Here is a 60,948-nt window from a genome sequence, read left to right on the forward strand (position 1 = left end):
GACCTATGATACAGTAGGAGATCACCCTGGTTTATAGACCTATGATACAGTAGGAGATCACTCTGGTCTATAGACCTATGATACAGTAGATGATCACACTTGTCTATTGACCTATGACACAGTAGGAGATCACCCTGGTCTATCGACCTATGATACAGTAGGAGATCACCCTGGTCTTTAGGCCTATGATACAGTAGGAGATCACCCTGGTCTATAGATCTATGATACAGTAGGAGATCACCCTGGTCTATAGACCTATGATACAGTAGGAGATCACCCTGGTCTATAGACCTATGATACAGTAGGAGATCACCCTGGTCTATAGACCTATGATACAGTAGGAGATCACCCTGATCTATAGACCTATGATACAGTAGAGATCACCCTGGTCTATAGACCTATGATACAGTAGGAGATCACCCTGGTCTATAGACCTATGATACAGTAGGAGATCACCCTGGTCTATAGACCTATGATACAGTAGGAGATCACCTGGTCTATAGACCTATGATACAGTAGGAGATCACACCTGGTCTATAGACCTATGATACAGTAGGAGATCACCCTGGTCTATAGACCTATGATACAGTAGGAGATCACCTGGTCTATAGACCTATGATACAGTAGGAGACCACCCTGTTCTATAGACCTATGATACAGTAGGAGATCACCCTGGTCTATAGACCTATGATACAGTAGGAGATCACCCTGGTCTATAGACCTATGATACAGTAGGAGATCACACTGGTCTATAGACCTATGATACAGTAGGAGATCACTCTGGTCTATAGACCTATGATACAGTAGGAGATCACCCTGGTCTATAGACCTATGATACAGTAGGAGATCACCCTGGTCTATAGACCTATGATACAGTAGAGATCACCCTGGTCTATTGACCTATGATACAGTAGGAGATCACCCTGGTCTATAGACCTATGACACAGTAGGAGATCACCCTGGTCTATAGACCTATGATACAGTAGGAGATCACCCTGGTCTATAGACCTATGATACAGTAGGAGATCACCCTGGTCTATAGACCTATGATACAGTAGGAGATCACCCTGGTCTATAGACCTATGATACAGTAGGAGATCACCCTGGTCTATAGACCTATGATACAGTAGGAGATCACCCTGGTCTATAGACCTATGATACAGTAGGAGATCACCCTGGTCTATAGACCTATGATACAGTAGGAGATCACCCTGGTCTATAGACCTATGATACAGTAGGAGATCACCCTGGTCTATAGACCTATGATACAGTAGGAGATCACCCTGGTCTATAGACCTATGATACAGTAGGAGATCACCCTGGTCTATAGACCTATGATACAGTAGGAGATCACCCTGGTCTATAGACCTATGATACAGTAGGAGATCACCCTGGTCTATAGACCTATGATACAGTAGGAGATCACCCTGGTCTATAGACCTATGATACAGTAGGAGATCACCCTGGTCTATAGACCTATGATACAGTAGAAGATCACACTTGTCTATTGACCTATGATACAGTAGGAGATCACCCTGGTCTATAGACCTATGATACAGTAGGAGATCACCCTGGTCTATAGACCTATGATACAGTAGGAGATCACCCTGGTCTATAGACCTATGATACAGTAGGAGATCACCCTGGTCTATAGACCTATGATACAGTAGGAGATCACCCTGGTCTATAGACCTATGATACAGTAGGAGATCACCCTGGTCTATAGACCTATGATACAGTAGGAGATCACCCTGGTCTATAGACCTATGATACAGTAGGAGATCACCCTGGTCTATAGACCTATGATACAGTAGAAGATCACACTTGTCTATTGACCTATGATACAGTAGGAGATCACCCTGGTCTATAGACCTATGATACAGTAGGAGATCACCCTGGTCTATAGACCTATGATGCAGTAGGAGATCACCTGGTCTATAGACCTATGATACTGAGATCACCCTGGTCTATAGACCTATGATACAGTAGGAGATCACCCTGGTCTATAGACCTATGATACAGTAGGAGATCACCCTGGTCTATAGACCTATGATACAGTAGGAGATCACCCTGGTCTATAGACCTATGATACAGTAGGAGATCACCCTGGTCTATAGACCTATTATGCAGGAAGAGATCACTCTGGTCTATAGACCTATGAAACAGTAGAAGATCACACTGGTCTATTGACCTATGATACAGTAGGAGATCACCCTGGTCTATAGACCTATGATACAGTAGGAGATCACCCTGGTCTATAGACCTATGATACAGTAGGAGATCACCCTGGTCTATAGACCTATGATACAGTAGGAGATCACCCTGGTCTATAGACCTATGATACAGTAGGAGATCACCCTGGTCTATAGACCTATGATACAGTAGGAGATCACCCTGGTCTATAGACCTATGATACAGTAGGAGATCACCCTGGTCTATAGACCTATGATACAGTAGGAGATCACCCTGGTTTATAGACCTATGATGCAGTAAGAGATCACTCTGGTCTATAGACCTATGATACAGTAGAAGATCACACTTGTCTATTGACCTATGATACAGTAGGAGATCACCCTGGTCTATAGACCTATGATACAGTAGGAGATCACCCTGGTCTATAGACCTATGATACAGTAGGAGATCACCCTGGTCTATAGACCTATGATACAGTAGGAGATCACCCTGGTCTATAGACCTATGATACAGTAGGAGATCACCCTGGTCTATAGACCTATGATACAGTAGGAGATCACCCTGGTCTATAGACCTATGATACAGTAGGAGATCACCCTGGTCTATAGACCTATGATACAGTAGGAGATCACCCTGGTCTATAGACCTATGATACAGTAGGAGATCACCCTGGTCTATAGACCTATGATACAGTAGGAGATCACCCTGGTCTATAGACCTATGATACAGTAGGAGATCACCCTGGTCTATAGACCTATGATACAGTAGGAGATCACCCTGGTCTATAGACCTATGATACAGTAGGAGATCACCCTGGTCTATAGACCTATGATACAGTAGGAGATCACCCTGGTCTATAGACCTATGATACAGTAGGAGATCACCCTGGTCTATAGACCTATGATACAGTAGGAGATCACCCTGGTCTATAGACCTATGATACAGTAGGAGATCACCCTGGTCTATAGACCTATGATGCAGTAGGAGATCACTCTGGTCTATAGACCTATGATACAGACTGAGATCACCCTGGTCTATAGACCTATGATACAGTAGGAGATCACCCTGGTCTATAGACCTATGATACAGTAGGAGATCACCCTGGTCTATAGACCTATGATACAGTAGGAGATCACCCTGGTCTATAGACCTATGATGAGATCACCCCTATGATACAGTAGGAGATCACCCTGGTCTATAGACCTATGATGATACAGTAGGAGATCACCCTGGTCTATAGACCTATGATACAGTAGGAGATCACCCTGGTCTATAGACCTATGATACAGTAGGAGATCACCCTGGTCTATAGACCTATGATACAGGAAGAGATCACCTGGTCTATAGACCTATGATACAGTAGGAGATCACCCTGGTCTATAGACCTATGATACAGTAGGAGATCACCCTGGTCTATAGACCTATGATACAGTAGGAGATCACCCTGGTCTATAGACCTATGATACAGTAGGAGATCACCCTGGTCTATAGACCTATGATACAGTAGGAGATCACCCTGGTCTATAGACCTATGATACAGTAGGAGATCACCCTGGTCTATAGACCTATGATACAGTAGGAGATCACACTGGTCTATAGACCTATGATACAGTAGGAGATCACCCTGGTCTATAGACCTATGATACTAGAGATCACCCTGGTCTATAGACCTATGATACAGTAGGAGATCACCCTGGTCTATAGACCTATGATACAGTAGGAGATCACCCTGGTCTATAGACCTATGATACAGTAGGAGATCACCCTGGTCTATAGACCTATGATACAGTAGAGATCACCCTGGTCTATAGACCTATGATACAGTAGGAGATCACCCTGGTCTATAGACCTATGATACAGTAGGAGATCACCCTGGTCTATAGACCTATGATACAGTAGGAGATCACCCTGGTCTATCACCCTTAGACCTATGATACAGTAAGAGATCACCCTGGTCTATAGACCTATGATACAGTAGGAGATCACCCTGGTCTATAGACCTATGATACAGTAGGAGATCACCCTGGTCTATAGACCTATGATACATACAGATCACCCTGGTCTATAGACCTATGATCAGATCCCTGGTCTATAGACCTATGATACAGTAGGAGATCACACTGGTCTATAGACCTATGATACAGTAGGAGATCACCCTGGTCTATAGACCTATGATACAGTAGGAGATCACCCTGGTCTATAGACCTATGATACAGTAGGAGATCACCCGGGTCTATAGACCTATGATACAGTAGGAGATCACCCTGGTATATAGACCTATGATACAGTAGGAGATCACCCTGGTCTATGGACCTATGATACAGTAGGAGATCACCCTGGTCTATAGACCTATGATACAGTAGGAGATCACCTGGTCTATAGACCTATGATACAGTAGGAGATCACCTGGTCTATAGACCTATGATACAGTAGGAGATCACCCTGGTCTATAGACCTATGATACAGTAGGAGATCACCCTGGTCTATAGACCTATGATACAGTAGGAGATCACCCTGGTCTATAGACCTATGATACAGTAGGAGATCACACTGGTCTATAGACCTATGATACAGTAGGAGATCACCCTGGTCTATAGACCTATGATACAGTAGGAGATCACCTGGTCTATAGACCTATGATACAGTAGGAGATCACCCTGGTCTATAGACCTATGATACAGTAGGAGATCACCCTGGTCTATAGACCTATGATACAGTAGGAGATCACCCTGGTCTATAGACCTATGATAGGAGATCACCCTGGTCTATAGACCTATGATACAGTAGGAGATCACCCTGGTCTATAGACCTATGATACAGTAGGAGATCACCCTGGTCTATAGACCTATGATACAGTAGGAGATCACCCTGGTCTATAGACCTATGATACAGTAGGAGATCACCTGGTCTATAGACCTATGATACAGTAGGAGATCACCCTGGTCTATAGACCTATGCTACATAGAAGATCACCCTGGTCTATAGACCTATGATACAGTAGGAGATCACCCTGGTCTATAGACCTATGATACAGTAGGAGATCACCCTGGTCTATAGACCTATGATACAGTAGGAGATCACCCTGGTCTATAGACCTATGATACAGTAGGAGATCACCCTGGTCTATAGACCTATGATACAGTAGGAGATCACCCTGGTCTATAGACCTATGATACAGTAGGAGATCACCTGGTCTGGTCTATAGACCTATGATACAGTAGGAGATCACCCTGGTCTATAGACCTATGATACAGTAGGAGATCACCCTGGTCTATAGACCTATGATACAGTAGGAGATCACCCTGGTCTATAGACCTATGATACAGTAGGAGATCACCCTGGTCTATAGACCTATGATACAGTAGGAGATCACCCTGGTCTATAGACCTATGATACAGTAGGAGATCACCCTGGTCTATAGACATATGATACAGTAGGAGATCACCCTGGTCTATAGACCTATTATACAGTAGGAGATCACCCTGGTCTATAGACCTATGATACAGTAGGAGATCACCTGGTCTATAGACCTATGATACAGTAGGAGATCACCCTGATCTATAGACCTATGATACAGTAGGAGATCACCCTGATCTATAGACCTATGATACAGTAGGAGATCACCCTGGTCTATAGACCTATGATACAGTCGGAGATCACCCTGATCTATAGACCTATGATACAGTAGGAGATCACCCTGGTCTATAGACCTATGATACAGACTGAGATCACCCTGGTCTATAGACCTATGATACAGTAGGAGATCACCCTGGTCTATAGACCTATGATACAGTCGGAGATCACCCTGGTCTATAGACCTATGATACAGTCGGAGATCACCCTGATCTATAGACCTATGATACAGTAGGAGATCACCCTGGTCTATAGAACTATGATACAGTAGGAGATCACCCTGGTTTATAGACCTATGATACAGTAGGAGATCACCCTGGTCTATAGACCTATGATACAGTAGGAGATCATAGACCTATGATACAGTAGGAGATCACCCTGGTCTATAGACCTATGATACAGTAGGAGATCACCCTGGTCTATAGACCTATGATACAGTAGGAGATCACCCTGGTCTATAGACCTATGATACAGTAGGAGATCACCCTGGTCTATAGACCGATGATGCAGTAGGAGATCACACTGGTCTATAGACCTATGATACAGACTGAGATCACCCTGGTCTATAGACCTATGATACAGTAGGAGATCACCCTGGTCTATAGACCTATGATACAGTAGGAGATCACCCTGGTCTATAGACCTATGATACAGTAGGAGATCACCCTGGTCTATAGACCTATGATACAGTAGGAGATCACCCTGGTCTATAGACCTATTATGCAGGAAGAGATCACTCTGGTCTATAGACCTATGAAACAGTAGAAGATCACACTGGTCTATTGACCTATGATACAGTAGGAGATCACCCTGTCTATAGACCTATGATACAGTAGGAGATCACCCTGGTCTATAGACCTATGATACAGTAGGAGATCACCCTGGTCTATAGACCTATGATACAGTAGGAGATCACCCTGGTCTATAGACCTATGATACAGTAGGAGATCACCCTGGTCTATAGACCTATGATACAGTAGGAGATCACCCTGGTCTATAGACCTATGATACAGTAGGAGATCACCCTGGTCTATAGACCTATGATACAGTAGGAGATCACCCTGGTCTATAGACCTATGATGCAGTAAGAGATCACTCTGGTCTATAGACCTATGATACAGTAGAAGATCACACTTGTCTATTGACCTATGATACAGTAGGAGATCACCCTGGTCTATAGACCTATGATACAGTAGGAGATCACCCTGGTCTATAGACCTATGATACAGTAGGAGATCACCCTGGTCTATAGACCTATGATACAGTAGGAGATCACCCTGGTCTATAGACCTATGATACAGTAGGAGATCACCCTGGTCTATAGACCTATGATACAGTAGGAGATCATCCTGGTCTATAGACCTATGATACAGTAGGAGATCACCCTGGTCTATAGACCTATGATACAGTAGGAGATCACCCTGGTCTATAGACCTATGATACAGTAGGAGATCACCCTGGTCTATAGACCTATGATACAGTAGGAGATCACCCTGGTCTATAGACCTATGATACAGTAGGAGATCACCCTGGTCTATAGACCTATGATACAGTAGGAGATCACCCTGGTCTATAGACCTATGATACAGTAGGAGATCACCCTGGTCTATAGACCTATGATACAGTAGGAGATCACCCTGGTCTATAGACCTATGATACAGTAGGAGATCACCCTGGTCTATAGACCTATGATACAGTAGGAGATCACCCTGGTCTATAGACCTATGATACAGTAGGAGATCACCCTGGTCTATAGACCTATGATACAGTAGGAGATCACCCTGGTCTATAGACCTATGATACAGTAGAAGATCACACTTGTCTATTGACCTATGATACAGTAGGAGATCACCCTGGTCTATAGACCTATGATACAGTAGGAGATCACCCTGGTCTATAGACCTATGATACAGTAGGAGATCACCCTGGTCTATAGACCTATGATACAGTAGGAGATCACCCTGGTCTATAGACCTATGATACAGTAGGAGATCACCCTGGTCTATAGACCTATGATACAGTAGGAGATCACCCTGGTCTATAGACCTATGATACAGTAGGAGATCACCCTGGTCTATAGACCTATGATACAGTAGGAGATCACCCTGGTCTATAGACCTATGATACAGTAAGAGATCACCTGGTCTATAGACCTATGATACAGTAGAGATCACCCTGGTCTATAGACCTATGATACAGTAGGAGATCACCCTGGTCTATAGACCTATGATACAGTAGGAGATCACCCTGGTCTATAGACCTATGATACAGTAGGAGATCACCCTGGTCTATAGACCTATGATACAGTAGGAGATCACCCTGGTCTATAGACCTATGATACAGTAGGAGATCACCTGGTCTATAGACCTATGATACAGTAGAAGATCACACTGGTCTATTGACCTATGATACAGTAGGAGATCACCCTGGTCTATAGACCTATGATACAGTAGAGATCACCCTGGTCTATAGACCTATGATACAGTAGGAGATCACCCTGGTCTATAGACCTATGATACAGTAGGAGATCACCCTGGTCTATAGACCTATGATACAGTAGGAGATCACCCTGGTCTATAGACCTATGATACAGGAGAAGATCACCTGGTCTATAGGAGATGACCCTGGTCTATAGACCTATGATACAGTTGAGATCACCCTGGTCTATAGACCTATGATACAGTAGGAGATCACCCTGGTCTATAGACCTATGATACAGTAGGAGATCACCCTGGTCTATAGACCTATGATACAGTAGGAGATCACCTGGTCTATAGACCTATGATACAGTAGAAGATCACACTGGTCTATTGACCTATGATACAGTAGGAGATCACCCTGGTCTATAGACCTATGATACAGTAGGAGATCACCCTGGTCTATAGACCTATGATACAGTAGAAGATCACACTGGTCTATTGACCTATGATACAGTTGAGATCACCCTGGTCTATAGACCTGATACTACACTAGCAGTAGGAGATCACCCTGGTCTATAGACCTATGATACAGTAGGAGATCACCCTGGTCTATAGACCTATGATACAGTAGGAGATCACCCTGGTCTATAGACCTATGATGCAGTAGAGATCACCCTGGTCTATAGACCTATGATACAGAAGGAGATCACCCTGGTCTATAGACCTATGATACAGTAGGAGATCACCCTGGTCTATAGACCTATGATACAGTAGGAGATCACCCTGGTCTATAGACCTATGATACAGTAGGAGATCACCCTGGTCTATAGACCTATGATACAGTAGGAGATCACCCTGGTCTATAGACCTATGATACACCTATGCAGATCACCCTGGTCTATAGACCTATGATGCAGTAAGAGATCACTCTGGTCTATAGACCTATGATACAGTAGAAGATCACACTTGGTCTATTGACCTATGATACAGTAGGAGATCACCCTGGTCTATAGACCTATGATACAGTAGGAGATCACGGCGTTGATTCATGCAAAATGTATTTCAAATGCCATATGGCAATTGGCAGTTGTAACACTTCAAAAATCCAACAGGTGGCATGTGCGTTCCACCTTGGTTTTTCATATTGGAAATGGACCCCAAGTCAACATCCAAAAGCCAAATTTTGAAAAAATGAATTTTTGTCAAAACTTATCACCCTTTAAAAAAGTGCTTTCTGGACCGTTTTCGAAATTCTTTCGCTTTTTTGTCAATTACACATGTGTAAGAACTGTATGAATATACTTTTGTCCAATTTTATGATCATTTTTTTTTTTATTACATGCGCTTAAGGCATATGTTTTGTCCATTTGCAATATGATTTCATAGGAAGTCAAAGTCAAAAGTCAAAAATAGCTAAATTTTATAAAAACTTCACACACCCCTAAAAAAGTGCTTTCTGGACCGTTTTTCGAAATTCTTTCGAATTTTATGTCAATTACACACATATAAGAACTGTATCAACATACTTTAGTCATATTTTATTATCATTTTATTTTTTATTTTTTTACTTGTGCATAAGGCATATGTTTTGTGGGGGCCAAATGTCATAAGAAATTTGACATGCTCAAAAATCCTGCAGAAATGCAAAATTGACTGGCCTGATGAACTCGGGATGGCCGGGAAGTGATTGTTGTTCCTTTCCATTACTCGTGGTGTTGATTTCATCATGTCCATTTGGTGATGTTTTTTTTCACTATTGAATCATATTGCAAATGCACGTGCATTTGCAATATGTTTCAATGGGAATTTACCATCACGAATTTGTCATGTTCAAAAATCATGCAGAAATGCAAAATTGACTGGCCTGATGAACACAGGATGGCCTGGCAGTGATAGTTGTGTTGATTTCATTATGTCCATTTGTTTATGTTTTCTCACTTTTGCAAAGTCACTGTGCATTTGCAATATGGTTCAATGGGCATTCACCATCACGAATTTGTCATGCTATAAAAATCGTGCAGGAATGCGAAATTGACTGGCCCGATGAACTCGGGATGGCTGGGCAGTGATTCTGGTACCTCTCCATAGCTCGTTAGGGTTGATTTCAGAATGTCACTTTTGGTGATGGTACCTCACTGTTTAAACATATTGCAAATGGACAAGAGTCACCAGCAAGTCACCGTCCATCAGTCAATTAGATATCATTCTGACACCAAACTGATACAAACTGACACCAAACCCACTTTTCCCAACTCATTTAGTAGCCAACTCTCTCATACTTCAGAGCTGGCCCAAAATTCACAACGCCTTCGGTTCAAACCATAAAAAACATAAAACACGTAGTTACGTTCTAGCTGCGGGTCCATTTCTTATGTTATGTGTAGGCCTAGCTGAGGTGACCACGAATCCCAAGTTTCGGCTCGATAGGTCATTTGGTGTCCGAGCAAAACCCTAACTGGTGCTGAAAATCCACTTTTTTCCATGACTTGCTACGGGGTCCTTGAATGAGCTATCGGACAGAAACGTTGGGTTCTGTCTCTATAGGCCGAGATGGTCACAATGCACCTAGTCTTGTGACTCTGGGACATTTCCAAATGTCAAAATTTTCCTGATGCAAAAATGAATTGAAGTCATTGCAAATGTACGAGGCTGTTTCTCGGTCCGAGAACCTTCTAGAGCCACGTAACTCACCACGCACTATCGACCTGAGGTTTAGAACAGGATTCTAAAGTTTCGGAACTCTAGGTCTGACGGTTCTTTAAAAGTTCCAATAAGGTTAACTAATGTAGGGATTGTATGTCTCTACGCACCCCAATGGTGTCCCTCCTTCCAAGCTGTGTGTGTGTGTGATTTAGTTTTCCTTTGAAATCTTATGGGAAAATGACTGATTTACAGTTCATGGGGGTAGCCTAATCACATATATGAAGTTTTGGAAAGATCTGATTTTTTTAACCCCTCGAAACAGCCCATGAGACACCAATTATGGCACTTCCGGTTGGCACAGGAAGCTATAACTCAACACACATCCTCATTGGGGTATTCTATTACAGAATCAAGAGTTTTAAGTCTTTCCCATAAAAACTGACTGATTCACACATGGTTGAATGCACTATGTCTATCAAACTGCAGGCAGGGTATGGGTATACACTTTTAGGGCGATTTTAACCACTTCCGGTTGGTCCAGGAAGCTTAGAATCGACACAGGTAGACCTCATACTGGCCTGATGGACTGTTACCGAAGACAGGTTCATACGGCATTCATAACCCATATAGGCTTCAGGTTAAATTTAAGGGTGCAGGCAATGTATTCCTATGGGGAGAGAAGTCAATGCAAACTGTTTGAAGTAAACACCTTCTTTTAACTGTTAAGGGTTAATGCCACACAGTCAAGGTTAGGCTTGCACGGATCGGGGGGAACTTAGGAACGTACCTGAGGTCGAATTGTGTTTCTCACCCTAACGGTTCTCTCACTGTCACCCAAAAGCAAATGACATTGTGGTGCAGGCTTCATTTTGGGCCTACTTTTCTAATGGTCGCTGCGCTCAGACCGAGCGAGATACGGTCAAGCGGGAAATCTCGTTGAACTCGGCACGGCCTTGGGATTATGGTAATGCCATTGCCTGCTCTCTGTGTCTTTAAGCACCGCACTTTGTCACTCCATCCTTGCTGGGTGTGTGTGTGAGAGCTTTTCTTTGACATCTGTTGGGAGAAATGACTGATTTTACAGTTCAGGAGGGTTGCCTAATCACACATATGAAGTTTCGAAAAGATCTGACCTTTTTAACCCTTGGAAACAGCCACTATGACACCATTTAAGGCACTTCCTGTTGGCGCAGGAAGCTATAAATAAACTCATATCCTCATTGGGGTATGCCTTTACAGAATCCTGAGTTTTAAGTCTTTACGTTAAGAACGGAGTTATTTACGGAGGTTTTAGTGAGTGTGTGTTTTTTCAGAAAATCATAGAAAATCACAGAAATCTCGCAGAGCTCCGCAGCACACTTTAAAAAGATTCGTATGAACCCCCTGCAACTGGATCTGTAACTGTTGGAAAAAAACACCTATATTTGAACATCACCAATCTGTCATTGTACGATTTCTCTTAAATGACGATAGATATATGGCTGATTTTTTTTTTATTGACACCGGAGGCTCCTTGACTTTGACGTGAAGTGGAAAAATAATTTCTCTATTTTCATTTTGGACCTTTAATCCCAGAAAAATGGCCATAACTCAAAAACCGTTGAGGCCTAGATGCCATCTTGTTCGGGGCCAACTGCCCATTATGCCAAACCTACGCTCACCAAGTTTCTGCTTCGAAATATTTTCAGTTTTCGAGACCAGTCATGATTCGTGATGTTTTGTCAAATTGCAATATGATTGCTTAAGCCCTCTTGTGGGATTTTCCGGGATAGCGGAAAAATTACCAAAATTTGATTATTCTATAAAACGAAACCGAATGTCCGACAAAGTTCATTTGATGACTTCCCGGTAGGTCTGGTCCTGCCGCTCGGCCCGACGCCGTCCCCGAATTTTACAAATGTTTTCGGACGTCTAGTAAGGGACCGTACATTTGCAATATGGACTTTCTCACTAACCATACAGCAAATGCCGAAATGTTCCCTTAAGGTATGTAATCACTGTCATATCGCTTGGTACATATGTCATTACAAAGTGCTTGTGGTGTACTATTCAATGTCCACATCCATATGTGAATAAATACAATATTGTTCAGAGAGGAATAACCAGTCACATTTATTGAAATAGTACATTACAAAACATTACACTCAATACATCCATTTGCACAGCAGGACATCGTGACGGCATACATTTTCAAAGAACACAACCTCTATTGCGCACAGAAAATAATAAAAGGGGTTGGTATAGTTAGGCCTCCATAGATTACCACCTTGTCGTCTTTCTCCTCGTCATCGGCCATATACTTGAGAGAAAGAGAAATAACCATATTACCAACAGGAAATAGACACAAGCAAAGTGTAATCACAGTATACACTACAATATCAGTATACACTACCATATCACACTACCATATCAGTATACACTACCATATCAGTACACACTACCATATCAGTACACACTACCATATCAGTATACCAGTATACACTACCATATCAGTATACCAGTACACACTACCATATCAGTACACACTACCATATCAGTATACCAGTATACACTACCATATCAGTACACACTACCATATCAGTACACACTACCATATCAGTATACCAGTATACACTACCATATCAGTATACCAGTATACACTACCATATCAGTATACCAGTATACACTACCATATCAGTACACACTACCATATCAGTACACACTACCATATCAGTACACACTACCATATCAGTACACACTACCATATCAGTATACACACTACCATATCAGTACACACTACAATATCAGTACACACTACCATATCAGTATACCAGTATACACTACCATATCAGTACACACTACCATATCAGTACACACTACAATATCAGTACACACTACAATATCAGTATACACACTACCATATCAGTATACACTACCATATCAGTATACACTACCATATCAGTATACACACTACCATATCACACTACCATATCAGTACACACTACAATATCAGTATACACACTACCATATCAGTATACACTACCATATCAGTACACACTACCATATCAGTATACCAGTATACACTACCATATCAGTACACACTACCATATCAGTATACACACTACCATATCAGTACACACTACCATATCAGTATACACTACCATATCAGTACACACTACCATATCAGTATACACTACCATATCAGTACACACTACCATATCAGTATACACTACCATATCAGTACACACTACCATATCAGTATACCAGTATACACTACCATATCAGTACACACTACCATATCAGTATACACACTACCATATCAGTATACACTACCATATCAGTACACACTACCATATCAGTATACACTACCATATCAGTACACACTACCATATCACACTACCATATCACACTACCATATCAGTATACACTACCATATCAGTACACACTACCATATCACACTACCATATCAGTACACACTACCATATCAGTACACACTACCATATCAGTACACACTACCATATCAGTATACACTACCATATCAGTACACACTACCATATCAGTACACACTACCATATCACACTACCATATCAGTATACACTACCATATCAGTATACACTACCATATCACACTACCATATCACACTACCATATCAGTATACACTACCATATCAGTATACACACTACCATATCAGTATACCAGTATACACTACCATATCAGTATACACACTACCATATCAGTATACACACTACCATATCAGTATACACACTACCATATCAGTATACACACTACCATATCAGTATACACTACCATATCAGTATACACTACCATATCAGTATACACTACCATATCAGTATACACACTACCATATCAGTATACACTACCATATCAGTATACACACTACCATATCAGTATACACTACCATATCAGTATACACACTACCATATCAGTACACACTACCATATCAGTATACACTACCATATCAGTATACACTACCATATCAGTACACACTACCATATCAGTACACACTACAATATCAGTACACACTACAATATCAGTATACACTACCATATCAGTATACACTACCATATCAGTATACACACTACCATATCAGTATACCAGTATACACTACCATATCAGTACACACTACCATATCAGTATACACACTACCATATCAGTATACACACTACCATATCAGTATACCAGTATACACTACCATATCAGTATACACTACCATATCAGTATACACTACCATATCAGTACACACTACCATATCAGTATACACTACCATGTCACACTACCATATCAGTACACACTACCATATCAGTACACACTACCATATCAGTACACACTACCATATCAGTATACACTACCATATCAGTATACACTACCATATCAGTACACACTACCATATCAGTACACACTACCATATCAGTATACACTACCATGTCACACTATCATATCAGTATACACTACCATATCAGTATACACTACCATATCAGTATACACTACCATATCAGTATACACTACCATATCAGTACACACTACCATATCACACTACCATATCAGTATACACTACCATATCAGTACACACTACCATATCAGTACACACTACCATATCAGTACACACTACCATATCAGTATACCAGTATACACTACCATATCAGTATACACACTACCATATCAGTATACACACTACCATATCAGTATACACACTACCATATCAGTATACACACTACCATATCAGTATACACACTACCATATCAGTATACACTACCATATCAGTACACACTACCATATCAGTATACACTACCATATCAGTATACACACTACCATATCAGTATACACTACCATATCAGTACACACTACCATATCAGTACACACTACCATATCAGTATACACACTACCATATCACACTACCATATCAGTATACACTACCATATCAGTACACACTACCATATCAGTATACACACTACCATATCAGTATACACTACCATATCAGTACACACTACCATATCACACTACCATATCACACTACCATATCAGTATACACTACCATATCAGTATACACACTACCATATCACACTACCATATCAGTATACACTACCATATCAGTATACACTACCATATCACACTACCATATCACACTACCATATCAGTATACACTACCATATCACACTACCATATCAGTATACACTACCATATCACACTACCATATCAGTATACACTACCATATCAGTACACACTACCATATCAGTACACACTACCATATCAGTATACACTACCATATCAGTATACACTACCATATCAGTATACACTACCATATCAGTATACACACTACCATATCAGTATACACTACCATATCAGTACACACTACCATATCAGTACACACTACCATATCACACTACCATATCACACTACCATATCAGTACACACTACCATATCACACTACCATATCAGTATACACTACCATATCAGTATACACTACCATATCAGTATACACTACCATATCAGTACACACTACCATATCAGTATACACTACCATATCACACTACCATATCAGTATACACTACCATATCAGTATACACTACCATATCAGTATACACACTACCATATCACACTACCATATCAGTATACACTACCATATCAGTACACACTACCATATCAGTACACACTACCATATCACACTACCATATCAGTACACACTACCATATCACACTACCATATCAGTACACACTACCATATCAGTATACACTACCATATCAGTACACACTACCATATCAGTATACACTACCATATCAGTATACACTACCATATCAGTATACACTACCATATCAGTACACACTACCATATCAGTATACACTACCATATCAGTACACACTACCATATCAGTATACACTACCATATCAGTACACACTACCATATCACACTACCATATCAGTATACACTACCATATCAGTACACACTACCATATCAGTACACACTACCATATCAGTACACACTACCATATCAGTATACACTACCATATCAGTATACACACTACCATATCAGTACACACTACCATATCACACTACCATATCAGTACACACTACCATATCAGTATACACACTACCATATCAGTACACACTACCATATCACACTACCATATCAGTACACACTACCATATCAGTACACACTACCATATCAGTACACACTACCATATCAGTATACACTACCATATCAGTATACCAGTATACACTACCATATCAGTATACACACTACCATATCAGTATACACACTACCATATCAGTATACACACTACCATATCAGTACACACTACCATATCACACTACCATATCAGTACACACACTACCATATCAGTATAGACACTACCATATCAGTATACACTACCATATCAGTACACACTACCATATCACACTACCATATCAGTACACACTACCATATCAGTACACACTACCATATCAGTACACACTACCATATCAGTACACACTACCATATCAGTATACACTACCATATCAGTACACACTACCATATCAGTACACACTACCATATCAGTATACACTACCATATCAGTACACACTACCATATCAGTATACACTACCATATCAGTACACACTACCATATCAGTACACACTACCATATCAGTACACACTACCATATCAGTACACACTACCATATCAGTATACACTACCATATCAGTACACACTACCATATCAGTATACACTACCATATCAGTACACACTACCATATCACACTACCATATCAGTACACACTACCATATCAGTACACACTACCATATCAGTACACACTACCATATCAGTATACACTGCCATGGCATCGTCTGCATTGTTCAGAGGTAATGCTGGGTGAGGTTGAGGTTGAGGCTGCTCAGGCTGTGCACGGTTGAGGACCTCTGGGTGCACCTGCAGATGCTCTTGTTCCAAGACAGGGTTCCTAGGTCCCTCGTCGTCAGAAGATAGTATGTAGTCGCTCTCCTGAACGTTTATTATTAATGGGATATATATCACATACACATGGTATACTGGTATACTTTACAACAGTGAATGAAAGGACATGAAACATAGTCAGTCTCAATCAAGTCGAGTACCTACAGAACGGTTCAGGTTGACTGTGGAGGGGAGATGAGGGTCAAAATCAGTACAAGTTAAATGACTATGGTTCGCATGGTCTATGAACACGTTGTGTATAGCGTATGATATAATCATGTGTGTATCTTACCGGGCTCAGCTCCCTGTTGTCAGTTTCTACACCACTGTCCTCTGACATCATTACAATTCTGAAATGCACAACGGCTTGAGTTAAGGACATAGAGGTCTATAATTGGCTGGTAAACGTGAATTAAGGACATAGAGGTCTGTAATTGGCTGGTAAACGTGAGTTAAGGACATAGAGGTCTATAATTGGCTGGTAAACGTGAGTTAAGGACATAGAGATCTATAATTGGCTGGTAAACGTGACAGTTGCAGTAGGTGTCACAGACAAACGACATTCCATGGTGGGTTACGGTTAGGCACAGGGGGTGCGACTGTGAAAGGTGTTCAGAGAGCTACATCTCGGCATCATCCTGAGGAGCTACTAGCAACAACAGTTAGAAACATGAGGCACTTTCCCTGTGGTTATTGACCGTGTGCTGTTTGGGGTTTGCTTCCAATTCCCTAGCACTTACAATCGCTGTATCAAAAGAACTATGTTACTAATTACACACATATATTGAAATAGCTACGGGGTTACGATGGCCTATGTAAACAGAAGACAATTCGATTCACTCCGTGTCTCTTACTGAAATGAACATGGCAACTGGCCCCTATTGGACAGATCGTGGCTTCCACTGTTAGAATGGCTGGGTGAGAAGTGGTGGGGTTCTGTCTCCGAAGAGCAGCTAATATCATCCCTAAATAGACCTGAAGTTACTGTAGGAGCTATTGCCATCGCGGCCTACTTTGGTGACATGCCCGGAGGTGTGTGTTCAGGTGTGGTGAAGAGCCCTGACAATAGCCTCATCCCATTTGCTACATACAGTATGTCACTCGAGGCTATTACAAATGCACGGACTTCGTAGACTGGGACAGAGGTGAACCTGTTGCGATGATAGAGGATGTGATTTAAGCAGTCCCAGAAGGTTACTTGATGGCTAGACTGAGAGAAATACCCGATGGGCCGAACAATTCGGTTGGCACTCTTACATTTACATTTACATTTAAGTCATTTAGCAGACGCTCTTGAGGTGGAAGGGATGCGTGACATGAAACAGCTAGTAAAGCTGGTGGGGACTTCTAACGGGCAGTTCATACAAGCACATTGAAGTGATACAGGACCTACAAAAGACGGAAGAGGAATCCGGGTGCAGCAATCTGTCACATGGACGACAACGACATTGGATATATATCTTCGAACTTGTAACCGCTAAAGGCAACACATACAAGGTAACTTTGATAAATACGGGTTTGTGCCTGTAAAAGATGTAGTCAACAATGTGATTGACACAGCTATACACTTCAACACCATGGCACGTTTGCTGGACTATATGAGGTTGAAAAGGTGACCTTTGTACCAAGACCCCTTCCTACGCTGCAAGAGCTCTGCAGGAGCAGGATGGTGAAAGATGTAGCAGGACCAATCAGGAGACAATGGGAGATGGAAACTCCACCCCATCTCAACCACTTCATACAGGCCGGTCCATATGCAAAGAGACAGAGGACATGAACATTGAACTCCTGCACATCTAAATGAATATATCAGGCAGTATAAGTCTCATTATACCATTATGTATCCTTGGTTTGACATGACAGCAATGAAGTGAATCACCAGTCATTTCAGAGCCTTGTTCTTTTCTATTCACATAGATTACAAACAGCAGTAACATTGCCACCACACATGTTCCACCCAGAGATTATGGCTGGGCTTTCCACCCAGTACTGCTTCATCCAGGTGAGTCTGGGTTATCCAACAAGAGTCCATTCAGTGGTTTCTATCCTTTACAGTTGCATCCAAGCGTGTCTCGATATCCAGCCATTAACAATACATCCCACACAAGCTGTTTAGCAATCAATTTACCACTAATCACACTGTGGCTGTAGTATCCACACTGTGTCTGTAGTATCCACACAGGTTGATAAGCAACCAGTTTATCACTAATCACACTGTGGCTGTTGTATCCACACAGGTTGTTTAGCAACCAGTTTATCACTAATCACACTGTGGCTGTTGTATCCACACAGGTTGTTTAGCAACCAGTTTATCACTAATCACACTGTGGCTGTTGTATCCACACAGGTTGTTTAGCAACCAGTTTATCACTAATCACACTGTGGCTGTTGTATCCACACAGGTTGTTTAGCAACCAGTTTATCACTTATCACACTGTGGCTGTAGTATCCACACAGGCTTACTGTCTCCACCCCTGTCAGGTTTATCTACCCTTCGCCCAGTCTTCTCTGGTTGTTTATTCAGCCCTGGGCACTCAGCCAAGCCTGTCTGTTATACAACTCAGGGTGTTTACCCAACCGAGTATTACAGGGAAGCAGGTAAATAGCAAGGCCTGCTCTTCAGATCTACATCATTTGGCCTGTCTCAACACTGTCTCAGCGCTGTCTCAGCACTGTCTCAACACTGTCTCAACACTGGGGAAGAAGTATCAAGTCTATTGGAAATGGCTTGGAGGGAAGTAACGTATGGCAACTGGCCTTTATTGGACAGAACATGGCGTTCATTTGTAAAGTCGCTGGGTGAGTGCTGGTGCTGGTGGGGCCCCGTTTCGGTGGAAATTATATCTTCCCTGAATAGACCGGAGGTAAAGGTTGGAGCTTTTGCCATAGCGGCATACCTTGGAGAGGCACCTGGAGGAGTGTGTTCATGTATTTGGAAGACAGAGGAATGTGGAATTATCTCATTTGCCATATACGTCTCCGGAGGCAGGTACCGGTTCACCAAGTTCCCGTGAATACAGTCACCCTACGCAAGTGATAGAAGACATGATTGGAAGATTCCCATGAGGGTACCTGAAGGCTAGCCCGAGAGCTTGGTGGTCAGAGGGAGTTCCCTTTCATAAATGTAGTGGAAGAGATGCATACCATGATACAGTTACTAAAGAGTGGATGGTGGGGACTGTGTCTTGGTATGTCCCGAAAGAATAATTCCGTTTGGGCATCTGAGCACACTGCTGTGTTAAACACCCTAGAGGATATGCGAAGTGACAACAACCATCCTGCTGCAGCAATATGTTACATGGATGTTAAACACCCTAGAGGAAGTGACAACAACCATCCTGCTGCAGCAATATGTTACATGGATGTTAAACACCCTAGAGGAAGTGACAACAACCATCCTGCTGCAGCAATATGTTACATGGATGTTAAACACCCTAGAGGAAGTGACAACAACCATCCTGCTGCAGCAATATGTTACATGGATGATAAACACCCTAGAGGAAGTGACAACAATCATCCTGCTGCAGCAATATGTTACATGGATGTTAAACACCCTAGAGGAAGTGACAACAACCATCCTGCTGCAGCAATATGTTACATGGATGAATCGCTGGATACCTCTTTAACATTGCAGGGTAAACACTGTCATACACGGTTCGATAGGTCTGGAATTCAATGTGGGCCCAAGCTACACTTCTCCACCATACGAGAGTTGACTACATGACCAAGGCTACACTTCTCCACCATACGAGAGTTGATTCACTACATGACCAAGGCTAAAAATGTAACTTTTGTACCACGACCTTCCCCCTAACTTGAGTGGAGACACTGACAAGGATGGAGTACGATCGGAGGACACGAGGGGTCAGATGGTCGGCACCGTGTCAAAGGTTTCAAACCAGGCACCCAGGCCGAGGCTATGGATATGAATAGTGAACTATTTTCTTAACATAGTCTGTAAATTATTTTATACAATGACATTACAACTAGAGTATAGTTGACCATGTTAGGTCAGGAAGAGGAAATGAGAGATGGAGGGAGGCTGAGGTTAAGACCTCACACCACCACCACCAGGAAGAGGGAATGAGAGATGGAGGGAGGCTGAGGTTAAGACCTCACACCACCACCACCAGGAAGAGGAAATGAGAGATGGAGGGAGGCTGAGGTTAAGACCTCACACCACCACCACCAGGAAGAGGGAATGAGAGATGGAGGGAGGCTGAGGTTAAGACCTCACACCACCACCACCAGGAAGAGGAAATGAGAGATGGAGGGAGGCTGAGGTTAAGACCACCACCACCAGCAGAACACAGCAATGTGCCCCAGGGTTGGAGTCAAATCCATTTTAATTCCTATCAATTCAGGAAGTACACAAATATTCCAATTCTCTTCAATGCTTCTTAATGAGGTTAACCTTCTGAATTGAATGAAATTGAAATGGAATTGACCCCAACCATGCTGTGCCCACTGACCACCAGAGGAGGCTGGTGAGGGGAGGATGAATGGCTCATAATAAGGGCTAGAATGAAGTGAATGGAACTGTACATGTGTGTTTGATGTGTTTGATACCATTCTATTAATTTTATTCCAGCCATTATTGTGAGCCTGTCCTCCATGCCACCAGCCACCAGCCACCAGCCACCAGCCACCGCTGCTGACCACAGACCAGAGACAAACAGTCTCACTGGCAAACCACGGATACATTAGTCTGGTTCCAGATCTGTGTGTGCTTTAGACAACTCCTTTAGATATACAGGGCATGACAAGGACAGTCAGAGGAGTTGAACAGATCTGAATCAGGAAACTAAGAGTTGGTTTAAACAGATCTGAATCAGGACACTAAGAGTTGGTTTAAACAGATCTGAATCAGGACACTAAGAGTTGGTTTTGAACAGATCTGAATCAGGAAACTAAGAGTTGGTTTTGAACAGATCTGAATCAGGAAACTAAGAGTTGGTTTTGAACAGATCCGAATCAGGAAACTAAGAGTTGGTTTTGAACAGATCTGAATCAGGAAACTAAGAGTTGGTTTAGAACAGATCCGAATCAGGAAACTAAGAGTTGGTTAAAACAGATCTGAATCAGGAAACTAAGAGTTGGTTAAAACAGATCTGAATCAGGACACTAAGAGTTGGTTAAAACAGATCTGAATCAGGACACTAAGAGTTGGTTAAAACAGATCTGAATCAGGACACTAAGAGTTGGTTTAAACAGATCTGAATCAGGACACTAAGAGTTGGTTTAAACAGATCTGAATCAGGACACTAAGAGTTGGTTTAAACAGATCTGAATCAGGACACTAAGAGTTGGTTTAAACAGATCTGAATCAGGACACAAAGAGTTGGTTTAAACAGATCTGAATCAGGACACTAAGAGTTGGTTTAAACAGATCTGAATCAGGACACTAAGAGTTGGTTTAAACAGATCTGAATCAGAAAACTAAGAGTTGGTTTAAACAGATCTGAATCAGGAAACTAAGAGTTGGTTTAAACAGATCTGAGTCAGGAAACTAAGAGTTGGTTTAGACAGATCTGAGTAAGGAAACTAAGAGTTGGTTTTGAACAGATCTGAGTCAGGAAACTAACCAAAAGTTTGTTTGAGGGTGTCAAAAATGTGGGACCAAATTGTATACTTGAAAGTCAGAGATATGTTGAACCTGGATCATCATAATGATTCTACATGTTATAGTATGAACCTGGATCATCATAATGATTCTACATGTTATAGTATGAACCTGGATCATCATAATGATTATACATGTTATAATATGAACCTGGATCATCATAATGATTCTACATGTTATAGTATGAACCTGGATCATCATAATGATTCTACATGTTATAATATGAACCTGGATCATCATAATGATTCTACATGTTATAATATGAACCTGGATCATCATAATGATTCTACATGTTATAATATGAACCTGGATCATCATAATGATTCTACATGTTATAATATGCCATGGCTTTTACTGGCCAAAGGTTAAACTGCTGTTATGGTTATGATATACTATGGTGTTGTGTCACTAGACTTTGACCAGATAGTATTGCATCCAAAGATCAACTGAACCTAGAACATAGATACAGAGACACTTGTCATCAGGAAGGTTCTCTCCCAGCACAACGGAAAATATCTCAATGACTTGACATGTTCTGGTTGTGAATTCAGGCTACAAGGTAAGACTCTTCCCAGGGATTATTGTCAAGTGTGTACATAAATTAAATGTATGTTGTTATTTTAGTATAGTGAAGTGAAACACTCAGATGTAACATTCCATTTCACCTGGGACAGCTACGTGACAGTTCAATCATACTAAATGGAGCTAACTGGGTGTAGTCAAGTCACATTAAAAAACATGCTGTTCATATATTCGTATATCGTGGTTATTTTACAATTTGTATATTTTTTATGTATAAATTGTAAATATTATTTCAGAATATCAGAATATTGTTGTTTTCAAAATTACAATGAATTCAGTAACAGCGTCATAATAACATACCTGGTGAACAAAACAACACACTAGAATGAGAGAAATTATTACAAGAGAAAGTGAGACATTGTTATTATTAATAATATTACTATTTTTATATTGGTATTATTTTTATTAGTTACCTATTAATTAAATCACCTGACTGTTTGGATGTGTCTGTTAGTAAATGTTTAATTTCTAAGAGATAATTAATAAAAGACAACAATTTACATTCAATAATTAGTTGTCACTGTGTTAAACACAACCAACATGCTGGATCTCTGTTTAGTTGTCACTGTGTTAACCACAACCAACATGTTGGATCTCTGTTTAGTTGTCACTGTGTTAACCACAACCAACATGCTGGATCTCTGTTTAGTTGTCACTGTGTTAAACACAACCAACATGCTGGATCTCTGTTTAGTTGTCACTGTGTTAACCACAACCAACATGTTGGATCTCTGTTTAGTTGTCACTGTGTTAACCACAACCAACATGCTGGATCTCTGTTTAGTTGTCACTGTGTTAACCACAACCAACATGTTGGATCTCTGTTTAGTTGTCACTGTGTTAACCACAACCAACATGTTGGATCTCTGTTTAAGGGGTCAGTGCTCTAAAATGAGTCTCTCTGGGGAGAGAGAGGAGGGGGGCCCTGCCTCTAAAATGAGTCTCTCTGGGGAGAGAGAGGAGGGGGGCCCTGCCTCTAAAATGAGTCTCTCTGGGGAGAGAGAGGAGGGGGGCCCTGCCTCTAAAATGAGTCTCTCTGGGGAGAGAGAGGAGGGGGGCCCTGCCTCTAAAATGAGTCTCTCTGGGGAGAGAGAGGAGGGGGGCCCTGCCTCTAAAATTAGTCTCTCTGGGGAACATGACACCACAGCTAAAAGGTGAGATGACACTGTTGTTTAATTTCTTGCATGACACAATCATTTAGCCTCTTAATTATTGCCTAATATGTCATCATAATCTTGTTGTTTTGACTAATTCTGATCGTTGTTTCAAGAGGAATTTTGACAATATATCCGTTAAATCAACACACTCTTCACTGCTGTTCAAACCAAAAATGATTCTCTCTTGCTTAATATACGGAACCATTAAAGTCCTACATAGAACCCTTTATAGGAGGTATATAATATATATATAAACCTTTATAGGAGGTTAGGAAGTGTCTGAGTAAACAGTATATATAGAATATATATAGAACCCTTTATAGGAGGTTAGGAAGTGTCTGAGTATACAGTATATATAGAATATATATAGAACCCTTTATAGGAGGTTAGGAAGTGTCTGAGTAAACAGTATATGTAGAATATATATAGAACCCTTTATAGGAGGTTAGGAAGTGTCTGAGTAAACAGTATATATAGAATATATATAGAACCATTTATAGGAGGTTAGGAAGTGTCTGAGTATACAGTATATATAGAATTTATATAGAACCCTTTATAGGAGGTTAGGAGGTGTCTGAGTATAGAGTATATATAGAATATATATAGAACCCTTTATAGGAGGTTAGCCTGTCTGAGTATACAGTATATATAGAATATATATATAACCCTTTATTAGGAGGTTAGGAAGTGTCTGAGTATACAGTATATATAGAACCCTTTATAGGAGGTTGGCCTGTCTGAGTATACAGTATATATTTAACCCTTTATAGGAGGTTAGTCTGTCTGAGTATACAGTATATATTTAACCCTTTATAGGGCTCTTTGGTCAGGACTCTGGAGGTTCTTCATTACTGAATTGATCTTCATTATATCCAAACACACTGGTGGTCAGGGAGGCATCTCTTTGTTTGAACGATGGTCCACTTCAACTCTGGTTGACTTCTTTACAATACAATATATTACAATACTTTACAATAAAACACATTATAATACTTTTCAATACAACTTTGTCCATTAGTTACAGCAAACAACAAACATGTCTCTTCTGCAATTCTCTACTCTGAGATGCTTTGTGAACATGGGCCCAGATTTCAAATTAATGTTTGTTTAACTTTTTGCGTCGAGCCATCCCGGATCCGGGATCGTGAATACAGCCTCAAGCTCATTACCATAACGCAACGTTAACTATTCATGAAAATCGCAAATGAAATGAAATTAATCTATTTGCTCTCAAGCTTAGCCTTTTGTTAACAACACTGTCATCTCAGATTTTCAAAATATGCTTCTCAACCATTGCAAAACAAGCATTTGTGTAACAGTATTGATGGCTAACGTAGCATTTAGCGTTAGTATTCAGCATGCAACATTTTCCACAAAAAACAGAAAAGCATTCAAATAAAATAATTTACCTTTGAAGAACTTCAGGTGTTTTCAATGAGGAGACTGTTAGAATGTTCCGTTTTTACAAAAAAATATTATTTGTGTCGACTAATCGCTCCGTTTTGTTCATCACATTTGGGGAGGGAAAAAAAATATATATATTAAGTCATTAAAACGCAAACTTTTTTCCAAATTAACTCCATAATATCGACAGAAACATGGCAAACCGATGTTTAGAATCAATCCTCAAGGTGTTTTTCACATATCTATCGACGATAAAATCCATCGTGGCATTTTACTTTCTCTTCTGAAGAAATGGAACGCGTATGGACCTACAGATTACGCACACAGGACACCGGGCGGGACACCAGGTAAATGTAGTCTCTTATGGTCAATCTTCCAATGAAATGCCTACAAACACGTCACAATGCTGCAGACACCTCGGGGAATAGACAGAAACCGCAGGCTCATTCCTGGCGCATTCACAGCCATATAAGGAGACATTGGAACACAGCGCCTTCAGAATCTGGGGCATTTCCTGTATGAAACTTCATCTTAGTTTCGCCTGTTGCATTAGTTCTGGGGCACTCACAGATAATATCTTTGCAGTTTTGGAGACGTCAGAGTTTTGTCTTTCCAAGGCTGTCAATTCCATGCATAGTCGAGCATCTTTTCATGACAAAATATTGCGCTTAAAACGGACACGTCTTTTTATCCAATAATGACATAGCGCCCCCATAGGTTGAACAGGTTAACATAATCATAAACAATATGAATATTACTAGTTTAACCCACAGTAAAGGTTTAGTTATTTTGTGCCAGCGTTCTGGAACTTCCTGCGTCCACGTACAGAACTGTCCGTGTCCCCGTACTGTGTGGTGCCAAGCATGTTGTCTGGTTACGCGCAGAGTTGGCTGAGGTGATCTTGGGGAATAATTACAGAGTTCATTACATTGAGACGCACCGGAGTTTATTGTTCAATTTGCTTTTTTCTTTACGGTCAGGGACAGTATGAGTGTAGCCAGATCCTTTTCACTCTCTATCATTTTTTTTATTTGTGGGTCACCGGATTCGTCATCGTCCTCGAGACGAGGTAAAGACAACGACCTGGTAGCTAGCCAAACTAGTCAGTACAGCTAGCTAGCTACTATACCAGCAGCATCCTGGTTATCCTAGCTACCAAATCAAATCAAATGTATTTATAAAGCCCTTCTTACATCAGTTGGTGGCTGTACAGGAACCCAGCCTAAAACCCCAAACAGCAAGCAATGCAGGTGTAGAAGCACGGTGGCTAGGAAAAACTCCCTAGAAAGACCAGAACCTAGGAAGAAATTAGAGAGGAACCAGGCTATAAGGGGTGACCAGTCCTCTTCTGGCTATGCCGGTGGAGATTATAATAGAACATGGCCAAGATTTTAAAATGTTCATAGATGACCAGCAGTGTTAAATAATAATTATCACAGTGGTTGTCGATGGTGCTACAGGTCAGCACCTCAGGAGTAAATGTCAGTTGGCTTTTCATAGACGATCATTCAGAGTATCTCTCCCGCTCCTGCTGTCTCCAGAGAGTTGAAAGCAGCTGGTCTGGGACAGGTAGCATGTCCGGTCAGGGTTCCATAGCCGCAGGTAGAACAGTTGAAACTGGAGCAGCAGCACGGCCAGGTGGATTGGGGACAGCAAGGAGTCATCAGGCCAGGTAGTCCTGAGGCATGGTCCAAGGGCTCAGGTCCTCTAAGAGAGAGAAAGAAAGAATGTAAGAGAGAGAGAAAGAGAGAAAGAGAATTAGAGAGAGCATACTTAAATTCACACAGGACACCAGATAAGACAGGAGAAATACTCCAGATATAACAGACTGACCCTAACCCCCCCGACACATAAACTACTGCAGCAGAAATACTGGAGGATGAGACAGGAGGGGTCGGGAGACACTGTGGCCCCATCCGACGATACCACCGGACAGGACCAAACAGGAAGGATATAACCCCACACACTTTGCCAAACCACAGCCCCCACACCACTAGAGGGATAACTTCAACCACCAACTTACCATCCTGAGACGAGGCCGAGTATACAGCCCACAAAGATCTCGGCCACGGCACAACCCAAGGGGGGTTATTATATAACTGAAGTTTATTTAGTGCTTTACCACTACATCATCACCGGCTGCCTGCATTTCTTGTGGACCGATGGAGCTCCCCGGTTGTTTCTTCCACCTGTTAAATCCCGGTGAGGCTTCTCCCTCTCTCGTTGACGGATGCTGGCCACCTCTGTCCGGTTCTCCTCTCTTCACTAGATGGACGGTAACTTTAGTGTTGAAACCCTCTGTGTCCAAGGACCGAACTTTTGAATATTATTTTTGTGGCGCCTCAGTAGGCTGAACACATGACATTTTCAACAATGTTTTTTTCTGATAAAAACTAGTTCATTGCATCCGCCATGGAGCCCAGTTTCATAACATTACCTTGTCTTATATTATGTCTCTAGTTATGAAATAATCGTGAATAAACAGACCTTATTTAGGTTATTTTTCACCCTGCCAGAATCCTATTAGTTCTATTGAGCACCGTGGAATCAACTCACCTTCTGAACGTTCTATTCCCAGCTCATTGTTCTGCGTCACAATGCCAGCTCCTATTAGTTCTATCGAGCTCCGTGGAACCAACTCACCTTCTGAATGTTCTATTCCCAGCTCATTGTTCTGCGTCACAATGCCAGCTCCTATTAGTTCTATTGAGCTCCGTGGAACCAACTCACCTTCTGAACGTTCTATTCCCAGCTCATTGTTTTGCATCACAATGCCAGCTCCTATTAGTTCTATTGAGCTCCGTGGAACCAACTCACCTTCTGAACGTTCTATTCCCAGCTCATTGTTCTGCGTCACAATGGCAGCTTCTCTATTGTATCAATGACACCTGCCGGCATTAACGATGAACACTGACCTCAGGTTACTTATTATACTGAGATGCAGTGCCTTAGACCGCTGACCTCAGGTAACTTATTATACTGAGATGCAGTGCCTTAGATCGCTGACCTCAGGTAAATTATTATACTGAGATGCAGTGCCTTAGACCGCTGACCTCAGGTGACTTATTATACAGAGATGGAGTGCCTCAGACCGCTGACCGCAGGTAACTAATTATACTGAGATGCAGTGCCTTAGACCGCTGACCGCAGGTAACTTATTATACTGAGATGCAGTGCCTTAGACCGCTGACCTCAGGTGACTTATTATACTGAGATGCAGTGCCATAGACCGCTGACCTCAGGTAACTTATTATACTGAGATGCAGTGCCTTAGACCGCTGACTGCAGGTAACTTATTATACTGAGATGCAGTGCCTTAGACCGCTGACTGCAGGTAACTTATTATACTGAGATGCAGTGCCTTAGACCGCTGACCGCAGGTTACTTATTATACTGAGATGCAGTGCCTTAGACCGCTGACCTCAGGTGACTTATTATACTGAGATGCAGTGCCTTAGACCGCTGACCTCAGGTAACTTATTATACTGAGATGCAGTGCCTTAGACCGCTGACCTCAGGTGACTTATTATACTGAGATGCAGTGCCATAGACCGCTGACCTCAGGTAACTAATTATACTGAGATGCAGTGCCTTAGACCGCTGACCGCAGGTAACTTATTATACTGAGATGCAGTGCCTTAGACCGCTGACCGCAGGTAACTTATTATACTGAGATGCAGTGCATTAGACCGCTGACCTCAGGTGACTTATTATACTGAGATGCAGTGCCTTAGACCGCTGACCGCAGGTAACTTATTATACTGAGATGCAGTGCCTTAGACCGCTGACCGCAGGTAACTTATTATACTGAGATGCAGTGCCTTAGACCGCTGACCTCAGGTAACTTATTATACTGAGATGCAGTGCCTTAGACCGCTGACCTCAGGTGACTTATTATACTGAGATGCAGTGCCATAGACCGCTGACCTCAGGTAACTTATTATACTGAGATGCAGTGCCTTAGACCGCTGACTGCAGGTAACTTATTATACTGAGATGCAGTGCCTTAGACCGCTGACCTCAGGTGACTTATTATACTGAGATGCAGTGCCTTAGACCGCTGACCGCAGGTAACTTATTATACTGAGATGCAGTGCCTTAGACCGCTGACCTCAGGTAACTTATTATACTGAGATGCAGTGCCTTAGACCGCTGACCGCAGGTAACTTATTATACTGAGATGCAGTGCCTTAGACCGCTGACCGCAGGTAACTTATTATACTGAGATGCAGTGCCTTAGACCGCTGACCGCAGGTAACTTATTATACTGAGATGCAGTGCCTTAGACCGCTGACCGCAGGTTACTTATTATACTGAGATGCAGTGCCTTAGACCGCTGACCGCAGGTAACTTATTATACTGAGATGCAGTGCCTTAGACCGCTGACCTCAGGTGACTTATTATACTGAGATGCAGTGCCTTAGACCGCTGACCGCAGGTAACTTATTATACTGAGATGCAGTGCCTTAGACCGCTGACCGCAGGTAACTTATTATACTGAGATGCAGTGCCTTAGACCGCTGACCTCAGGTAACTTATTATACTGAGATGCAGTGCCTTAGACCGCTGACTGCAGGTGACTTATTATACTGAGATGCAGTGCCTTAGACCGCTGACCGCAGGTTACTTATTATACTGAGATGCAGTGCCTTAGACCGCTGACTGCAGGTAACTTATTATACTGAGATGCAGTGCCTTAGACCGCTGACCTCAGGTGACTTATTATACTGAGATGCAGTGCCTTAGACCGCTGACCTCAGGTGACTTATTATACTGAGATGCAGTGCCTTAGACCGCTGACCTCAGGTGACTTATTATACTGAGATGCAGTGCCTTAGACCGCTGACCGCAGGTGACTTATTATACTGAGATGCAGTGCCTTAGACCGCTGACTGCAGGTGACTTATTATACTGAGATGCAGTGCCTTAGACCGCTGACCTCAGGTGACTTATTATACTGAGATGCAGTGCCTTAGACCGCTGACCGCAGGTAACTTATTATACTGAGATGCAGTGCCATAGACCGCTGACCTCAGGTAACTTATTATACTGAGATGCAGTGCCTTAGACCGCTGACTGCAGGTAACTTATTATACTGAGATGCAGTGCCTTAGACCGCTGACTGCAGGTAACTTATTATACTGAGATGCAGTGCCTTAGACCGCTGACCGCAGGTTACTTATTATACTGAGATGCAGTGCCTTAGACCGCTGACCTCAGGTGACTTATTATACTGAGATGCAGTGCCTTAGACCGCTGACCTCAGGTAACTTATTATACTGAGATGCAGTGCCTTAGACCGCTGACCTCAGGTGACTTATTATACTGAGATGCAGTGCCATAGACCGCTGACCTCAGGTAACTAATTATACTGAGATGCAGTGCCTTAGACCGCTGACCGCAGGTAACTTATTATACTGAGATGCAGTGCCTTAGACCGCTGACCGCAGGTAACTTATTATACTGAGATGCAGTGCATTAGACCGCTGACCTCAGGTGACTTATTATACTGAGATGCAGTGCCTTAGACCTCTGACCGCAGGTAACTTATTATACTGAGATGCAGTGCCTTAGACCGCTGACCGCAGGTAACTTATTATACTGAGATGCAGTGCCTTAGACCGCTGACCTCAGGTAACTTATTATACTGAGATACAGTGCCTCAGACCGCTGACCTCAGGTGACTTATTATACTGAGATGCAGTGCCTTAGACCGCTGACCGCAGGTAACTTATTATACTGAGATGCAGTGCCTTAGACCGCTGACCGCAGGTGACTTATTATACTGAGATGCAGTGCCATAGACCGCTGACCTCAGGTAACTTATTATACTGAGATGCAGTGCCTTAGACCGCTGACCTCAGGTGACTTATTATACTGAGATGCAGTGCCATAGACCGCTGACCTCAGGTAACTTATTATACTGAGATGCAGTGCCTTAGACCGCTGACTGCAGGTAACTTATTATACTGAGATGCAGTGCCTTAGACCGCTGACCGCAGGTTACTTATTATACTGAGATGCAGTGCCTTAGACCGCTGACTGCAGGTAACTTATTATACTGAGATGCAGTGCATTAGACCGCTGACCTCAGGTGACTTATTATACTGAGATGCAGTGCCTTAGACCGCTGACCGCAGGTAACTTATTATACTGAGATGCAGTGCCTTAGACCGCTGACCGCAGGTAACTTATTATACTGAGATGCAGTGCCTTAGACCGCTGACCGCAGGTAACTTATTATACTGAGATGCAGTGCCTTAGACCGCTGACCGCAGGTTACTTATTATACTGAGATGCAGTGCCTTAGACCGCTGACCGCAGGTAACTTATTATACTGAGATGCAGTGCCTTAGACCGCTGACCTCAGGTGACTTATTATACTGAGATGCAGTGCCTTAGACCGCTGACCGCAGGTAACTTATTATACTGAGATGCAGTGCCTTAGACCGCTGACCGCAGGTAACTTATTATACTGAGATGCAGTGCCTTAGACCGCTGACCTCAGGTAACTTATTATACTGAGATGCAGTGCCTTAGACCGCTGACTGCAGGTGACTTATTATACTGAGATGCAGTGCCTTAGACCGCTGACCGCAGGTTACTTATTATACTGAGATGCAGTGCCTTAGACCGCTGACTGCAGGTAACTTATTATACTGAGATGCAGTGCCTTAGACCGCTGACCTCAGGTGACTTATTATACTGAGATGCAGTGCCTTAGACCGCTGACCTCAGGTGACTTATTATACTGAGATGCAGTGCCTTAGACCGCTGACCTCAGGTGACTTATTATACTGAGATGCAGTGCCTTAGACCGCTGACCGCAGGTGACTTATTATACTGAGATGCAGTGCCTTAGACCGCTGACTGCAGGTGACTTATTATACTGAGATGCAGTGCCTTAGACCGCTGACCTCAGGTGACTTATTATACTGAGATGCAGTGCCTTAGACCGCTGACCGCAGGTAACTTATTATACTGAGATGCAGTGCCTCAGACCGCTGACCTCAGGTAACTTATTATACTGAGATGCAGTGCCTTAGACCGCTGACCGCAGGTAACTTATTATACTGAGATGCAGTGCCTTAGACCGCTGACCTCAGGTAACTTATTATACTGAGATGCAGTGCCTCAGACCGCTGACCTCAGGTAACTTATTATACTGAGATGCAGTGCCTTAGACCGCTGACCGCAGGTAACTTATTATACTGAGATGCAGTGCCTTAGACCGCTGACCGCAGGTAACTTATTATACTGAGATACAGTGCCTTAGACCGCTGCACCACTTGGGAGCGCATATTGGTTTCCAGAAAAAACTGTTCAAAACACATGTCTCTATCCCTGTTTTCAAGATGTGGCCAATTTAAGCAGCAAGAAGAGATTGTTTTCATTAAGAATTATTTAATTGTGGTGACAATTTGTTGTATCTGAATGGCTGCTGGGTAATTTGATAAGCATTGGAATCTTCATTCGTTGACATCGAATTGAGTGAATGCTGTGCAGGTTCATTGAGTTGCGAACCAAATGGATTGGTCTAGCTCATTGATTTGTAGATCTGACGCTGTTGCTACCTCAGATTTTGAGCCTAGCAGGTGTTGCGAATGAGTTACAGAAGGCCACAGGGAGGAGCAAGAGAGCTTTAAACACATACTATTTGTTAGCATTTTGAATATTTTGTTCATCAAAACCTGTCTAAGAGCTGTCGTGTCTTTACTATCATTAAATGAAGACTTAGTTTTTATCAAAGATTCTCTGTAATTATTATTACGCGATTAAACTGATTAATCATGTAACTGTAATTAACTAGGAATTTGGGGCACCAAGGAAAATATTCAGATTACAAAGATATTTTATCTGATCAAATTAATTAAGTATTTTAACGTCGTAAATTGTTGCACGAACGTCTTCACTATGAGTGAATTGTCACACATCAATTGTCTTAAACAATGTGTTTACTAACTAAGTAATTCACATAAATGAATAAACAAACATTTGATAGTTACAAGGAAATGATATTGGAGTTTCCCTAGTGGGATCGCAGAAAATAAATCATTTATTTACTAACTAAGTAATTCACAGAAATGTATAACAAACAGTAGATAGTTACAAGGAAATTATAGTGTATTTTCCCTAGTGGGATAAACCGGCATGGCGGTTTGGTGTACAAAGGGGAAGTGGGGGTCGACTGAGATGAGACAACACACAGTTGATAATTATATTAATTGAAATGCTAATCCTTTGCACATGAACAATTGCAATCAATATATATATTTACGCTCAGTGTGTCGTCTTGATCGCTGTTTAAATGTTTTTTCTTTTGTAGAATTGTCCGTCTCTCTCTCCATGTCATGGTTAGAATGGATAGTTCAGAGTAACATTAATTCATGTCGTTATAGAATAGATGTTTGGTTGTTGTCGGTCTTCGCGTTCAATGATACCGAAATCCTAGCTGCAGACTAGTCATTAATATCAATATCGTTAGTCTAAGAGTTTAACCACGTGGGATGTGGGATGGTTATAAGATTCAGCAGTCTACTCAAACCTTGGGCTGGTCTGCAACCTTTGTCCTCTCGTAATTGAGGGAAACATGGTCTGTTGAGAAATTCTCAAGGTGGGGTTTTATTTTCAATTGCAGAAAAGGGCCTGTCCCAGGATGCCCGACCCTAACTGGGCTCATGGGACAGTATCATCCTCACTCGTTCATCTTATACAACAATTAGATGTAAACCTCATATCTGAGGCTATTATATAAACAGCGTTATGGTAATGAGGCCACACCGTCTTCCATGAGCCCCACAAAATTGCACCAAACGGACCAGTTCGTAGCTGGATTCTTCACCCATCTTTTATACCTCCAGAACATAAATGTTGTTCGGACCTCAAGTTCTGTGAGGTGGAAGAAATGAATTTGTTCTCTATGAAAATTCACTCTGTCTCTATACTGTGGCCATACTGCGACCTCTCTGACCACAGCAGCCTAGTTGTAGGAGACAGAGAGAGGGGGCCTCGCTGTACCCAAAGAGGGCAATGTCATGACAGCGCTGTGCTGTTTTTATTTTAGTTATTAGTTATTTTATTACATTCATTATTTGAAGGGAGAACACTTGATCAACAAGCCACATGTGTTTTATTTTGTAATGTAGTTTGAACTAGGTGACTTAGTAACCTCTATGTGAAAGTCCAGAAATTGGTTTAGGATAGGTGGGGCAGGTTTGAGACTGATCTAAGGAATTAACCAGAAAAACACACTTTATTTTTCAGCTCCCAATGGCTGTATATGAATGAATAACTTTTAATTGATACATATTTATAAAAAATGTACAGCCAAATAATCACTGTTCAATCCTCAACCTTAGTATACATGCATTTTCAAATATTTTCTTAATATCTCATATTGGGACTAAACAGCCTCGGAATAGAAAAGATGAGACTGCATCTTCGAATTTACCTCATCATGCCCCTCATTTGCGCGAGATGGCAGAGTAACGAGTTGAGTTGTCTGCTTGTGAGAGAAGTTGGAGAGCGGGTCGATGCTGGTTGATGAATTGACAATGAATGTACTATAGTAGATGGAACTTTTCCTGTGAGGGGGAGTGGTGGTGTATCCAGGGAGAAAACTAAACTAATCTATTATTTAGCAACTACAGTAGCACTGAATAATGTGTAATTCTAAACTAGTAATTACTCAGAATTAATATAACATGTTCTAGTTCATTTTACCATTAAATATTTAATATATATTTATTAAACATTTATAGTGTAACAAACATTGAAACTGACATAAACCAAACACACCATACATTTAGTAGATGAGAGATGTAATGTTTGTCTCTGCTGTGTTGAAGTCCAATCAAGCAGGAGAGACCAGCCTCCCCTGTTCCCAGCTGTGTGTCCCTGAAGAGTGACAAGTCTATGGAACCTCCTATATTATTTAGAGAGGAAGACATTTCACCTGAACAAAGGTAAGAAGAACTCATGGGTCCTGGTCAGTGAGATAAACAACAGTGTCTCTAGTCATTTCTCCTCCCATTTTCCCATTTATTGTTGTTGTTTTCATAATCCACAGGCTAATAATTTTGTCCATTTACATAGTTGTAAAACAATATTAAACAAACACAACATTCCCTCCCTGTGTGTGTGTGTGTGTGTGTGTGTGTGTGTGTGTGTGTGTGTGTGTGTGTGTGTGTGTGTGTGTGTGTGTGTGTGTGTGTGTGTGTGTGTGTGTGTCTGACCTCCCTGGATGAGGAGATGTAATCTCTATCCTGATTGCCTAGTCACTTGTACCCCTACCTACATGTGGATATTACCTCAATTACCTCAACTACCTGGTACCCTGCACATTGACTCAGTACTGGTTCTCCTTATAGTCTCATTATTACCTCAACTACCTGGTACCCTGCACATTGACTCAGTACTGGTACTCCTTATAGTCTCATTATTACCTCAACTACCTGGTACCCTGCACATTGACTCAGTACTGGTGCTCCTTATAGTCTCATTATTACCTCAACTACCTGGTACCCTGCACATTGACTCAGTACTGGTACTCCTTATAGTCTCATTATTACCTCAACTACCTGGTACCCTGCACATTGACTCAGTACTGGTACTCCTTATAGTCTCATTTTTACCTCAACTACCTGGTACCCTGCACATTGACTCAGTACTGGTACTCCTTATAGTCTCATTATTACCTCAACTACCTGGTACCCTGCACATTGACTCAGTACTGGTACTCCTTATAGTCTCATTATTACCTCAACTACCTGGTACCCTGCACATTGACTCAGTACTGGTACTCCTTATAGTCTCATTATTACCTCAACTACCTGGTACCCTGCACATTGACTCAGTTCTGGTACTCCTTATAGTCTCATTATTACCTCAACTACCTGGTACCCTGCACATTGACTCAGTACTGGTACTCCTTATAGTCTCATTATTACCTCAACTACCTGGTACCCTGCACATTGACTCAGTACTGGTACTCCTTATAGCCTCATTTTTACCTCAACTACCTGGTACCCTGCACATTGACTCAGTGACCTGTAGCGTCATTATTCCTATTTTTTGTTACTATTTCCTTTCTGTTATTTACAAGGTACAAGGGCAGCGTAGCACGTCTGGTGAACAGGGCAGAGCTCCATATCCGCAGGCAGAACAGTACAAACTGGACCAGCAGCACGACAAGGTATCACTTCTAGTGGATCATGTATCAATACTGATAGGATGAAAAGAAAGGGAGCACTGCTCTCAGATCCGTTTTCTCCATTCAAATATTTCCTTAACATTATAATTATGTCACAATACTGACTACGGATCAGCTTCTATTATCACCTATGGCTTCAAGTATTGAGGAGGCTTAGTCTAATTCTTACCAAATAAAAATGCACTAAATCCCCAATTTGGCACATCATTGTGTTCATGTTAGGATACACACCATTAAATATATTGAGACATATTACAGACAGTAGTCTACAAGTAGCAAAATAGAACTCAATACATTGAACAATATGATTGAAATAGGCCTACAGCCTACAGTTCATAGTTTAATGCAGTCATCTCAGTTTTCATTTGAAGCACATTTGTAGAAGTCCCTTGTTTGAATCAACTGCAAAGACATTGGCAAAATCAAATCAAATGTATTTATATAGCCCTTCGTACATCAGCTGATATCTCAAAGTGCTGTACAGAAACCCAGCCTAATACCCCAAACAGCAAGCAATGCAGGTGTAGAAGCACGGTGGCTAGGAAAAACTCCCTAGAAAGGCCAGAACCTAGGAAGAAACCTAGAGAGGAACCAGGCTATGTGGGGAGGCCAGTCCTCTTCTGGCTGTGCCGGGTGGAGATTATAACAGAACATGGCCAAGATGTTCAAATGTTCATACATTACCAGCATGGTCGAATGATAATAAGGCAGAACAGTTGAAACTGGAGCAGCAGCACGGTCAGGTGGACTGGGGACAGCAAGGAGTCATCATGTCAGGTAGTCCTGGGGCATGGTCCTAGGGCTCAGGTCCTCCGAGAGAGAGAAAGAAAGAGAGAAGGAGAGAATTAGAGAACGCACACTTAGGAAAAGGACAGGAGAATGATGATAAGGCAGAACAGTTGAAACTGTGCAAAGACATTGGCAACTTTGTATTTGTAGTCAACGTTGTTCTGAATTCATCTGCAGTCACAGAGAGACTGATAAACCATGTGATTATATGTTTAGCAGAGATCTTACATTTACATTTACATTTAAGTCATTTAGCAGACGCTCTTATCCAGAGCGACTTACAAATTGGTGCATTCACCTTATGACATCCAGTGGAACAGTCACTTTACAATAGTGCATCTAAATCTTAAAGGGGGGTGAGAGGGAATACTTATCCTATCCTAGGTATTCCTTAAAGAGGTGGGGTTTCAGGTGTCTCCGGAAGGTGGTGATCTTCTGTGTATAAAGTCATGCGGAAGGGCAAGAAATAATGGAATGACTCACTCAGCTGTTCCAGTGGTCTGAGACAGGTGTTAGATTACTCAGCTGTTCTAGTGGTCTGAGGCAGGTGTTAGATTACTCAGCTGTTCTAGGGGTCTGAGACAGGTGTTAGATTACTCAGCTGTTCTAGTGGTCTGAGGCAGGTGGTAGATTACTCAGCTGTTCTAGTGGTCTGAGACAGGTGTTAGATTACTCAGCTGTTCAAGTGGTCTGAGGCAGGTGTTAGATTACTCACCTGTTCTAGTGGTCTGAGGTGGTAGATTACTCAGATGTTCTAGTGGTCTGAGGCAGGTGTTAGATTACTCAGCTGTTCTAGTGGTCTGAGGCAGGTGTTAGATTACTCAGCTGTTCTAGTGGTCTGAGACAGGTGTTAGATTACTCAGCTGTTCTAGTGGTCTGAGGCAGGTGTTAGATTACTCAGCTGTTCTAGTGGTCTGAGGTGGTAGATTACTCAGCTGATCTAGTGGTTTGAGGTGGTAGATTACTCAGCTGTTCTAGTGGTCTGAGACAGGTGTTAGATTACTCAGCTGTTCTAGTGGTCTGAGGCAGGTGTTAGATTACTCACCTGTTCTAGTGGTCTGAGGTGGTAGATTACTCAGCTGTTCTAGTGGTCTGAGGTGGTAGATTACTCAGCTGTTCTAGTGGTCTGAGGTGGTAGATTACTCAGCTGTTCTAGTGGTCTGAGGCAGGTGTTAGATTACTCAGCTGTTCTAGTGGTCTGAGACAGGTGTTAGATTACTCAGCTGTTCTAGCGGTCTGAGGCAGGTGTTAGATTAGCGGTCTGAGGTGGTAGATTACTCAGCTGTTCTAGTGGTCTGAGGTGGTAGATTACTCAGCTGTTCTAGCGGTCTGAGGCAGGTGTTAGATTACTCAGCTGTTCTAGTGGTCTGAGGCAGGTGTTAGATTACTCAGCTGTTCTAGTGGTCTGAGGCAGGTGTTAGATTACTCAGCTGTTCTAGCGGTCTGAGGCAGGTGTTAGATTAGCGGTCTGAGGTGGTAGATTACTCAGCTGTTCTAGTGGTCTGAGGTGGTAGATTACTCAGCTGTTCTAGTGGTCTGAGACAGGTGTTAGATTACTCAGCTGTTCTAGCGGTCTGAGGCAGGTGTTAGATTACTCAGCTGTTCTAGTGGTCTGAGGCAGGTGTTAGATTACTCAGATGTTCTAGTGGTCTGAGGCAGGTGTTAGATCACTCAGATGTTCTAGTGGTCTGAGACAGGTGTTAGATTACTCAGCTGTTCTAGTGGTCTGAGGCAGGTGTTAGATTACTCAGCTGTTCTAGTGGTCTGAGGCAGGTGGTAGATTACTCAGCTGTTCTAGTGGTCTGAGACAGGTGTTAGATTACTCAGCTGTTCTATTGGTCTGAGGCAGGTGTTAGATTACTCAGCTGTTCTAGTGGTCTGAGACAGGTGTTAGATTACTCAGCTGTTCTAGTGGTCTGAGACAGGTGGTAGATTACTCAGCTGTTCTATTGGTCTGAGACAGGTGTTAGATTACTCAGCTGTTCTAGTGGTCTGAGACAGGTGGTAGATTACTCAGCTGTTCTAGTGGTCTAAGGCAGGTGTTAGATTACTCAGCTGTTCTAGTGGTCTGAGACAGGTGTTAGATTACTCAGCTGTTCTAGTGGTCTAAGGCAGGTGGTAGATTACTCAGCTGTTCTAGTGGTCTGAGACAGGTGTTAGATTACTCAGCTGTTCTAGTGGTCTGAGACAGGTGGTAGATTACTCAGCTGTTCTAGTGGTCTAAGGCAGGTGTTAGATTACTCAGCTGTTCTAGTGGTCTGAGACAGGTGGTAGATTACTCAGCTGTTCTAGTGGTCTGAGGCAGGTGTTAGATTACTCAGCTGTTCTAGTAGTCTGAGGCAGGTGTTAGATTACTCAGCTGTTCTAGTGGTCTGAGACAGGTGGTAGATTACTCAGCTGTTCTAGTGGTCTGAGGCAGGTGTTAGATTACTCAGCTGTTCTAGTAGTCTGAGGCAGGTGTTAGATTACTCAGCTGTTCTAGTGGTCTGAGGCAGGTGTTATATTAGTCTGCTGTTCTAGTGGTCTGAGGCAGGTGGTAGATTACTCAGCTGTTCTAGTGGTCTGAGGTGGTAGATTACTCACCTGTTCTAGTGGTCTGAGGCAGGTGTTAGATTACTCAGCTGTTCTAGTGGTCTGAGGTGGTAGATTACTCAGCTGTTCTAGTCTTCTGAGGTGGTAGATTACTCAGCTGTTCTAGTGGTCTGAGGTGGTAGATTACTCAGCTGTTCTAGTGATCTGAGGCAGGTGTTAGATTACTCAGCTGTTCTAGTGGTCTGAGGCAGGTGTTAAATTACTCAGCTGTTCTAGCGGTCTGAGGCAGGTGGTAGATTACTCAGCTGTTCTAGTGGTCTGAGGCAGGTGTTAGATTACTCGGCTGTTCTAGTGGTCTGAGGCAGGTGTTAGATTAATCAGCTGTTCTAGTGGTCTGAGGTGGTAGATTACTCACCTGTTCTAGTGGTCTGAGACAGGTGTTAGATTACTCAGCTGTTCTAGTGGTCTGAGACAGGTGTTAGATTACTCAGCTGTTCTAGTGGTCTGAGGCAGGTGGTAGATTACTCAGCTGTTCTAGTGGTCTGAGGTGGTAGATTACTCACCTCTTCTAGTGGTCTGAGGTGGTAGATTACTCAGCTGTTCTAGTGGTCTGAGACAGGTGTTAAATTACTCAGCTGTTCTAGTGGTCTGAGACAGGTGTTAGATCACTCAGCTGTTCTAGTGGTCTGAGACAGGTGTTAGATTACTCAGCTGTTCTAGTGGTCTGAGACAGGTGTTAGATTAGTCAGCTGTTCTAGTGGTCTGAGGCAGGTGGTAGATTACTCAGCTGTTCTAGTGGTCTGAGACAGGTGTTAGATTAGTCCGCTGTTCTAGTGGTCTGAGGCAGGTGTTAGATTACTCAGCTGTTCTAGTGGTCTGAGGCAGGTGTTATATTAGTCAGCTGTTCTAGTGGTCTGAGGCAGGTGGTAGATTACTCAGCTGTTCTAGTGGTCTGAGGTGGTAGATTACTCACCTGTTCTAGTGGTCTGAGACAGGTGGTAGATTACTCACCTGTTCTAGTGGTCTGAGACAGGTGTTAGATTAGTCAGCTGTTCTAGTGGTCTGAGGTGGTAGATTACTCACCTGTTCTAGTGGTCTGAGGCAGGTGTTAGATTAGTCAGCTGTTCTAGTGGTCTGAGGTGGTAGATTACTCACCTGTTCTAGTGGTCTGAGGCAGGTGTTAGATTACTCAGCTGTTCTAGTGGTCTGAGGCAGGTGTTAGATTACTCAGCTGTTCTAGTGGTCTGAGGCAGGTGTTAGATTACTCAGCTGTTCTAGTGGTCTGAGGCAGGTGGTAGATTACTCAGCTGTTCTAGTGGTCTGAGGCAGGTGTTAGATTAGTCAGCTGTTCTAGTGGTCTGAGGTGGTAGATTACTCACCTGTTCTAGTGGTCTGAGGCAGGTGTTAGATTACTCAGCTGTTCTAGTGGTCTGAGGCAGGTGTTAGATTACTCAGCTGTTCTAGAGGTCTGAGGCAGGTGTTAGATTACTCAGCTGTTCTAGTGGTCTGAGGCAGGTGTTAGATTACTCAGCTGTTCTAGAGGTCTGAGGCAGGTGTTACATTACAAGCGTTTTCAACGTTAATAGCAACGTTTTTTTGCTCAGAGATTTAACGATGCTCCTGATTCTAATGATGATCTTTGGCCTTTAGATGCTTTTGGGAAACCGGACCCTGGATAAAAACATCTGTGAAATGAATAAAACGTCAAATGTAAATGTTTTACATCCCTGCTGAAACCATCAAGTGATTTAAACTGTCTGTGAGAAAAGTGATATATAGCATTATGGAATGAAACTCTCTGTTTCCCCATCTGAGCTCAGAGAAGATGAGAGATGTAATGTTTGTCTCTGTTGTGTTGAAGACCAATCAAGCAGGAGAGACCAGCCTCCCCTGAACCCAGCTGTGTGTCCATGAAGAGTGACCAGTCTATGGGTCAACCTATATCCTTTAGAGAGGGAGACTTTTCTACTGAACAAAGGTAAGAAGAACTAATGGGTCCTGGTCTGTGAGTTAAACAACACTGTCTCTAGTCATTTCTCCTCCCATTTTCCCATTTATTGTTGTTGTTTTCATAATCCATAGGCTCATCCTTTTGTCCATTTTCATAGTCCTAACCAATATTAAACAAACACAACATTCCCTCCCTAAGTGTGTGTGTGTGTGTGTGTGTGTGTGTGTGTGTGTGTGTGTGTCTCATGTTTTGTCCACAGAAACCAACAGGAGAGATCAGAGTCAGACATTCTCAGTCGTCAGTCTTCCCAGAGTCATCAAACAGACCTGGCCTCCATTTTCAGTGTATGTGGTCCTGTTATGTACATCTGTTTTTGTTTAGCTCAAGTAAAGTTGATCTGTCAATCATTCATTAATGTGTTAATGAGAAGGCATTTAGTCTCTTGCTTAACTTATTTACTTGATTTATTTCAGTTGCTTGAAGAGAAAATGATGACATTTGTGAAGAATGAGCTGAAGATGTTCAAGAGGATTCTTAGTCCAGAACTCCCAGAAGGCTTTGAGAGTCAGAAGCAGGATAAGGAAGTGGTGGACGCTGAAGATGAGAAGCAGGAGAGCAGTGCCAGAGAGGGGGCTCTGAAGATCACACTGCACATCCTGAGGAAAATGAACCAGAAGGAGCTTGCTGACACACTAGAGAATTGTAAGAGCTGTCTGCCTCATGTTGAATGCTGTTTTTTAACATTTAAAAGCTGTAGCTAAAGTACAGCTAAAGTAGCTGTGTAATTCAATGATATTGTAGCAGCCTTAACACAACACCTAGTGACCTCATCAAGTAGCAGCAGGGATGTGTTGTGGTCATTAATTAATTTAGAGAGAGAGGGAGAGACAACATTAATAATACCATCAATAATAACAATAATAATATAATCAGTCACACCAGTCTGTAATGCGTTATGAAAACATTACACATTTATACAGTCAGCTAAGAGAATACATTATTATAATGTAAAACTTTATAACAGTCCTTCAATACTGTAGATATTGAAATATTAATATCCTCTGTGTTATTTCTAGATTCAGATGAGCTTGCTGTGATTTGCCAACGTGAACTCAAATCTAATCTAAAGAAGAAGTTTCAATGTGTATTTGAGGGGATCGCTAAACAAGGAAACCCAACACTTCTCAGTAAGATCTACACAGAGCTCTACATCACAGAGGGTGGAACAGGAGAGGTCAATAATGAACATGAGCTGAAACAGATTGAGACAACAACCAGGAAACAAGCAAGACCAGAGACTGCAATCAAATGTAACGACATCTTCATACCCTTAACTGGACAAGACAAACTTATCAGAACTGTGCTGACAAAGGGAGTCGCTGGCATTGGAAAAACAGTCTCTGTGCAGAAGTTCATTCTGGACTGGGCTGAAGGAAAAGCAAATCAGGATGTCCAATTTGTATTTTCATTCCCTTTTCGGGAGCTAAATTTGATGAAAGGTGAAAATTTCACTTTCATTGAACTTATCAATCACTTCTCAATGGAAACCAAACAATCAAGAATCTCCAATTACAACAAGTACAAAGTTCTGTTCATCTTTGATGGTCTGGATGAGTGCCGACTGCCCCTAGACTTCCAGAAGAACAAGATCTGTTGTGACGTCACAGAGTCAACCTCAGTGGATGTTCTGCTGACAAATCTCATCAAGCGAAATCTGCTTCCCTCTGCTCTCCTCTGGATAACTACCCGACCTGCAGCAGCCAATAAGATCCCTTCAGGGTGTGTTGACCAGGTGACAGAGGTACGAGGGTTCAATGACCCACAGAAGGAGGAGTACTTCAGGAAGAGATTCAGTGATGAGGACCTGGCCAGCAGAATCATCTCACACATAAAGACATCAAGGAGCCTCCACATCATGTGCCACATTCCAGTCTTCTGTTGGATTTCTGCAACAGTCCTTGAACACATGCTGAAACATAAGAGAGAAGAGATGCCCAAGACTCTGACTGAGATGTACACACACCTTGTGGAGTTTCATACCAAACAGAAGAATGAAAAGTATCTTGGGAAAGAAGAGACAGGTCCACACTGGAATAAAGAGAGCATTCTGTCACTGGGAAAACTGGCTTTTCAACAGCTTGTGAATGGCAATCAGATTTTCTATGAAGGAGACCTGAAAGAGGCTGGCATTGATGTCAATGAAGCCTCAGTGTACTCAGGATTGTGCACACAACTATTTAAAGAGGAATGTGTGCTGTACCAGGACACGGTGTACTGCTTTGTTCATCTGAGCATTCAGGAGTTTCTGGCTGCTGTATATGTGTTCCTCTCATTCATCAACAACAATGAGAATCTAATGGCTGAACCGCAATCAACGCCCAGGAACCTTTCTGCGCTGTTCAGAGACAAGGCTAAAGATACTGTCTACAAGAGTGCTGTGGATAAAGCCTTACAAAGTGAGACGGGAAACCTGGACCTTTTCCTCCGCTTCCTTCTGGGCCTCTCACTGGAGTCCAATCAGAAGCACTTACAAGGTCTAATGACAAAGACAGGAAACAGCTCACAGACCCATGACGAAACAGTCAAGTACATCAAGAAGAAGATCAGGGAGAATCCCTCTCCAGAGAGGAGCATCAATCTGTTCCACTGTCTGAATGAACTGAATGACCATTCTCTAGTGGAGGAGATCCAAAGCTACCTGAGCTCAGGAAGTCTCTCAGATCACAACCTGTCACCTGCACAGTGGTCAGCTCTGGTCTTTGTGTTGCTGACTTCAGAAAAGGAGCTGGATGTGTTTGACCTGAAGAAATACTCCAGATCAGAGGAAGGTCTTCTGAGGCTGCTGCCAGTGGTCAAAGCCTCCAGAGCTGTTCTGTGAGTAAATAAAATGACATATAAGAACTCATCATCAGGAAGCATTATCCAGTTTAGAGAAAATTATGTATTATAATATTATATTGAAAAACATATTGAATAAATGCATTGATTGTCACATTAGTATAACAATATGACCACACAGTTCTAGGAGATGGAAGATTAATCTATATGTTGTTTTGGATAATTAACCAAATGCATCTGCCATTGTCCTTCTACACTACTCATTAAATGAACAGTGTGTTTGTGAAGTCATGATGATCTCTTTGTCAGGCTGTCAGGCTGTGGAGTCACAGAGGAAAGCTGTGCTTCTCTGATCTCAGTTCTCAGTTCCAACCCCTCACACCTGAGAGAGCTGGATCTGAGTAACAATGACCTGAAGGATTCAGGAGTGGAGCTGCTCTTTGCTGGACTGGGGAATCCCCACTGTAAACTGGAGACTCTGAGGTCAGTATTCCTGTAGTTGGTCAACAAGTGATAACTGTTCACCAGATCCACATGTGTTTACCAGACAAACATAGTCCACACCATATGTGTTTGGACAGTGAAGATTACAGTTTTAAATTTGGTGCTAAGCTCTAGCATTTTGGATTTGAGGCAGAATGTATCTTATTAGGTGACAGTTCATAATGTCACCTTTATTTGGGTAAAAGCGTCTGCTAAATGGCATATATTATTATTATTATTATTATTTGAGAGTATTTTCATATATGTTTTACTGTTTAGAAATGAAAGCCCTTCCTGTATGTACAAAAGTATTCACCCCCCTCTGCATTTTTCCTTTTTTGTTTTCTTACAACCTGGAATTAAAATAGATTTGGGGGGGTTTGTATCATTTGATTTACACAGGAAAATATTTTTTTCACCCCCCCAAAGTCAATACTTTGTAGATCCACCTTTTGCAGCAATTACAGCTGCAAGTCTCTTGGGTCTCTTGGGGTATGTCTCTATAAGCTTGGCAAATTTAACCACTGGGATTTTTGCCCATTTTTCAAGGCAAAACTGCTCCAGCTCTTTCAAGTTGGATGGGTTCCACTGGTGTACAGCAATCTGTAAGTCATACCACAGATTCTCAATTGGATTGAGGTCTGTGCTTTGACTTGACCATTACAAGACATTTACATTTTCCTCCTTAAACCACTCGAGGGTTGCTTTAGCTTCAACCTCCACCCCAGTCTCAAATCTCTGGAAGACTGAAACAGGTTTCCCTCAAGAATGTCCCTGTATTTAGCGCCATCCATCATTCCTTCAATTCTGACCCGTTTCCCAGTCCCTGCCGATGAAAAACAAACCCACAGCATGATGCTGCCACCACCATGCTTCACTGTGGGGATGGGGTTCTCCGGGTGATGAGAGGTGTTGGGTTTGCGCCAGACATAGCGTTTTCCTTGATGGCCAAAAAGCTCAATTTTTGTCTCATCTGACCAGAGTACCTTCTTCCATATGTTTGGGGAGTCTGCCACATGCCTTTTGGTTGAACACCAAATGTGTTTGCTTATTTTTTTCTTCAAGCAATGGCTTTTTTTCTGGCCACTCTTCCATAAAGCCCGGCTCTGTGGAGTATACAGCTTAAATAGGTCCTATGGACAGATACTCTAATCTCCGCTGTGGAGCTTTGCAGCTCCTTCAGGGTTATCGTTGGTCTTTTTGTTGCCTCTCTGATTAATGCCCTCCTTGCCTGGTCCATGAGTTTTGGTGGGCGGCCCTCTCTTGGCAGGTTTGTTGTGGTGCCATATTCTTTCCATTTTTTAAATAATAACCCAACCCTGATCTGTACTTCTCCACAACTTTTTCCCTGACCCGTTTGGAGAGCTCCTTGGTCTTCATGGTGCCACTTGGTGGTGTCCCTTGATTTGTGGTGTTGTAGACTCTGGGGCCTTTCAGAACAGGTGTATATATAGTGAGATCATGTGACAGATCATGTGACACTTAAATAAAGTCCACCTGTGTGCAATCTAACTAATTATGTGACATCTGAAGGTAATTTGTTGCACCAGATCTTATTTAGGGGCTTCATAGCAAAGGGGCACCACTTTTCTGTTTTACATTTTATTTTTTAAACAAGTTATTCTAAAAATTTTTATCTTGACCAATTTTCATAGTGTTCAGTGCTTTTGTTATCAAAATCGTCATGAACACTTACCACTTCGCATCTTGGTTCAGACGAAGAGGAGGAAATCTGCTGTTATAATAATAATATAATAATATATGCCATTTAGCAGACGCTTTTATCCAAAGCGACTTACAGTCATGTGTGCATACATTCTACGTATGGGTGGTCCCGGGAATCGAACCCACTACCCTGGCGTTACAAGCGCCATGCTCTACCAACTGAGCTACAGAAGGACCACACTGTTACAATTAGCTTCACTGTCAAAATTGATATTGTTTGGACTGTGTGTTAAATTCATGTTTTAAGTATCCCTATATTTCTGTTATTACTGTGCTATCACTCTGTTATTAGTACACGTGGGAGTCTCACTGTTGATGGACCTGTCCTGAGTCAATGGTAACCATGTGTTGTGGAAATACGGTTTAGTAAACGTTGTTCAACTGGAACATAGTCGTTCACTGGGCGGCAGCGTAGCCTAGTGGTTAGAGTGTAGAGGCGGCAGGGTAGTCTAGTGGTTAGAGTGTAGAGGCGGCAGGGTAGCCTAGTGGTTAGAGCATTGGACTAGTAACCGGAAGGTTGCGAGTTCAAACCCCCGAGCTGACAAGGTACAAATCTGTCGTTCTGCCCCTGAACAGGCAATTAACTCACTGTTCCCAGGCCGTCATTGAAAATAAGAATGTGTTCTTAACTGACTTGCCTGGTTAAATAAAAGGTTAAATAAAAAAAATAAAAAATAAAAAAAACTCAACCAGCTGGTCAGTAATCACCCCTGGAGGTAATCATTGAGAACACAACCAGCTGGTCGGTCATCACCCCTGGAGGTGATCACTGAGAATTCAAAAAGCTGGTCAGTAATCACCCCTGGAGGTGATCACTAAGATCTCAACAAGCTGGTTTACTGCAATAATGGAGCTGGTCAGTAATCACCCCTGGAGGTGATCACTGAGAACTCAACCAGCTGGTCAGTAATCACCCCTGGAGGTGATCACTGAGAACACAACCAGCTGGTCAGTAATCACCCCTGGTGATGATCACTGAGAACTCAAACAGCTGGTCGGTCATCACCCCTGGAGGTAATCATTGAGAACACAACCAGCTGGTTTACTGTAGTAATGGAGCTGGTCAGTAATCACCTCTGGGACTTTTCATTATGTTGTTTTATTTGTCTTTAAAGAAACGTGGGATATTGTTAAGTTCATGTTTTAAGCCTCCCTATATTTCTGTTATTACGGTGATATCACTCTGTTATTAGTGCGCCTGGGAGCGTCAGTGTTGATGGACCTGGCCTGAGTGTCATGGTAACCATGTGTTGTGGTAATACAGTTTAGTAAACGTTGTTCAACTGGAACACAGTCGTTGTGTCATTTTGAGTGAACACTGTATACTCAATACAATCTAAATCTGATTCCTCACTGTCTAAATAGATATGGTGTGGACTGTATACTCAATACAATCTAAATCTGATACCTCACTGTCTAAATAGATATGGTGTGGACTGTATACTCAATACAATCTAAATCTGATACCTCACTGTCTAAATAGATATGGTGTGGACTGTATACTCAATACAATCTAAATCTGATACCTCACTGTCTAAATAGATATGGTGTGGACTGTATACTCAATACAATCTAAATCTGATACCTCACTGTCTAAATAGATATGGTGTGGACTGTATACTCAATACAATCTAAATCTGATACCTCACTGTCTAAATAGATATGGTGTGGACTGTATACTCAATACAATCTAAATCTGATACCTCACTGTCTAAATAGATATGGTGTGGACTGTATACTCAATACAATCTAAATCTGATACCTCACTGTCTAAATAGATATGGTGTGGACTGTATACTCAATACAATCTAAATCTGATACCTCACTGTCTAAATAGATATGGTGTGGACTGTATACTCAATACAATCTAAATCTGATACCTCACTGTCTAAATAGATATGGTGTGGACTGTATACTCAATACAATCTAAATCTGATACCTCACTGTCTAAATAGATATGGTGTGGACTGTATACTCAATACAATCTAAATCTGATACCTCACTGTCTAAATAGATATGGTGTGGACTGTATACTCAATACAATCTAAATCTGATACCTCACTGTCTAAATAGATATGGTGAGGACTGTATACTCAATACAATCTAAATCTGATTCCTCACTGTCTAAATAGATATGGTGTGGACTGTATACTCAATACAATCTAAATCTGATTCCTCACTGTCTAAATAGATATGGTGTGGACTGTATACTCAATACAATCTAAATCTGATACCTCACTGTCTAAATAGATATGGTGTGGACTGTATACTCAATACAATCTAAATCTGATACCTCACTGTCTAAATAGATATGGTGTGGACTGTATACTCAATACAATCTAAATCTGATACCTCACTGTCTAAATAGATATGTTGTGGACTGTATACTCAATACAATCTAAATCTGATACCTCACTGTCTAAATAGATATGGTGTGGACTGTATACTCAATACAATCTAAATCTGATACCTCACTGTCAAAATAGATATGGTGTGGACTGTATACTCAATACAATCTAAATCTGATACCTCACTGTCTAAATAGATATGATGTGGACTGTATACTCAATACAATCTAAATCTGATACCTCACTGTCTAAATAGATATGGTGTGGACTGTATACTCAATACAATCTAAATCTGATACCTCACTGTCTAAATAGATATGGTGTGGACTGTATACTCAATACAATCTAAATCTGATACCTCACTGTCTAAATAGATATGTTGTGGACTGTATACTCAATACAATCTAAATCTGATACCTCACTGTCTAAATAGATATGGTGTGGACTGTATACTCAATACAATCTAAATCTGATACCTCACTGTCTAAATAGATATGGTGTGGACTGTATACTCAATACAATCTAAATCTGATACCTCACTGTCTAAATAGATATGGTGTGGACTGTATACTCAATACAATCTAAATCTGATACCTCACTGTCTAAATAGATATGGTGTGGACTGTATACTCAATACAATCTAAATCTGATACCTCACTGTCTAAATAGATATGGTGTGGACTGTATACTCAATACAATCTAAATCTGAAACCTCACTGTCTGTCTTTTGACTGATACTGCTTTTTAAACTGGTCTGGTCAGTCTACTCAAATATTTGTACAATAAATGTTTCTATCTACAAGCAATAATTTGATCATTTGTCATTTCTAATAATGATACATTCATTGATTTATGAATAGATAAGGCAGGTTTCAGGACACTGATATATCTGATAATGTTGAAAAAATATACTGCCACAATTTTCACCACCAAAGAATATCAGTGTGATTTTAATATGATGTGATTCTTTGCAGGCTGTCAGGCTGTCTTGTCACAGAGGAAGGCTGTGCTTCTCTGGTCTCAGCTCTGAGGTCAAACCCCTCACACCTGAGAGAGCTGGATCTCAGTAACAATGACCTGAAGGATTCAGGAGTGAAGCTGTTCTCTGCTGGACTGGGGAATCCCCACTGTAAACTGGAGACTCTGAGGTCAGTATTCCTGTAGTTGGTCAACAAGTGATAACTGTTCACCAGATCCACATGTGTTTACCAGACACACAGTCCACACCATGTAATGGTGAGAGTTTACCATGTTTTGTTGTAGCCTCTGTTATTGGTAATGGTGAGAGTTTACCATGTTTTGTTGTAACCTCTGTTATTGGTAATGGTGAGAGGTTAGCATGTTTTGTTGTAACCTCTGTTATTGGTAATGGTGAGAGGTTACCATGTTTTGTTGTAGCCTCTGTTATTGGTAATGGTGAGAGGTTTACATGTTTTGTTGTAGCCTCTGTTATTGGTAATGGTGAGAGGTTAGTATGTTTTGTTGTAGTCTGTTATTGGTAATGGTGAGAGGTTAACATGTTTTGTTGTAGCCTCTGTTATTGGTAATGGTGAGAGGTTAACATGTTTTGTTGTAGCCTCTGTTATTGGAAATGGTGAGAGGTTTACATGTTTTGTTGTAGCCTCTGTTATTGGTAATGGTGAGAGTTTACCATGTTTTGTTGTAACCTCTGTTATTGGTAATGGTGAGAGGTTAGCATGTTTTGTTGTAACCTCTGTTATTGGTAATGGTGAGAGGTTACCATGTTTTGTTGTAGCCTCTGTTATTGGTAATGGTGAGAGGTTTACATGTTTTGTTGTAGTCTGTTATTGGTAATGGTGAGAGGTTAACATGTTTTGTTGTAGCCTCTGTTATTGGTAATGGTGAGAGGTTAACATGTTTTGTTGTAGCCTCTGTTATTGGAAATGGTGAGAGGTTTACATGTTTTGTTGTAGCCTCTGTTATTGGTAATGGTGAGAGGTTAGCATGTTTTGTTGTAGTCTCTGTTATTGGTAATGCTGAGAGGTTATCATGTTTTGTTGTAGTCTCTGTTATTGGTAATGGTGAGAGGTTAGCATGTTTTGTTGTAGCCTCTGTTATTGGTGATGGTGAGAGGTTAGCATGTTTTGTTGTAGCCTCTGTAACTCTCTCACACATTATTATTCATGATTAATTCATGATCTTTCTCAATCATGGCAGTCACAGGCTTGATGTCATCATTGTGTTCAAGAATATGGGACTTGAATTTGACTACTTTACTACACTACTTATGACTTCTTCAAATGGGGGACCAGATACATTAAGTGCTTTTATTATTCTAAATATTGAAACATATGTATTAAAATATCCTCAAATTAAAAGGTGACATTGTATACTGTCACCTCACGCTGGAAAAACATCCCAAGATGGCAGTCAGAAAAAAAGAAAAAGTTTTATTTACCCCAAATCTGAAATCCACAATAGAAGCTAGCCAGAAGCTAGCCAGTTTACTGGCTAACTTTAGTATTCAGCTAACCACGGTTTGTGGTCATCAGCTTTCCTTTAGCTCGAAAATTTATCGCCAGTTTTGTACAACGCGACTCAGACCAGAACATACCGGACCTATTTTTCTTTCCAAAACCCCGGATTTCAACCACAAGCTCTGGACATTTACACCTGGATCTCGCAGCTAGATAGCTGCTATCCGTGTGACTATTGGCTTACGTCGATCCCGGAGCAAACATCAATTATTCAGAGGCTAGCCAGCTGAAGAGTTCCATCAGCCACTCCTGGGATACAATTACCTATCCGGACCCATTTTACTGCCAACGCGGACCCCACCGGGCCTTCACGACTGGACTACCGACGTTATCTGCCCGAGGGAGTTATCCAACTGGCCCCTCCATCGCAACATTACCTGAACGCCCATCTGCGGTCCGCTAATCGTTAGCTGTCTTATCGGCTGCTATCTGAATAAGTCTATCGTACCATTTTTCTTGGGTCACTATAACTACATCTATTTTGCCAATTGGATTGATCCCCTCTACCACACGGAACCCCACTAATCCTACCGACAGAAACGTACGAGGTGGCTAAAAACAGACCTCTATCCTATGCTAGCTTGCTACCGATGGCTCAGCTAGCTGTCTGAATCGCCGTGACCCCAACCAACCTCACTACTCACTGGACCCTTTTGATCACTCGACTAAGCATGCCTCTCCTTAATGTCAATATGCCTTGTCCTGTTCTGGTTAGTGTTTATTGGCTTATTTCGCTGCAGAGCCTCTAGCCCTGCTCTTTATACCTTATCCAACCTTTCAGTTCCAAATGTATTTATTTATTTTGCTCCTTTGCACCCCATTATTTCTATCTCTACTTTGCACATTCTTCCAATGCAAATCTACCATTCCAGTGTTTTACTTGCTATATTGTATTTACTTCGTCACCATGGCCTTTTTTTGCCTTTACCTCCCTTATCTCGCCTCATTTGCTCACATCGTATATAGACTTGTTTATACTGTATTATTGACTGTATGTTTGTTTTACTCCATGTGTAACTCTGTGTTGTTGTATGTGTCGAACTGCTTGGCTTTATCTTGGCCAGGTCGCAGTTGTAAATAAGAACTTGTTCTCAACTTGCCTACCTGGTTAAATAAAGGTGAAATAAAAAAATAGAAAATACATTTGAAAGATTTGATCTCAAATCAAAAATGTTGGAGTATAGAGACATATTTAAAATGTTAGCTTCACTGTCTAAATAGATATGGTGTGGACTGTATACTCAATACAATATACATCTGATATCTCACTGTCTGTCTTCTGACTGATACTGCTTTTTAAACTGGTCTGGTCAGTCTACTCAAATATTTGTACAATAAATGTTTCTATCTACAAGCAATAATTTGATCATTTGTCATTTCTAATAATGATACATTCATTGATTTATGAATAGATAAGGCAGGTTTCAGGACACTGATATATCTGATAATGTTGAAAAATATACTGCCACAATTTTCACCACCAAAGAATATCAGTGTGATTTTAATATGATTTGACTCTTTGCAGGCTGTCAGGCTGTCTAGTCACAGAGGAAGGCTGTGCTTCTCTGGTCTCAGCTCTGAGGTCAAACCCCTCACACCTGAGAGAGCTGGATCTGAGCTACAATCACCCAGGAGACTCAGGAGTCAGACTGCTCTCTGCTGGACTGGAGGATCCACACTGCAGACTGGAGAAACTCAAGTATGTAGAGGGTTTATGTCAATGTTCATATCAGACATGTTTGACTTATCAGGCTAGCTAACACAAACATTCTGACCACTTTTTGAACAATTTATTTGCTGAATGTGTTTGTGTGAGTATGTATGTGTGTGTGAGAGTTCAGGTGTATCACTCAATGACTGTCTGTTCTTCTGCTTACCACTACAGTGTGGAACATGGTGGAGAGAACAGAATGAAACCTGGGCTTAGAAAATGTGAGTGTTGACTGATGTGAAGAATATGACTAAGAATAAGTCTTAATTCAAGTTAAGTAATAGTCAAAGACCACCATCATTACTGAATTGGTCATTTTAAATATCAGAAGCAGAAATCAGGGACACCAAGGTTTACAAAGAGTTGCTTTGACAATGTGTGTGTCTGTGTGTGTGTGTGTGGCGCGTTCGTGTTACGTTAGAAATGTGTGTGTGTTCATGCATGCATACAGGTGTGTGTGTGTGTGTGTGTGTGTAATTCATGTGAATAAGTGTGTTTTATATAACCATACAGTATAACATATGATCATTTAACAAGTCTTAAGTTACCTTAACATCTCCTTTTGATACCTAGAAACATCTACATTATTAAATTAATTAGTGAAAAGTGAGTTAACATTCTAATGTGAATGATGATGATTTCTAATATTGTGTCTGGTTTCATCCATCAGATGTCTGTGATCTCACACTGGACCTAAACACAGTAAACAGACGCCTCTCTCTCTCTGAGGAGAACAGAAAGGTGACATGGAGGACAGAGGAGCAGCCGTATCCTGATCACCCAGAGAGATTTGAGGACTGGGGACAGGTGCTGTGTAGAGAGGGTCTGACTGGTCGCTGTTACTGGGAGGTAGAGTGGAGCGGGGGTGGGGCTGTTATAGGAGTGACATATAAAGGAATCAACAGGAGAGGAGGGGGTTATGACTGTTGTCTTGGATACAATGACAAGTCCTGGAGTCTGACCTGCTCTGACAACAGTTACATTGCCTGGCACAATGATAATTCCTCTACCATTGACATCCACCCATCCAGCTCCCACAGAGTAGGAGTGTATCTGGACTGGCCAGCCGGCACTCTGTCCTTCTATAGAGCCTCCTCTGACACACTGACCCACCTGATCACATTCACCTCCACATTCACTGAGTCCCTCTATCCAGGGTTTCAACTTTATGTTGAAGGCTCCTCAGTGTCCCTGTAATAACCTGACACACAAACTTGACACACACACACACACACACTCACACCCACTTGACACACACACACGCACACTAGACACACACACGCACACTAGACACACACACACTCAACGGACACACACACACGCTGGATACACACACACACTGGACACACACACTGGGAACACACACACACAGACACACACACACACACACGTAGACACAGTCACACACCGGACATACACACACTCACATTGGACACACACTCACACACATACTCACACACATACACACACTGGACACGCACACATACAAACTGTTCACACACATACACACACACACTGGACACACACAGGACACACACACTGGACACACACACTGGACACACACACTGGACACACACAGGACACACACACTGGACACACACACTGGACACACACACTGGACACACACACTGGACACATACACACTGCGCGTCTTCCTATAATTGTGAGGACCTTGACTCAGGACCTTCAAGAAAGAATAGCCATTCAGGGCACCAGTCTAGTGAGGACCAGTGGTTGCTTGGCAGTTTCTGGATCACAGCTTCTATCCCAGTTCTATCTGCCTGTTAAATCAGTTTCTGGACCACAGGTTCTAGAACAGCTTCTATCCCAGTTCTATCTGCCTGTTAAATCAGTTTCTGGACCACAGGTTCTAGAACAGCTTCTATCCCAGTTCTATCTGCCTGTTAAATCAGTTTCTGGACCACAGGTTCTAGAACAGCTTATATCCCAGTTCTATCTGCCTGTTAAATCAGTTTCTGGACCACAGGTTCTAGAACAGCTTCTATCCCAGTTCTATCTGCCTGTTAAATCAGTTTCTGGACCACAGGTTCTAGAACAGCTTCTATCCCAGTTCTATCTGCCTGTTAAATCAGTTTCTGGACCACAGGTTCTATAACAGCTTCTATCCCAGTTCTATCTGCCTGTTAAATCAGTTTCTGGACTACAGGTTCTAGAACATCTTCTATCCCAGTTCTATCTGCCTGTTAAATCTTCAACCTAAACTGTTTCCATCAGACTATTAGAACATGACTGAACCTTTTGGTTCCTTTTCTGATCTTTTACCACTTTGCATTTTTATGATATATTTTACTGTTTGTGTTTGTACCACAGGAGATTGGTGGGACCTTAATTGGGGAGGACAGGCTTGTAGTGGCTGGAGGGGAATAAGTAGAATGGTATCAAACATGTGGTTTCCATGTGTTCCATTTCATTCACTCTGTTCCAGACATTATTATGAGCCGTCCTCCCCTCACCAGCCTCCTCTGGTATGTACTGTCCTATATGTGAGAGATCCAACAAGGAATTACAATGTATGTATTACTTTTAATACCTGCAAATGGCAAATAAACTACTTGAACTCCTTATTGAATGTCTGTAGCCGACTAGACTGTTGGCGTCTGACAAGAGGTGAAAATGTTACAGGAATATTCTGCAAATGTTGATGAAGACGTCACTCAATCCCCCAAAACAACATGCGGTCTTTCCACAAGACTCCAATGAAGTTATAGTGTGACGTTGTGAGTTGACATTAAAGTAACATTCTCAGAACATACTGCACTTGTTTTATACTGTTTTAGATGGATCCTCTGTTTATCATCTTGTTTTATACTGTTTTAGATGGATCCTCTGTTTATCATCTTGTTTTATACTGTTTTAGATGGATCCTCTGTTTATCATCTTGTTTTATACTGTTTTAGATGGATCCTCTGTTTATCATCTTGTTTTATACTGTTTTAGATGGATCCTCTGTTTATCATCTTGTTTTATACTGTTTTAGATGGATCCTCTGTTTATCATCTTGTTTTATACTGCTTTAGATGGATCCTCTGTTTATCATCTTGTTTTATACTGTTTTAGATGGATCCTCTGTTTATCATCTTGTTTTATACTGTTTTAGATGGATCCTCTGTTTATCATCTTGTTTTATTCTGTTTTAGATGGATCCTCTGTTTATCATCTTGTTTTATACTGTTTTAGATGGATCCTCTGTTTATCATCTGTTTCAACATTTAAACTCTTAAATTTAAACAATTTAAACAATTAAACTGTTAAATTTAAACAATTTAAACAATACCACCGTTAAAATACCAATGTGATCATTTGTTGTACGTCTTTTATGTTGAATAACAAATAGTACAATTATATATGGACATACGCTCCACATACACTGCTGATGTCGCAGAAAGGCCATAAAGATCATCAAGGACAACAACCACCCGAGCCACTGCCTGTTCACCCCGTTATCATCCAGAAGGAGAGGTCAGTACAGGTGCATCATCACCTCCCGAGCCACTGCCTGTTCACCCCGCTATCATCCAGAAGGAGAGGTCAGTACAGGTGCATCATCACCACCCGAGCCACTGCCTGTTCACCCCGCTATCATCCAGAAGGAGGGGTCAGTACAGGTGCATCATCACCACCCGAGCCACTGCCTGTTCACCCCGCTATCATCCAGAAGGAGAGGTCAGTACAGGTGCATCATCACCACCCGATCCACTGCCTGTTCACCCTGCTATCATCCAGAAGGAGAGGTCAGTACAGGTACATCATCACCACCCGAGCCACTGCCTGTTCACCCCGCTATCATCCAGAAGGAGAGGTCAGTACAGGTGCATCATCACCACCCGATCCACTGCCTGTTCACCCCGCTATCATGCAGAAGGAGAGGTCAGTACAGGTGCATCATCACCTCCCGAGCCACTGCCTGTTCACCCCGCTATCATCCAGAAGGAGAGGTCAGTACAGGTGCATCATCATCACCACCCGATCCACTGCCTGTTCACCCTGCTATCATCCAGAAGGAGAGGTCAGTACAGGTGCATCATCACCTCCCGATCCACTGCCTGTTCACCCCGTTATCATCCAGAAGGAGAGGTCAGTACAGGTGCATCATCACCACCCGATCCACTGCCTGTTCACCCCGTTATCATCCAGAAGGAGAGGTCAGTACAGGTGCAACATCACCACCCGAGCCACTGCCTGTTCACCCCGCTATCATCCAGAAGGAGAGGTCAGTACAGGTGCATCATCACCTCCCGAGCCACTGCCTGTTCACCCCGTTATCATCCAGAAGGAGAGGTCAGTACAGGTGCATCATCACCACCCGAGCCACTGCCTGTTCACCCCGCTATCATCCAGAAGGAGAGGTCAGTACAGGTGCATCATCACCACCTGAGCCACTGCCTGTTCACCCCGCTATCATCCAGAAGGAGAGGTCAGTACAGGTGCATCATCACCACCTGATCCACTGCCTGTTCACCCCGCTATCATCCAGAAGGCAAAGTCAGTACAGGTGCATCATCACCACCTGAGCCACTGCCTGTTCACCCCGCTATCATCCAGAAGGAGAGGTCAGTACAGGTGCATCATCACCACCTGATCCACTGCCTGTTCACCCCGCTATCATCCAGAAGGAGAGGTCAGTACAGGTGCATCATCACCACCCGATCCACTGTCTGTTCACCCTGCTATCATCCAGAAGGAGAGGTCAGTACAGGTGCATCATCACCACCTGATCCACTGCCTGTTCACCCCGCTATCATCCAGAAGGAGAGGTCAGTACAGGTGCATCATCACCACCCGAGCCACTGTCTGTTCACCCCGCTATCATCCAGAAGGAGAGGTCAGTACAGGTACATCATCACCACCCGAGCCACTGCCTGTTCACCCCGTTATCATCCAGAAGGAGAGGTCAGTACAGGTGCAACATCACCACCCGATCCACTGCCTGTTCACCCCGCTATCATCCAGAAGGAGAGGTCAGTACAGGTGCATCATCACCTCCCGAGCCACTGTCTGTTCACCCCGCTATCATCCAGAAGGAGAGGTCAGTACAGGTGCATCATCATCACCACCCGATCCACTGCCTGTTCACCCTGCTATCATCCAGAAGGAGAGGTCAGTACAGGTGCATCATCACCACCCGAGCCACTGCCTGTTCACCCCGCTATCATCCAGAAGGAGAGGTCAGTACAGGTGATTTCCTCCAGATATTTAGAACCTGTTGAGGCTAGGGGGCAGTATTTTCACTTTTGGATGAAAGGAGTGCCCAGAGTAAACGGCCTCCTACTCAGTCCCAGATGGGAATATATGCATAATAGTATTGCTGGTGGATAGAAAACACTCTGAAGTTTCTAAAACTGTTTGAAATATGTATGTGAGTATAACAGAACTCATATGGCAGACAAAAACCTGAGAAGAAATCCAAACAGGAAGTGAGAACTCAATTTAGAAAACAGTGCCATTGGTTGTCCATCTTAGATATGGATTTGCATTCACTTCCTAGGGCTTCCACAAGATGTCACCGTCTTTAGATTCTGGTTGTATGATTCTACTATAAAGGTGGGGCTCATAATAGCTCTTTTAGTGGGTGGTTTGGCAGAAAGCCTCAGTCTCGTTCCGCGCGGTCACGAGAGAGTGTCCTCCCGTTCCTATGCTTTTCTTCAGACAATGAAATTCTCCGGTAGGAACCTTATTGCTGATTAATGTTTAAAACATCCTAAATATGGATTGCATACATTATTTGACTTACATTTACATTTACATTTAAGTCATTTAGCAGACGCTCTTATCCAGAGCGACTTACAAATTGGTGCATTCACCTTATGACATCCAGTGGAACAGTCACTTTACAATAGTGCATCTAAATCTTAAAGGGGGGTGAGAGGGATTACTTATCCTATCCTAGGTATTCCTTAAAGAGGTGGGGTTTCAGGTGTCTCCGGAAGGTGGTGATTGACTCCGCTGTCCTGGCGTCGTGAGAGAGTTTGTTCCACCATTGGGGGGCCAGAGCAGCGAACAGTTTTGACTGGGCTGAGCGGGAACTGTACTTCCTCAGTGGTAGGGAGGCGAGCAGGCCAGAGGTGGATGAACGCAGTGCCCTTGTTTGGGTGTAGGGCCTGATCAGAGCCTGGAGGTACTGAGGTGCCGTTCCCCTCACAGCTCCGTAGGCAAGCACCATGGTCTTGTAGCGGATGCGAGCCTCAACTGGAAGCCAGTGGAGAGAGCGGAGGAGCGGGGTGACGTGAGAGAACTTGGGAAGGTTGAACACCAGACGGGCTGC

General features: G+C 42.2%; 1 protein-coding gene and 2 long non-coding RNA genes across 52 annotated transcripts; 2 read left to right on the forward strand and 1 right to left on the reverse strand.

Annotated features, from left to right (window-relative positions):
* Window positions 1–36,898: 36,898 nt before the first annotated feature.
* Window positions 36,899–37,582, reverse strand: LOC127929738 (uncharacterized). Its single transcript, XR_008135953.1, has 3 exons — window positions 37,213–37,582; window positions 37,087–37,149; window positions 36,899–37,023 (listed from the first exon to the last, which is right to left on the reverse strand). It is a non-coding gene; the product is annotated as an uncharacterized LOC127929738 (long non-coding RNA).
* A 1,499-nt stretch (window positions 37,583–39,081) lies between these two features.
* Window positions 39,082–42,437, forward strand: LOC127929736 (uncharacterized). The gene is made up of 6 exons (XR_008135948.1): window positions 39,082–39,126; window positions 39,165–39,240; window positions 39,351–39,498; window positions 39,914–39,993; window positions 40,277–40,390; window positions 42,289–42,437. It is a non-coding gene; the product is annotated as an uncharacterized LOC127929736 (long non-coding RNA).
* Window positions 42,438–42,933: 496 nt separating this feature from the next.
* LOC118382708 (NACHT, LRR and PYD domains-containing protein 3-like) lies at window positions 42,934–60,379 on the forward strand. 50 transcript variants are annotated; one of them, XM_052517914.1, is made up of 15 exons: window positions 42,934–43,089; window positions 43,322–43,406; window positions 43,536–43,764; window positions 44,139–45,936; window positions 46,210–46,383; window positions 51,431–51,604; window positions 58,069–58,155; window positions 58,292–58,349; window positions 58,418–58,485; window positions 58,554–58,621; window positions 58,693–58,828; window positions 58,897–59,032; window positions 59,237–59,304; window positions 59,373–59,508; window positions 59,577–60,379. In XM_052517914.1, exons 1-15 carry the CDS (start codon window positions 43,022–43,024, stop codon window positions 60,000–60,002), a joined length of 3,711 nt encoding a protein of 1,236 aa, XP_052373874.1. In that variant the 5' UTR covers window positions 42,934–43,021; the 3' UTR covers window positions 60,003–60,379. The 50 variants fall into 50 exon arrangements, 47 of the variants coding, with proteins under 47 accessions (XP_052373874.1, XP_052373872.1, XP_052373873.1 ...); XM_052517912.1 differs by lacking the exon at window positions 58,418–58,485 and having other exon boundaries at window positions 58,292–58,417; XM_052517913.1 differs by lacking the exon at window positions 58,418–58,485 and having other exon boundaries at window positions 58,069–58,145; window positions 58,214–58,349.
* The last annotated feature ends 569 nt before the right edge of the window (window positions 60,380–60,948 follow it).

Source organism: Oncorhynchus keta, unplaced genomic scaffold, assembly GCF_023373465.1.
Source record: "Oncorhynchus keta strain PuntledgeMale-10-30-2019 unplaced genomic scaffold, Oket_V2 Un_scaffold_9913_pilon_pilon, whole genome shotgun sequence".
Lineage (NCBI taxonomy): Eukaryota > Metazoa > Chordata > Actinopteri > Salmoniformes > Salmonidae > Oncorhynchus > Oncorhynchus keta.

What these genes read in the sequence shown, in the direction of transcription:
- LOC118382708 (XM_052517912.1), top strand. Translation starts at nt 43,022, where the DNA reads ATGAAGAGTGACCAGTCTATGGGTCAACCTATATCCTTTAGAGAGGGA. An exon ending in GCTATCATCCAGAAGGAGAG is followed by an intron (nt 59,033 to 59,236) that starts GTCAGTACAGGT and finishes CCAGAAGGAGAG; the next exon opens with GTCAGTACAGGTGCATCATC. An exon ending in GCTATCATCCAGAAGGAGAG is followed by an intron (nt 59,509 to 59,576) that starts GTCAGTACAGGT and finishes CCAGAAGGAGAG; the next exon opens with GTCAGTACAGGTGCAACATC.